Genomic DNA, 72,089 nt, shown 5'->3' with positions numbered 1-72,089 from the left:
CCCCCTACTCACACAACACACAACTTGCTCATTTGGTGATCAGTCTTCAAACTTTCATGCTTCTCCTGCACACATTTGGTTAATATAAATTATTTTACAATATTTTAGGCTCATTCCACAAGATAAAATAGAAAAAGAAAGTGGAATGGGTCATTCATTCATGATGAACCCCAAAATCCAATAAAACTTGCCCAAGTGACAGTTTTCAGGACAATCAACTATTTATGCATAAAATGAATTGATTAAACATTCCAAATGACTTAGAATCATTCTTAGAACATATACCAAACAGATTTCAAATATTTCATATCAAAATGAAGAGATAAAACAATAATATGTTTTAGATTTCACTCATGAATGTAGGGAAAATGTTGAATTTTATTGCAGCAGTTTGGTATTACAAAGATCAATCTTTAAAATAAACCTCAGAAACCTCTCCACATGTGAGAATGAGGTTTCTAAACAAATTTTGACCCCAAACCAATCATAACTACCTCTTACCTTAACAAACACTTAAATCCCTTGTTTTGTTAACTAACTGTTGGGGTTTAAATTCAAATTATGTTTTTCCCTCCTTTTGCAATTTAACTATTTCCAAGCATCCCAAAGGCTTTAATTTGCCTTGATTAATAAAATAATGGATAAAACACCTAAAACCCCATTTAAACCTTTCATGAACATCTTTTTTCTAGTTTTGGGCAATTTTACAATATTTTGACTATATGACAATTTTGTAACAAACTTGACAATCTTGACTCAACAACTAACTTAATGGCTTCATGAGCCTTATTACATCACATTTAGGTCTTAAATGACCCTTATCACTTCAAACACATTAGATAAACCTTTTAGGCCCATTAGGACCTCTTGGTTCTCCTGCACCATGCTCCCCCTATGAAAGATCTCTTGTCCCAAGAGAATAGGGGTCTTGTCCTCATGCCATACATCCTTCTAGATGGTCATCTGCAACCTATCTCATCATGGGGAATCTGTTACAATAAAAACTCATGAAATGAATCAGCCTTCCACCTAGTTCTTGCACTAAACTCATGACAAGCATTAGAATTCAAAAACTTGTGTATAGTTCCTTGTTTTGGACAGTCAAATTTGGGTTGTTGTTGCACTATTGCTTTTGTCTTTTTGAGGGCTAGATGACCCCCCACTCATTCACCTTTGAAGGACTACCAATGTCCTTAGGTTTCACTCCAATAGAACATTCAATTGTCCCCACCTTCACACTATTTTGCACCACCTTATATGATAGGTCTACCTTTACCCTTGAGTAGGCATCCAAACCAATGTGATGCTGCCCTATAACCTGCTCACACTTCAAATCTCTACCCTACAAATTCACACACTTCTTTCCACCAGAACATATGATATTTGACCCAAATGACTGATCATCTTGCAAAGGAATCAAGGTAAATATTCTACCATCTTCATGAGCAACATAAGTATTGTGAAACCCATCATGTAAAGTTCTCCTTCAGTACTGCCAAGGCCTCCCCAAAAGGATATGACAACAAGCCATGGGTACTATGTCATAGAAGACCCTATCATGGTAATCCACAATAGAGAATTCAACATGGGCTTGTTCTTGAATCAAAACACTTTGTTCATTGCTTACCCATGTTGCCCTATAAGGTCTACTATGAGGTAATTTCTCCAAATGCAATTTATTAACCATTTCATATGACACCAAATTATCATGACACCCTGAATCTATGATCATTTTACACACCTTACCTTTTCTAGAACATCTGTGTTTGCTGCAACATTTTTATAAACATCAAAAAGTCACCTTCAAGTTATGGAGCAGCAATACCAATTCTCTCTTCTTTTGGTTGTTCTTCCCCTTGTGATAACCGAACTCTCCTTTTAGCCTTGCCACCTTGTTCATTAATTGGACACTTGAAAGAAGGGTGCCCAACTTCATTACATATGAAGCACCTGCCTGTAAAAACTCTTGAGCCTCTACCTACCCCAAATCTACCTCAACCTCTATATCCTCATCTCTAACCAGAAGTAGACTCCTTACCCTTATCATTGCTACTTTATCCTTTCCCATCATTGTTAGGTTTGTTGCCTCTACCTCTTCTTGCATTACCTCTATCACTTCCTACTTGTCTCTCTTGTTTCCTCTTCACCTTTTCTTCAGCCCTTATAGCCAATTGGAAACACTCTCCAAGCATCTTTGGCATAATCAACCCTATCTCATCTTACAAGTTGTATCTAAACCCATTAAGATATCTTGCAACCTTTTCATCTTCATCTTCCAATCCACCTCTTATAATCAACTTATGAAATTTCTTAGTATAGGTCATCACATCCATATCCTTTTGCTTCAGATTTTTTCTCAACCTCTTAGTCTGAATAGCATAATCAGTTGGAAGGAATTGATCCTTCATCATGGCCTTCATCCTACTCCACGTTGAGATCTTAGTAATTCCTCATTCCACTCTCTCTGTTTGCATACTACTCCACCATGTTAGATAATTTCCTCTTAACTTGGTCTTGTCAAACTTTCATATCTTGTCCTCATTCATGTCTTCATACTCAAAGTAGTTTTATAGGGCATCAATCGACCCCAATACCTCTTCACTATCCCTCTTGCCATGATAGATAGGAAAATCAATGGTTGTCTTACTTCCACCTCCTTGTACTACCTTTGATATCTTCACCATCCTTCTCTCTTCAGGGTCTAGTTCCCCTTCTCCATTTCCTTCATTCTGATTCTCATCTGCTCCATCATTTTCTTCAGCATCTTCTTCCTCATTCTCTCTTTGTGGCCCTCTTCTATATCCTCTCTCCAAGGCTTCCAACCTTTCCTACAATGTTGCATTCTCCCTTCTCATTTGTCTCATATCTCTATCCCTTTCTACTTCCTGCACTCTCTTTTCTCTTCTTTCCATTTCCAAGGTCTCTTTAAACTCTTCGTTCTCCCTTGCTATTTGTTATTTTGGAGGCATCTTGTCTGTACCCCAACTCACTACACAACTTATCCCTCTTCCTTACTTCTCACAAGAACCTAATAATGGATCTGATACTAATATTATGCAAAGCTATCTGGTCCACCCAAGAAATAATCAAAACCAAATGTATTCAATCAACTATGGATTCTTACCAACAAGGTTTACTAACCTTCTTCCTTCTCTAGGCTTCACCAAGGTACTCAAACTTAGGCCTCAACTTCAAAGGTTTAAACCTACACATTCTAGAGTCTCAACATGCCCTATTCAACATGTTCCAATAGGTTTCATCCACCTACTTGGTTGGTTCATCAACAATCCTTTACCCGGGTACTATCTAGGCTTAATCCTAGTAGCCCTTCAAAATGGGTATTTTGGCCTTCTCTAAAATTTCCCAAAATACTTGCCAAATAAATTACATATTAGGATACCCTTTTAGAATTTATTTAACATATGTCAAAATCAGATATCATTATTTTTGACCAATTGTACGGACCAGTACCCTGCAACTCTTCAATTTAGGCCTAATTACCCCATTTTTACAAAGGAATTCTATTGTAAACTTAACTCAAAACCTCAAAAAAAAAAAAAAGTCTTAGGAAATGATTCCAAACCAAGGATTTTATATATTTTAGGGTCTTCCACACTCATTTACCCCTCCAAACACTAAACCCTCATTTCTAGGCTTGAAAACCTAGGGCTTCTTCAATCCGACCTCTCCAAAAACTTCCAAACTCAAAAAAAGGTTGTCTCACCTTGAATTAAACATATATTAACACATTCCATCAGAAAAAATTACCCTCATTAAGAGAAGTATTCAAATCCAATATATGGTACCATGCACTCTCTACTCACACAACACAAAACTTTTTCATTTGGTGATCACCCTTCAAACTTTCATGCTTCTCCTGCCCACATTTGGTTAGTAAAAATTATTTTACATTTTAGGCCGATTCCACAAGCTATAGTAGAAATAGAAAGTGGAATGGTTCATTCATTCATGATGAACCCCAAAATCCAATAAAATTTGCCAAGTGACAGTTTTTAGGACAATCAACTATTTATGCACAAAATGAATTGATTAAACCTTCCAAATGACTTCAAATAATTCTTAGAACATATACCAAACACCTTTTAAATATTTCAAATCAAAATGAAGAGATAAAATAATAATATGGTTTAGATTTCACTCATGGATGCAGGGAAAATGTTGAATTTTATTGCAGCAATTTGGTATTACAAAGATCAATCTTCAAAATAAACCTCAGCAACCTCTCCACACATGAGAATGAGGGTTGTAAACACATTTTGACCCCCAAACTGACCATAACTACCTATTACCTTAACAAACACTTAAATCCCTTGTTTTGCTAACTATCTGTTGGGGTTTAAAATTCAAATTATTTTTTTCCCTCCTTTTGCAATTTAACTATTTCCAAGAATCCGAAAGGCTTTTTTTTTATTTTTTTAAATAAAAGTGGAAAATCCACTGAACTATATATTAATGATAAAGAGTTTACATCAGGTTCAGACATGGCATACCGGCAGGAAAGAACCCATAAGAAAACCTCCGGTTGTAGCCATATTTAGACTTAATAGACATATACAGTACCCTTTACAATATATATACTGATGAAACCCCCACCCTCCTATTTCTGATATTTTTTACAAAAGTCCCATAGGATAACTTCAAACTAGAAATACTCCAACCAAAGAAGAGATGAACATGAAGAACCAACAAGGCAGATGAATAAGAGAAAATTCTCTGTCAGGACCATAGCTAACCATTTCGAACCAAAAAGAAGCCATGTAGCCTTCATTCCTGCAAAAAACCATACTACTAGCTACAAAAGAGAAAATATGTTAGTTGTCCAAAAACCAGGTACTAGAGCTCTCATCCGGTGGCTCATGAGAAGAGAACAGAGGTGGAATCACCCGTAGAGGGAACACCATGCAAGAAGGAGTAGAGCATAAAAATCCCAAAGAGATTAATGAATGTAAAGCCTAAAAAACAACCCATGCTTTATCCACATAGTGGTTAGGAGCCAAGTACAACAAAAAATCCATAGAGGCTCTAGTATTTTCCAAGGAATCACATATCAATCCCATACGTAACTAATGAAGCAAATGACCAGACTAGCCATTAGCCAAAATCTCATGGCGAGGAAAAAAACCCGCGTAATAAAAAGAACCCATATCAAACCAATAACTAGCCAATGTAGGAGAGACCAACTTCCAATTGCACACTGTCAGGAAGACAAACGTGGATACCAAGAGGCGAACCAAATCCATATCGAGTAGAACATCAAAACAAATAGTAAGAAAATGAGAGAGAAGCTCATCATAAGAAGCTTGACGACCAACCTGTAACCACCAACATCCCAAAAGCCTGCGAAACTCAAAGTCCACCATGAGAGTAAACAGATTGAAAACCTTGCCAAGTTTAACAAAATTCTCCTCAATTGCATCTTCTTCCCCCAATGATCGAGCTTCTAAAACCACTCTATAAACTCCAACAAGCAGAGAGGAAGGAATTTGTAGAATGAAGAGAACTGAAAACCAGAAATAAACAAGGGATTGATTTTTGAAAATGATAGAGAAATGTATTTGAAAGAGAAAATATCCTGAATTTCCCATAAAGATATTGAAAAAATCCATATGAAGCATGCTTGAATTAATTCGCATGAATGCAAAAGCCTTCCACTAAAACCCATAAGTGATTATCTCGCAAGTAAGGATACCATTAATCTAAAAATAAATAATCCATAAGCCAAATCTGTCAGACCCAAACAAGCACAAGGTGGCCAGCACAATGATATTTACATCAAAAAATAAAACCTTAGAAATGTGCTGACAACTTGAGGAGATGAAAGCATGTGAAAAAATAATGAAGGGCTAGAGATAAGGACTACACCAAACCCACATGCCATAACCAAAAAACATAATAAATGACGATATTACTGACAAGACACAAGGTCAAATCAATATCGAAAAACCAAACTTAGAAAATCTCTCCTCGACCTAAAAATAGAAAAACATTTGAAAGCATTAGAGCAAACTTCCATAAGCCACAAAGAAACCAATTAACCTGTAGTGCCTGGGATATACACCCCATCGTTCTGCATGAAACAAATATACCAACACCCCATATGTAAGCATAGAGGGTTTACACATGTGATGTAAAAATAATCTGACCCAAGAGGAGGATGACATGTATATCTCAAGCAAATGAAACCGATGATGAATTTTAATATCATGCCCATATAATTAAGCCAATTCGTGAGTGAGTATCCAAATCATGAAAAAGTTGTTTACATATGCTGCCACCTGAAAAATTCATCTCCAATCCTTAAGAAGTACACACTTTAACATCTAACCCAAATGCAGCAGTGTATAAATACTCCAAATGCAGATAGTAATAGAAACCTCCTATCAACACATGAAGGACAGATACAAACTGAACTGAGGAGAGGATAATATGTATACTTCAGTAAGAAATGAAGATACTAACACAAAATTTTGCCATCTGAAAATTACCTCTCCATCCCTCAAGAAATACACACATTAACATCTAACCCAGATACCGAAATGTACAAATACTCCATATGCAAAATAGAAGTAAAAGCCTCCTATCAACACATGACAAATAGATACAAAATGATCTGAGAAGAGGATAATATATATACTTCAATAAGAAATGAAGATAATAACTCAAAATAGATGACTTAATCTTTGGGATGTGGCATATACCCGGAGAGGATGACATGAGGAATGTCGCCAACAGCTACATTCTTATGAATAGTAGCTGAGTCAATAGCCAAATTAGCCAGAAAATCTACCAGTTTATTTATCTCTTGAAAACAATGAGATAATACATAAGTATCAAAGAAGGATAATTTCTCCAAAATGTGATCAATTAAGGGCTTTAAATGCCAACAATTATTTTTGCAGTTCAACACACTTTGAATAACAACCATTGAATCCCCTTGGATGGAAAGATGTTTGATCCCAAGGGAAATAGCCAAATCAATCCCAAGTGACAAAGATTGACATTCAGCAAAATTGTTTGATTGAGACCCAAGAGCATGACATTTAGCAGCAATTAGGATTGCATTATGATCAAAAATGTCCATCCCATCTCTAGACATACCTGGATTCCCCCTAGAAGCACCATCAAAATGGAGTTTGAAATGACTCGGAGGAGGAGGAGCCCAACTGGCCACAATTCTCTTATTTTTAAAAGCCATAACCTTTGCAACTGACCCATGAGAAGGTATGCTAGACAGAGATTTCCATGTCCTTGTGATCATGCCATCCCAATGGGAAAAAGATGTCAGATTTTCTAAATTCTTATGAATATATGACAAGACCACCTCCGAGATAGAAGCCTCTATCTTGACTAAAATATCAGAAAGTGAAGTGGATGATTTTTTAAAGATCCTATTATTTTTTTCTGACCAAATGTTCCAAACAATAATCGATGGGCTATAATCCAAAGGTAGGCATAAAAAGAAGAGGAAAACAAGAGATGCCAAGCTCTGAAGTGAGAGAGAAGGTCCCCACTAGTAACAAAAGACAATCCTAGCTTCTCAAAAAACCAATTCCAACATCCTAGAGAAAAATCACAATGAAGGAAAAGATGAGATGATGATTCCAATTTTTGATTACACAAAACACAAGGGAAAACAATAGATAAACCCATCCTATCCAGTCTCATCCTGGTTAGAACCCTATCTTGAACAACAAGCCAAGCAAAAGCTCCAGCCTTCGACAAACATGCTGGATGCCAGAATAATTTGTAAGGCCAAGAAGAGAGATCCTTAGCCGACATAAGAGAGTTGTATCCATCTTTCACTGAGTATTAGTCCAAACCAGCTCATCATCCTTCTCAGACAAAATGATAAGTCTATCTTTAAGAATAGAATAAAAATCTTCTTTCAGACTAGGGCTAATAGGAAGAAACTCAATCGATTTCCATTGAGCCATCACCAGATGTCCATTATGAACTACATTAAAGTGGTCCGATAAATAGACCCCCCATTTATCTAGAAGTATTGATTTCAAGGGAGACCAATCCCTAATAGAATCCATAGGACAATAACCATTCCAAGCATCATCCCAAAATCTAATTTTTGTACCCTTATGCACAACCCAAGAAAGATACGGTAGTAAGACACTTCTATATTTTCCCATGAAATTCCAAATAGCCAACCCCTTAGGCAAAGTCAAGGCCCTAAAAATAGACTCCCTAGATCCATTAGAAAGATACTTAGCGAACATGATTCTAGCCCAAAGGGATGCTGGATTATCATACAATTTCCACACTAACTTGGCCCCCAAGGCCAGATTTTGATTTTCCAAACTACGAATTCCAGCCCCCCCAAGTTCCTTAGGAAGACAAACCTTATCCCAAGCTAACAAGGGGATCCTAGATTTCCCATCCCTATTGTTATTCCAAAGGGAAGATCTCACAATATCCTTTAAACTGACAATAACAGCCTTTGGAGCTTTTAGAATTGACATTAAGTAAATTGGCACCGCATTAAGTACAGACTTAATCAACACAATTTTCCCAGCCATGGTGAGCCATTTGTGATTCCATGCCAAGATTTTCTTAGACACCCTAGAAACTAATTTATCCCAAAAACTAACCTTAACCTTATTACAAAAAAAGGGAACTCCTAGATAAGTGCAAGGGAGATCCCCAAAACTTTTGAAGCTTATCCTGGAGCAGGGAGTGAGTGTTTAAGAAAAAAATCTTAGATTTTTCCTTGTTGACCTTCTGACCCGAAAAAGCTGCATAATTCTTGATTACTTGATCAATAACTCGAGCCTCCTTCAAGGTTGCACAACCAAATAAGAGGGTGTCATCAGCAAAAAGGCAATGGGAAATCTTCTGATCAAAATTCTGAATTTTGATACCCTTCCATAAACCGGTCTCACGAGCTAAGTTGATTGCCTGACTCAGAGCTTCAGCTAATAAGATAAATAAAAAAGGTGAGAGCAGGTCCCCTTGCCTTAAACCCCTAGAAGAGTGGAAGAAACCATAAGGGGACCCATTAATGAGAACCAAAAATCTTGCCAAGGAAATACAAGCCATAATCCATTTTATCCAAGCCAGGGAGAAACCCAACCTTAACAGGACAATTTTTAATGCATTCCATTCAACCCTATCATAAGATTTTAGCATGTCTAACTTAAGGATCATGGCAGGGTATTTCTGGGCAGAGATCGAATGTAAGACCTCATGAGCAACTATAGCCCCTTCAGGAGTTTCCCTTTGAGGAACAAAACCTCCTTGCTCAAGGGAGATTATTCTTGGTAAAAGAATGGCCAACCTCATAGCAATTACTTTGGAAAATATATTATAAATGGTGTTACATAAAGCTATGGGACAAAAATCTGTGAAGGTTTTAGGGTCCTCTTTCTTAGGTAAAATGACAATTAAGGTAGTGTTAATTTCTTTAAGGATAGACCTATTTCTCCTAGCTTCCTCTAAAGCCAAAAGGACATCCTGACCCACAAAATCCCAACATTTCTGAAAAAACAAAGGAGTAAAACCATCAGGCCCAGGAGCCTTATCCAGGTTCATAGCAAAAATATCCCCCTTAATCTCTTCTATTGAGAAAGGAGACATTAACATTCTATTATCCTCGGGAGAAACAAGAGAGGGAATGAGAGATGAGATATTGTTAGATTCATCAATTTTCTCAAATGAAAGAAGATTCTTAAAATACTTAATCGCTTCCTTAGAGATATCCCCATCCTTAGAGAGAATATTCCCCTGGCTATCCTGAATACAAGAAATCCTACTCCTGACCCTTTTCATTTTAGTACTAGCATGGAAAAATTTTGTGTTCTTATCACCATCAGCTAGCTATAACTCCCGAGACTTTTGTCTCTAATAAACCTCCTCTCTAGCCAAAATTTCATCTAATTCACTCCTAAGAGACCTAATTTCACCAATATCTTAGATCCCAAACCATGCTACAAGACTTGCCTATTTAGAACCTCTAACATATCTAAAATCCTTTGCTTTTCTTCAAAAATATTCTTGAAATGAAGGGAGTTCCATCTCCTAATATTGTTTTTTTAAAAACTAATCTTCTGACCAACTGGAACATTCTAGAACCTCTAAAGAATGGAGCCTCTCCCCACCATTCTCGCAGGAGGGGAAGAAAAGAGGGATCCCTAAACCACATTAGCTCAAACTTAAAAGGTAGTTTGTATGAAGGTCTATCCCTTACCACAGTCAGAGAGACCGGAAAATGATCCGACCCAGACAGGGGAAGAATGGAAGAGAAAAACTCAATGTCTGAATCAAACCAATTAGATGAGAGTAAAAATATGTCCAATCTTTCCACAATCTAAGAGAAATTTTTCCTCATGTTCGTCCATGTGAATAGGCCATTATTAGGTTTACAATCAAAAAGAGACATGTCAAAAATGAATGCATTAAAATCATCCATAGACTTCTTATTTGGATAGATCCCCCCTGATTTTTCAGTAAGATCCAAAATAGCATTTAAATCTCCCCCAAAAATGACAAAAGAATGATTCTAAGGGGGGATGACACCCTAATGAGCTCTTGCCAAAAATTGTATTTAGCCAAGATACCTAAGGGAGCATAAATGTTAAACACCAAAACTTTAAAGCTAGAAGCTCTAAATGAAACTAATGACAACATCCAATTTGGCTCATACGCAACCAATTTCACATCAACTACAAAATCATTCCATAACAAAGCCAAGCCTCCTGATGCCCCAGCAGCCGGACAAGAAAAAAACTTCCACTTTTTCCAAGAAGAAAATTCAGAAATGGAGTTTTCCAATGAAAGTTAAGCCCCTAACATTCCATGAGATAATCTTCATTGATCTCGAGGGGAGGTCAACATTCCCCTCTTTTCATTAATGGGAGAAGAACAATTCTCCCCAAAGCTTGTATGTAAGCTTCACTTGACCGCAACAGATCTAGTTACTAGAGGACTGATAACACACTTTTTTTTTAATTTGATGGAACCACTACCTTTTCCATTCCCAAAGGACAATATGGCAACCTTCTTAAACCCAGGGGAAGATGACAAAACTTGTTGAATACCCGCATCAATTTCCAACTGAGTTTTATGATTCTTTGGAGGTCTACCCCTGCCCGGGGACACTATAGTGTTAGGGAAATTCAGCTGAACCTAGGCAATAGAAGATCTAATGGGCATTTTAACCAGAGATGGCTGATCCACTTCCTGAAGAACCACTCATTTTGGATCATCTTGAGAGATATTAACAGGGACCTCAGATGGATTTAAGGAAGGATAATTTGACAAACTCTTATGAATTAAATCTAGGTCATTTCCAATAGAGCACATAACCTTTTCTAAGACCTCCTCTTCCTCAAAATCCTTATTAGATTTAAGAAACTTCTCAACTTGCTGAGCCATGTGTTCATTTGGGGAAATATGCATAGACTCAGGCATATCGCACTCCCTAAGAGGCTCATTATGTAGTAACTCCTTCACTTGTTGAATTAAAGCATCCTCATCATGGCAAATAGTGGTAGACACAACCGGAGCAATCACCCTGGTGTCTGCAATAGGACCAGATGATCATTCTAGAGGATTAAGGATCTCATCCCCTAAGCTACCAACGAGCCCCTCCTTCTGAACAGGGCAAACATGGGAATCTTGTAGTGGAGGAAGACTCAACTGGTTACCTAAATTAGGAATGCCATCTTTATCATGACCGAAAGACTTGGGAACTTCCAATACAACCTGAGATAAGGTGTTCACCTCACTTTCAAGTACAACAGTGGCAGGTTTAAGATTAAGATGAGCGGAAGAGTTATGGTTCTCCTTGACTTGACAGATAGACCCAACCAAGACCTGAGTAGATTCTTTAACAGTAATATTATGATTAATTTGAGCAGCATTGGTAAGGTCCTCCTTGAGTTGATGAACAGGCCCCACCATGACTTGAGAGGAGTCTTTAGCAGGGGTAGGATTGAAAGAAACATTTTGATCTGCCTCACTATTTATACCAGTGTTAACATTATGAAAATCAAAAAATAGGGGAGCATCCACAATAATCTGATTTTGACACAGATCATCATTCATCTTCACAATAGGTTGCTTCCAAATGCCATCATTTGATTTAAGATTACAAGAAATTGGGCATACTAATGATGGGGAAACCAAAACGCATAATTTTACCAGAACCTTCCCTTCCTCAAAAATGGACTTAGATGTCAAAAAATTACCAAAGTTATCCCCTATGGATTTCAACACCTCTGGATCCATGAATTCAAAGGGAAGCTGTGACAATCCAAACCAAACCGGAAGAGATTTAGGTTTTACCCATTCCGGAACAAAAAAAGGTTTCCAAGCAGAAACCCTAACTACAACATTACCAAACCAATGAAATGAATTTGCAAGAACATCATCCTTGCAACGGGGGGATTCGAAAACCAAAACACAGGAATTGGAAGATAACAGCTGAAAACAAACCAATGCAGGCCAACATTTGCATAATTTAGAATGTAATTTAGATAAGTTGGTCGGAGGACCCCAGATTTCCCCTAAAATAGCCACAAAATGCAACTTGGAAGCCCTATCAGCCACAATAGAACCAGAGAAATCAAAAAGAGGTCGCGAAAACCAAACCTCCTTTGAACGAACAGAGTGAACCAAGTTACCATTTTCCAAATGAGCTTTACTACTCGAGCTCCTAGCATCTTTACCAATAGTAATAGCGTCATCTGCCTATTTAACAAACCCGGATGCCCTAGGACCAGCCAAACCAGCAACAACCACAAACACGGAAGCCCTAGGAGCAACTTGGGTTCCCTTGGCTACCACTTCAACAAAAGATCGGTTTGCAAAAATGAAATTAGCCGATTTCATACCCCTGTAAGTGTTTCTCCCCTTAACATTCGGGCCTTGCTAGTTGAATCTCCCCATACGACGTCGCGGGAACCCTTTGAAAAAACCTTGAAAATATTTGGATACCAGACAAAAACTTCTGCGTTGTCTTCTCAGAAATGGAGCCCTATCTTTTCAGTGACCCTTGGAAAACACCCACTGCGACACATGTGGTGGATCATCCCATCCAACATCTGCCCAAGCACCGAGTCACCTTGATTAATACAATAATACATAAAACACCTAAAACCCCATTTAAACCTTTCATGAACATCATTTTGACAATTTTGGGCAATTTTACAATATTTTGACTATATGACAATTTTGTAACAAACTTGACAATTCTGACTCAACAACTAATTTAATGGCTTCATGAACCTTATTACATCACATTTTGACCTTAAATGACCCTTATTGTAATAACCCACCATAACTAACTCAACAAAATTGAGTATTCTTATTTTTTCTTTGTGTGTTTAATTTAATCATTATGTTTTATTCAATTGCATACTCTGGGCATCCATCCTTTGGATTAGGCATTCATCCATCCGGGATGAGCACCTAACCATACGGGTTAGGCATTTGTCCATACAGGACATAAGATTTCATCTATCCAATACGGGATAGGCATCTACCCATATGGGGTAGGCATCTTACCCATACGAGGTAGGCATCTATCCAATTGGGATAGGAGGTGCTCTGGCCAGAGACTTAGACTCATCAGGACCATTCGGGTCCTAAGCCACTCACTAAGTACTACACTCTTCTAATAGAAGTGCACTGAGGTTGCTGTCCTTAGGAGTAATTAAATAACATAATACAAGCTTGAATTCCGCCTTGGAATTTGGCTTAAAGCCTCGGGAAGTCAAGCGAATCCATACGGGATTCCTTCCGAGTATGCATTGATTTACTTTTTCCAATTTAATTATCTTTATATTTCAAAATAGGATTCTTACTCAATCCTTCCTTTACCAAGCCTATACCCCACCCATGAATGCCTGAGTACGAGGGACAACTCCGTCCCAAGACTACCTACATACCCACTTCGGCACGGAATCAAGGCATAAAGTATGTAGTTCTATTTTCTACTCTATGGTTTGATGTAAACTGATTAGTGGGTATGCAACCCTTTCAAGGGTCAATGTCCCAGACAGTTTCTCTGTGGTTGCTACCCACGGTGGTAGCACTTAAATAAAGGCTCAAGATGGCCTATTGTTTGTGGCCTAACAAATACATCCTAACACCTATCATGAGCATCACCCTTGACCAAATTGTCAATCACCAATATCCCTTCAAGATAAAAAAACTAGTTTCATAAAAGCATTTTACTTAACCAACCCTAAAGGGGGTTTACTATGGTTTCTCTCAACAGATAAAAAAATTCATTTAAAAATTATCTTATTAGATTATCGATCCAAGGGGGATTACCCATCCCTTGCATTTTAACTTCCAAGTGTCCCTTATTACTCCCCAATGATTTATAGGGATGATGCCACAGATGTCATTGATGTAGCTTTATTAGGCGTTAAGTGCAGTAATTCAACATGATGGCATTACCCATAAGTGTGACCTAGAGGCACTGTATATACCGAATGGTACTTGGTTCTGGTTTTCCAACTTCCTTTATTTAGTTTTCTAACTACGAAAACATCATGCTTGAAAGCAATTACTAATTGAACGCGTAAAATTTAAATATTGCAAAGCTCAATTAATTGAAATAACTACTTGATGAATTACATGGAATAAAAACCATAATTAACGTTATTTATTATTCAAATCATGGAGTATAACTTTGCATAATAACAATTAGGAAACTTGCATAATGATAATTAAACGTGAAACTTGCATGGAGATGGAAACACCAATAAATGTAATTAATGTGAAGCAATTTGCATGAGGCAGAGGCAGTGTAAGTTACATGTGAGAACATCGCTTATAAAGCCACTAATCCCAAAATGAAATTTAGCTTCAAATCATTTAATGGGGATTAATTGCTAAGTGGATCAAAAAGATCTAATTACAAAATTTGATATAATTAATTACAATTTATAAATTGCTAAACTAAAATCTAAATAAAAATTTATCTAAGTTCAAAATTTTAATAAACCAAAATTATATATATAAAAAGGAATTTAATTAACATATACATAAAAAATTTTTCTAACAATTAACATTGCCATACTTTAAGATTTAATTGGCATTTAAAAAGGGGCAAGTGGGAGGGGGACCCCACGGTCCCCTCCACTACCCTGCGGCCACTGCCGCAGCAGTGACCACAGGCTAGTGGAGGGTACCATAATGATACCAGTCCCCCTGCGGAGTATTAACTCCGCCTGCGGCCCAATACCTCGTGCAGAGTGTTGGGTACCACATACCCAACAATAAAGACTTTTACATTGCATGAAAGAGATTTATAATTACTATATATATATATATATGTATATATTTATATATATGATTTCCAGTTTTAATTAAACAGAAATTTATAATTACTATATAGATTTATATATATATATATGATTTCTGGTTTTAATTTATTTAAACAAGAGAGTAGAGTTTAACCAACATACAAAATGAAAGCAATATGGATTTATATATAAGAGTAATTAACACAGAGTGTTTATTCAGAGGGATTTATTCCTTAGTTTCAGCTATTATCTAGAGAGAAGTGGATTTCCAGACATAAAAATAATAATGGAACCAAATGATAAGCAACACAGAGGATTATTCTCAGCGAATCTATCCCTCCACTTCAACCAATTTTTACAGAGAAAATAGATATAACTAGATAAAGGAATCAAATGAGAATATCACAGAGCATTATTCATAGTGAAAACTATTCCTTTCATTTCAACTAATTTTCACAGAGAAATTTATTTTAAGAACTAGAATCAGATTTCCAGAGAAATGAATTAGAGATAAAGATTAAGATTCAATCACATAGGGAAGAGTTTTATTTCAGAAAAAGAGATTTTAAAAGAATAAAGGAAATATGATATTTTTTTTTGCATAAATCTAAAATCTTGGAAAAACAAAAGGCAAGATTATGAGCATATTTCTTAAGGAAAATAAAATAAATAATAGAACTATATTTTACTTGCTTTATGTGGAAGAAACTTATCAATAATTATTCCTACATAGAAGAAGAGACTTACACTCTAATAAACTTTTGAAAGAAGATCTAGAAGCTATTTTTTTTTTGATAATATAAACTTCTCATATGACAGAAAAGAGAGAACCTGGTTTGTTGAAGCTTGATGTTGAATCCTCTAGCTATCCTTGATCCTTCCTTGCAACTAGAGAGAGATCTTCCAACCACAAGTTAAAAAAAATCCTGCAATAAAATGAGACTACCAAAGAAAAACTTGGAAAATTTCCTTCAAAAACATAATCAACTCCCTTCTTTGAAACTTGCATATAATTTTATAAGAAAATTCCCTCCATTCCACTATCTTGAAAATTGAATTAAAAAAAGAGATTCTTTCCCAATTTTGGACTTCATGCAAATTGATTAGACTTAGTGGGAGGAGTTACATGCAAGGTGGTGGAGAATCCTCTAGAAGCTTCTTATTCTTCCTACAACATGTGCTATAAGTGGATGTGGAAAACTAAATAAATAAATAAGAAAAATGTATATTTTCCATGTGTGTGTGTGAGTTTTATTATTTTATCCTTTTATAATATTCATTCAATCATTTAAATAGCTTAACCAAATAATATAATAGAGTTTTTATTTTAAATCTAAAAGTGATAAAGGAGGGTTGTGACACTTATCACTTCAAACACATATGATAAACCTTTTAGGCCCATTAGGACCTCTTGGGGCTCCTGTACCAAGATGACAAAGCATGCATGATCAAGGGAAAAGGAACTATATCATTGGATGGTAAGCACATTACTAATAATGTTTATTATGTTGAAGGTTTAAGGCATAATCTTTTGAGTGTAGGAAAATTGGTGTATAAGGGATTTCAATTATAGTTCAAGGATGGAAAATGCAAAATTATTAATAGATCTGGTTTGGAGATTGCAACCAGTACTCAAGCAAAAGGTAATATATTTCATTTGAAATCCAGTGAGAGTTGGCTATCACATAAAAGGTTATGTCATGTGAATTTTGATTGCATTGTAAAGATCAGTTCATCTAAGGTAGTTAGAGATATACCTAATATTGTGAATCCCTATAATCTGATATATAAGGAATGCCAAATGGGAAAATAGGTCAGAACCTCTTTTAAGAGTATACAAGACAAATCTAATGATGTTCTTGATCTTATTCATCCTTATTTGTGTGGCTCCAGTAGAGTTAAAACTTTTCAAGGTGATAGATATTTTATGGTAATCATTGATGATTATTCTAGAATCATGTGGGTTACTTTTTCAAGGGAGAAATCTGAGGCTTTTGAAAAGTTTAAAATATTTAAAGCTAAAGTTGAGACTAAGACGGGATTGAAGATTAAATGTTTAAGTTCAGATCATGGTGGAGAATTCACATCTAGTGAGTTTAATAACTTTTGTGAGAAGCATGGCATAAGAAGACAATTTTCTGTTCCTCAGACACCTCAATAGAATGGAGTTGTGGAAAGGAAGATCAAAACTATCTTGGATGCTACTAGAACAATGATGATGGAGGCTAATCTACCTCATATCTACTGGAGAGAAGTAGTGAGCACAATAGTTTATGAATTCAACGGAGTACATATCAAAGGAGAAACCGGTAAGAAACCTTATGGATTATGGTTTGGCAATACACTTACAGTTAAGTATTTTAGAATATTTGGTAGTAAATGTTATATCAAGAGAGATGATTTCATTGGCAAATTTTATCCTAGATGTGATGAAAGAATATTTCTTGGTTATTCTAATGAAAGTAAGGCATGTAGATGTTATAACAAGAGATTGTAGAGAATTGTGGAGAGTGCTAATGTCAAGGTGGATGAGCTGAATAGAAATCAAATCAAATTTTTTAAGCAAGAATCGACAGTGTAAATGATCATAACACAGCTGATAACACCTTTACTAGAACATAATGTTGAACCATTTACTCCAATAGTGTCAGAAAATTCAACAAGAACTGAAGATCCAAGAAGAGGAATAGAGAATCAGAAGACTCCTAGGTATTTAAGGATGAATCATTTAGAAGATAAAATTTGGGGATAAAAACAATGGAGTGATGACAAGAAGGAGATTGGAAACTAATGAGGTATGTTTAATTTCTCAAGTTGAACCAGTATCAATAATTGAAGCATGTAAAGATGAATGTTGGATGAAAGCTATGAAAGAAGAATTAGATCAGATAGAGAAGAATAACACATGGACTTTAGTTCCCTGGCCTAAAAATAAGAATGTTATTGTAACTAAATGGGTATTTACGAATAAGTTAAATGAAGATGGACAAGTTGTAAGGAATAAAGCTAGATTGGTTTGTAAAGGATATTCTCAGAAGGAAGAAATTGATTATGGTGAAAATTTTGTACCTGTAGCTAGGATTGAAGCTATAAGATTATTTCTTTCCTATTTTGCACATAAAAACTACAAGGTTTATCAAATGGATGTTAAGTGTGCCTTTTTGAATGGGGATCTTGATGAGGAAGTTTATATTGAGAAAACTGATGGTTTTTCACTTTCAGGTGATAAAAACATGGTTTGCAGGTTAAAGAAAGCCTTATATGGATTGAAACAGGCACCTAGAGCTTGGTATGCAAGGTTAGATAAATATATTTTGAAGCTTGGTTTCACTAAAGGTAATGCTGATAGTAATCTATATTATGAAGTCATTGATGATGATATATTGATTATTGAATTTTTTGTTGATGACATTATTTTTGGAGGTGAAGATAAGTTGTGCATGGAATTTTCTAAGAATATGGAGAAAGAATTTGAAATGTCTATGATTGGGGAAATGAAATTTTTCGTAGGTTTGCAGATTACTCAGACTGATAAAGGTATTTTCATCTGTCAATCTAAGTATGCTAGGGAATTGTTGAAGAAATTTGGTATGGTAGACTCTAAACCAATAAGTACTCCTATAATTACAAGTGATAAATTGACAAGGAAAGATGAATCTGCACTGGTAAAACCTACAAGATACAAGTCTATGATTGGAGGTATTCTATATTTGAATTAGACTAGACCTGATATAATGAATGGTGTTTGCATTGCATCAAGATATCAAAGTGATCCTAGAGAAAATCATGAGAGTGCAGTGAAAATAATTTTTAGATATTTGCAAGGTACATCTGAATATGGTTTTTGATACCCTAAGGATGATGACTTTACTTTATGTGCATATACAAATGTAGAATGGGCAGGTGATGTTGATAACCGAAAAAACACTTTCGGTGGAGCTTTCTTTATTGGGAAGAAGTTGGTTTCATGGATCAACAAGAAACAATCATGTACTTTTTTATCTACTGCTGAAGCTGAATATGTTGCTGCTACTACTAATTGTACATAAGCTATACGGATGAAGAAAATGTTGAAGGATATTAAAGTGCATTGCATTGGACCGGTAGTTATTCACTGTTATAACTCTATTGCTATAGACATATCAAAGAATCTGGTATTTCACTCTAAGACAAAGCACATATCTATCAAGTATAACTTTTTGAAGGAGAAGGTGGAAGAAAATGAGGTTAGACTAGTTTATGTGAACACTAAAGAACAAATTGCAGATATTTTCACTAAACCTTTGCCTAAAGAATCATTCAATTACCTAAGAGACAGATTACGGGTTTCTGCCCCTCTAACAGAGAACTGATTGATGCTATTTGGAATCACTTTGGTATACATTATCAGAGATGTTATTCAACCCAAAATTAATAACATTGATGTGGGGATTCTACTGCTCAGGGGGAGTAGTTAGCCTTGTGATTCATTGGTTTTTGGTTTTTACTTTGATATTTTTGTCAAATTTCTAGCACTAGCATTGATGTCAAAGGGGGAGAGATATTCATGTGAAAAAATTAAGGGATATATACATCAGGGGAGTACACTTCAGAACTTCATTGCTATATTCTTAAATGGGAGATTTCTTTGGTATTTCTTGGCACTTTGATGTTTTTCACATAATGACAACACTAGTTATTTTGGCTGCTTTACCGGTATCCTTCTGGTCCCGGTAAGTTGCTTGGTTTCTGGTTGGATTAGATCATGATGATCCAGTATGCTCCGGTATGTTTGGGTTATGGAATTGTCTTATTCATGCTACTCGGATTCATGTTCAGTCAGTTGGTTTTGATCATGTGATCAGATGTTATCCTACTTGTTGGCAAGCTTGGTTTGTTGTTTCGCCAAGGGTTTCACCAATAGAGCTTTGTTGAAGATCCTTGATGATATGCATAAGTGGCGTTAGTGCGGCTTCTAGTAGAGATTCAGGATGCTAATGGTGATCGTGTTCAAAACTTAGTTGATTGGGATCATTTCTTTAGCATGTGTGCACCTAATTTGGGTCTCGGTTTATCTAGGTTATGGACCAACTTAGTGTAACATGTGGATTGGACTTCTTGATGTGTTTTTGGGATGTCTTATGGGTTTGATATTATTTGTTTGGTCTCTGGCCTACATGTTTTGTAATTATGTAATTGTTTTATTGTCTGGTGGCCAACCTTATTATTTGTGGTCAAGGGTTTGTATATATATGATGTAAGATCTCATTCTAAATCATATAGGAAAGAGATCATGGAATGTAAAAGGAGCGAATAATGTAATAATCATTCAGGCAGAGGATTTGGCTGATCATTGGTGATCGAGTTGGGTTTATGTAAGAGGATTTAGTCCTCTGGTATTGAGCTTAACCAGAACTGTACTCAAGCATAGGAGATGCTATCTTTGCAGTTCATTCCTTCCTCCAGAATGTAGTTTGGATTTCTATGTAGTCAATGAGACTCCTGTTGTGATGAGTAGTGTGCTCTAGGTTTTTGTCCTTCCTACCAGTGCAGACCCCTCAATTGTAATCACATACTTACTGCAGAAGAATTATCTGACTATGGGTAGGCTTCCCACCATGGTTTTTCCCTTTACCGGGTTTTCCTCGTACAAATCTTGGTGTCATGTGGATGGTATTTATTCTATGGTTTTTCCCTTTACCGGGTTTTCATCGTAACAATCCATTTATTGCATTAAAAGATGACTACATACATGCATTATGATAAATCTCATCTGATCCACTTATACATTCTATCAAACTATCATCCATACATGCTAGCACTATCCATGAAACATGAGAGACAGAAGCATCACATAACACAGAAATGATCTCAAAGTTCACCCCTAGAGGGCTACATCTCCGATTCTTCTCAACTGCAAGACCCCTCTAGCGATTAATTAAGTTATAGTTACATAGTTTCTCATCATTTACATTCCTGCCTTTTAGGCAAGCACAACCAATATGCAAATGACCACTTTGGACAATAAATCCTAAATGATCCCTACATAGAAAACGGGTCCAACTGAGCATATTAAAAGCAATTACATAGGTCTCTTGTTTGACGGTACCCTAACTAGGGATTTGACCCACTATAGCCAACCACAAACCAACCAGATGACAGGGTCCAAACAAGCATATCAAGGCCTTGCCATTCATTAAACAAAAATGAATGCATAATTTAAACTTGCCATAGGCAATAACCAAAAGATACAATCTTTTCCAAATTGATTTAAACATTAAATGTCGATCAAGTCTTCTAAATGTTCTAAGTTTGATTGCAGTTATCTACCTCATCTAGGTACATGTCGTTCTTGGTTTTCTAACTCACTAAGTTCATATGCATCATAACATAACATAGTTACTACGTCAGGAGTTTTAAACCAAAATTCACATTAACATAAATATTCTTTACGCAGAACACCCACTGATATAAAATCAAATATTCAGATTAATCAACTAACATATGATATTCATTTTCAAAATAAATCATCATTCTTATTCTTTTTCGAAATAAATAAACCACTCTCATATCTCCCAAAACCAGCATATACTTTCCAAAAAAAAAGGAAATATATATATAAAGGAACGAAAGAAATAGATAAACTTTTCCCATTGAATTATAATTTCCCTTACTTATATTAAAACAAATACACAATCTAAAGATATTAATTAGTATATATATCTCTCTCTCTCTATATATACCCAAATTAATAAATTAATGACTATACAATAATTATTATGCATTTGAAAGTATACACCAATTAGAAATCGGCAATTAATATATACTTATTAATATATATTAATATAAAACTATAAATTAATTAATAATTAATATATAACTAATAAAATGTATTAATTAAATTTTAATAACATTATAATATTTTATTTTATTTTATTTTATTTTTTTAAATTTAAATTTAAATTTAATAAAAAAAATAAAATTTGATTTAATAGCCACACGGCTTTTGTCATTTCTAAAAAACCCAGAACTTTATTTTTACAAATTTTATATTAAAGTTATAATGAAAAGTCGTAAAGAATCTCAAAAAAATTCGTAGAAACCCAGTTTGTCAATTTGGAGATAGTGTTGACATTCTAAAATAGCATTTTTTGTCATTTCTCAAAAACCTAGAACTTTATTTTTACGAAATTTATACAGAGGTTATACTGCAAAGTCACAAAGAATCCCAAAAAAATTTCGTAGAAACCCAGTTTGTAAATTTGGAGATATTGTTGACATTCTAAAACAACGTAATAAAAACTTCTACAGGGGTTTCATTCTGGAACAAAATTTGGTAGCATAACAACATGTTAGGGAAGAATTTTTAAACCAAAATAACTAAATTTTGACAGCATATCCATACTAAAAAGAAAATTACTCACAAATTGAAACACAAATTTAAGAAGGAAGATTTCATTCCAATCAGACAAACTAACTATCAAACCAGAGAGAATTCAAGAAATTTAGAGAGTTTCAAAATTCAACAATACCAAATCAAAATCCAAATAAACCAACCTGCAAATGCTTTCCTGGAAGACAAATTGTAGAAGAGCCATCCCAAATTCTTCAAGCAAATCAAAACCCCCCAAAATTTGTATCAAATTTCTCCTCCCAATGTCCAAACTTTTTTTCCATTCCAAAAAAATAACTCTCTAAAAAAAATCCCCCCAATCTTTTCCAAAACCTAGGTTAAATGCAAATTTTTTTTTTGACCAAAAATCTCATTTCTAAAATAAAAAATACTTTTACACAATTTATTTCTAATTTCGAAAAATCAAAATGCCTCTTACTCATTTAATTTCTAATTTTTCTCCATTTTAACAAAATTAACCTTTATATTCTAAAATATAATGAGGGTAAAATATTTTTTAATTAAAATAAAATCCCCAAATTAATCTTTCACACTTTATCAAATATATATTAACTTGTTTTTCTAATTAAAATTGATTTTCTTTAAATAACTAAAATCAACCTTTCTATTTTTAAAAGGCAAGAGACTAAATTAATTCTATTTCAAATTAATTTAAATCTTTCCTTTCCAAAAGCATAACTAACTAAATTAATTCATTAAAATTTACCATTTAATTTAAACTAGCTACTAATTTGCATTGAACAATTCTAAATAATGATTAATCGCATAAAGGAAACCAATTTAATTTAGTCCCTTAATTTTTAATGCATAAACATAATTTAATCAAATAAAATAAAATAAAAAGGATTAATCACTCAATTTAACCACACACACAAAATGCACAATCCAAGAAAGCCAACCAAACAAATGACCTACATACCCAAACGAAAAAGGAACCCGACGGACCACACACGATGCTCACATGATCATGGCTAAGACAAGATGAGGGTTTTACGACCACCTAATCCAAATTCTAAAGATGAAAGAGGTATACCCAACCCTGCGAATCCTAATGGAGACGAACCTTGCACCTAGGTGGTACTGTACCTGCAATCTCCCACAACCATGAGTCAGGCAAGCATATATAAATTCAATGAAGGCCTTAGCTCAAGATTTATAACAAGAATTAGGGAAACAATTAAACTTACATAAGAATCGATGCGAAAGCACAATAACAGGTATGCACAATATTCATATATCTAATCTACAACCTTACATAACGGTAATTTAACCATTCGAGAATGCCTCAAAGGAAAAGTCAACCAAAGTCAAACCGGTTGTACAAGGCTAACTAGGGTAGGGCACTACATTTCTCCCCCCCTAGGCTCCGACTTACTCCTGGAAGTCGTAAGGCTAAGCGAAAATCATACAACACGCATTAGCCCTGAAACTCATTTAACAATTATAAATCTGCACATATGAATCTTTTCATAAATAAATGAAACATTATTACTAAAACCTTTATGAATGTCATTATCTATTGGCACGATATATCTAAACCATACACTTCTTAAAATATTCTAGGAATTATCCACAATCATAGCAGAGAAACAAGAATTTTCTTCCTTTCATTAAACCAATCAAGGCATTAAAAGAGGTAAACAACAATTACCATACTCATCTACCAAACAGGACAAGAAAACATGCCATCAAGACCAATTTCTTTTACCAATTCATCCTTTTTTGTTTTTTACAAAACTTTATCGCATAGAACTAGCTTCAAATATCAATTTCTACAACCAAGTTAACTTTCAACAAATAAGAGCAACGTAAATAACTCAATTGTTTACACTTTATAGGCATATAAGAACTTCCCAAATGATTATGTCCCATAACATAGTGACAAGTTAGCACCATTTAATCCATGATTTCACATAATAACCATCCACATAACTGGAATGCACAACACAAAAGGCCACATGTGAGCATGTCTAATGCTTGGTCAAGGATAACATGTATGATCAACATCACTATGCTTGATCTCGAAACAAATAATATGATCATAAATATCCAACATCTCACTCAAGGGCTTGATGGTGCTAGGGTACACCATAGCAGTGCTACCTTCCATACAAGACCCTCGTGAACATCCCTTGTTGCGTAAGGTGTTTAGCCTCCAAGAGATAGTCACCACTCATAGGTAGGTAGTGGATCCTAGTTGTCTCACAGCCTCACATACCTCCATCCTCAAGGTTCCCTACATCTACTTCCTTGTATACACTCAACCAAGACCATCTCCTACGTTCTTGAAGAGGAATTCACATTTCAACACAAGACCAGCATATGAAAACAACAAGGATAAACCAGTTTAGCCACCAAAGTACAAAAGATTAAAGATAATAATCATCAATTCCAACAGTAAGGCAAGAAAATAATTCTGGAATTACAACATCAAATCAAGTAAGAACAAGATTGCAAGATCATGGCTAAACCTTCAAGGTCAAAATAAAATAAATTGCTGGCCCACAAGGAAATAAATAAATAATAAAAGAAAATCATAAGTGCACATTACATCACTATGTGACTAGCAGCTAGCCACCAACGAGGAAGGAAGGAACAATCGTCTAGCTATCGTTGTAGCTCATCATGTGGTGTGGCCTAGTCACACATCCACATGGCATGGCAGTGTGCACCTCGACATCACCCCACATCACGTCATCACGTGTCATGGCTCTACCCTAAACATGTTGGTAGGTTGCATGGTAATGTCTACTACATCCTGCATTGTGTCTCAACACGGCATGGAAATACTCCAAGCGGAAAGGGAATGCAATTGACGTATCCCGCATGGTAGTGTACCTTGCGGAAAAGGGCACGCATAGGTCCCACCCTGCATAGCGACATTCCTCTTAGGATACTCATTGTAAGCCAGAGGTATACATGGCTATGGTCTACCCACAAGTATACCAATGCTAGTCAATTGGTAGCTCATGTGAAAAATAACATGCCTCTCATGAAGACAAGGAAAAAGATGCTTCAATAAAACCCATCATTATGCTCAAGAATTGTCTTCAATTATGCTCAAATAAAGGATAGGAATAGGCTGGCACACATGAACCTTATACATCGGTTCATCACAAGGGGAAGTATTGAGTACACCTATAATACAGTTTCATTATAAAACTATATTCTTCCTCAAAATAGGGAAGCTAAGGTATCTCCACATCGACATTACTCGTACGTCGTTCCATACTTTTCAAGGAATGGTGACATCTACTACTACCCCTTCACATACTGACTTATCAACAACCCGTAGGTTGGCACTCAGTAGGGAAACATTTAAGCAACATCACATAACTGGTATGGTTTCCCATACTCATAAGCAAACATATCCCCCATGGTTGATTACTTCACCATCCCATGGGCACACATAGCAAGTACGGATTTCTTACAACACACAAGGAATAGCACCATTACTGGTTTAGTCACATTTACGGGGGTAATCTTCAATATGCTATCATCTACTCAAGAAGGGTTTTACCTATGCTTTCCACATGAATCACTAAATAAAGTTTACTCTAGATACACGTACTGAAATTCTCAATAATTCAAATTTACACATGGAAATAACGTCATTCCGATATCTTTCTCAAATTCCACTAAGCATTTTCATTCACATTACTAACTATGCAATTTTCTCTTCCAAAGCGAAAAACTTTCCTCTTTCAATTAGAAGCCAAAAGCAAACATACAATTTCATATGCGTTAAAAAAAAAATTCTTTTAAATCAATGCATCCTTAGTAGCTTTTCTAAAATCTTATGATTGAGGCAAGAAAAGGGAAAGAGAGTTTGATAATCAAACTATTTCCTACAAAGGCACATGATTAACAAGATCACATGATATACTTAAAATTTATCACTCTGTCTATCATTTTAATTGTACGGTTTCCATTATGCTATCTTTTTAGGAGGATGCCAAAGCAACCTAACATGACATTTCCAATTATTATGGTTGCAATAGAATGTTCTAGTTTTCCGAACAAGAAATCAAGACAGACAATCTTTTGGTAGTACAAGACCTCTTAAGAACACTCACTATTCTTACTTCAATACAATAATACATCAAAATCTGCAACCTATCATTGAAAATCAAAATACGACAAGAGGGTAAATGAGGGGCTATCAACTAAATTACACACATTAATGCATACACATCAAACAAGTCTTTCATTCACACTTTCTAAACACAATAAGGCAATCACATATACCCAAAAGCAAGTTCAATGGCATTGCTAAAATAGATCCCCAATCAAACTGGTTTAATGAAACACATAAAACATTCTTTCGTGGAACACATTAATACATTCTCGAAGCTACTATAACATGTTCTCTTTTGGTTCTTTTACAAACAAGGTAATTTTCACATAACAACAATTTGCATATTAATGCACATTAGTTAAGATTGAATTTAATTATGTTACTCCTACGAGACACCTGGAGATTTATTAAATGTAAACATACCATTTTCCCTCAATAACCAATATTAACTTTCAAACCCATAATCCTTTTATTATCTAAAACACATAAGTGTCATAAGGCTCACACAAGGGTTCAAGGAGTCACAACCTTTCTCTTGCAAAAAGAAAACTCACATTTAAGGGATAGTTACACATATAACAAGCATTTTAAATTTCTAGAGAGAGAGAGGAGGAAGGGTGATAATCATTCATTTTACTACATAGTAAGCATTTAATATTTGCCATACTAGTCCTTCAAGTGGACAACACTAAGATAGATCATAACCATAACAAGCACATTTCGTACTTTTAGATTCAAGACAATACCAACCAACCCAGATGGATTAGTCAAAAGAGTAAAACAAATCAAGAATGAAGGTACATATGACTCTCTTTTAGAATAAGAGAAATCGTAGACCAAGACCTCAATAAGCAGACAAAGCACATATAATCATTCCAAAACACCCACATCAAGAAGGTGAAAACAAGGTGTGAACACACACGTTACACACAAGTAGGGTTTGTTCAATCACACTCACACATCAAGGAGGACAAGCATACAACATAAGGTAGTACACCTCACACCAACTAAGGGCACAAGTGAAGCCAGAGATCCCAGTGTTGCAACATGGGCTCTGACACCAAGTGTAATGCCCCACCAGGAAACCCCGAAGGGATAAAGCTAAAACACTCCAATGGAGTGTAAATATATATATATATATTTTTATAATAAGACACAACATTAAGATACATTGGAGTTATCTAACACTTAGATAACACAACGGAAGACTAAACGAACCTAAGGAGTTTCCCAATGTGATTACGTAACTTAACACCTAACTCAACTCGCGACATTTGATCCAATTAAGTAGGCTCTCTTAATTACATATTATTACTTAAGACATGGATATAATTTGTTTGGTGAATTAAAATAATAAATGATAGGACACGTTCATCCATTTGGGTTGAAGATGAGGTTAACATGAGTAAATTTACCCAATGAAGTTAAAACATAGATAACTTGTAGGTTCATCCATTTTAGATACATTATAGCTAATATATTGAAGTTCATTTATAAAGGTTAAGATGTGCATAACCAAATGGGTTCATCCGTTATAGTTAAAATATAGTTAATGAGGTGAAGATCATTCATTTATATTGAAATGTAAATAATAAATGAGTTCACCCATTATAGTTAAAGTATTGCTAAGAAGATGAAGTTCATTTATTTAGAATAAAACATAAATAACTAAATGAGTTCCTACATTGTGATTAAAATATTTCTAAGAAGATGAAGCTCATTTATTAAGGTTAAAATGTAAATACCTAAATGATTTCATCCATTATAGTTAGAATGAAGCTAATATGATGAAGTTCATTCATTATAATTACAATTTAGGAATTATGACGAGTTCATCCAATAATTGTTATCCATTCATTACGTTCAAACTTCTCCTTAACCCTATACCATGCATCTACTTTCATTTTATGCTTTAATTTCATCATAACTTAGTGAGTTCTTTCCATGCTTACTTATTTTCATTAACATTAATAAAATACATTCCTTCATGATCCATTTATTGAATTAAAAGATGACTACATACATGCATTATGATAAATCTCATCCGATCCACTTATACATTCTATCAAACTATCATCCATACATGCTAGCACTATCCATGAAACATGAGAGACAGAAGCATCACATAACACAGAAATGATCTCAGAGTTCACCCCTAGAGGGCTACATCTCCGGGTCTGCTCAACTGCAAGACCCCTCTGACAATTAATTAAGTTATAGTTACATAGTTTCTCGTCATTTACAGTCCTGCCTTTTAGGAGAGCACAACCAATATACAAACGACCACTTCGGACAATAAATCCTAAATGATCCCTACATAGAAAATGGGTCCAACTGAGCATATTAAAAGCAATTACATAGGTCTCTTGTCTGACGGTACCCTAACCAGGGATTTGACCCACTATGGCCAACCACAAACCAACCAGATGATAGGGTCCAAACAAGCATATCAAGGCCTTGCCATTCATTAAACAAAAGCGGATACATAATTTAAACTTGTCATAGGCAATAACCAAAAGATACAATCTTTTCCAAATTGATTTAAACATTAAATGTCGATCAAGTCTTCTAAATGTTCTAAGTTTGATTGTAGTTATCTACCTCGTCTAGGTACATGTCATTCTTGGTTTTCTAACTCACTAAGTTCATATGCATCATAACATAACATAATTACTATGTTAGGAGTTTTAAACCAAAATTCACATTAACATAAATATTCTTTACGCAGAACACCCAATGATATAAAATCAAATATTCAGATTAATCAACTAACATATGATATTCATTTTCAAAATAAATCATCATTCTTATCTTTTTCGAAATAAATAAACCACTCTCATATCTCCCAAAAGCAACATATACTTTCCAGAAAAAAAAGAAATATACATATAAAGGAATGAAAGAAATAGATAAACTTTTTCCATTGAATTATAATTTCCCTTGCTTATATTAAAACAAATACATGATCTAAAGATATTAATTAGTATATATCTCTCTCTATATATATACCCAAATTAATAAATTAATGACTATACAATAATTATTATGCATTTGAAAGTATACACCAATCAGAAATCAGCAATTAATATATACTTATTAATATATATTAATATAAAATTATCACAATTAACATATATTTAAAGCTATACATTAATTAATAATTAATATATAACTAATAAAATGTATTAATTAAATTTTAATAACATTAAAACATTTTATTTTTATTTTTAATTTTTAAATCAAAATTTAAATTTAATAAAAAAAAAAAAAATGATTTAATAGCCACACGGTTTCTGTAATTTCTCAAAAACCTAGAAATTTATTTTTATGAAATTTACATAGAAGTTATAATGAAAAGTCATGAAGAAGCCCAAACAATTTCGTAGAAACCCAGTTTGTAAATTTGGAGATATTGTTGACATTCTAAAACTGCATTTTCTGTCATTTCTCAAAAACCCAAAACTTTATTTTTACGAAATTTATGCAGAAGTTATAATACAAAGTCACAAAGAATCCCAAAAAATTTCGTAGAAACCCAGTTTGTAAATTTGGAGATTTGTTGACATTCTAAAACAACATAATAAAAACTTCTATAGGGGTTTCATTCTGGAACAAAATTTGGCAGCATAACAACATGCCAGGGAAGAATTTTTAAACCAAAATAATTAAATTTTGATAGCATATCCATACTAAAAAGAAATTTACTCACAAATTGAAACACAAATTTAAGAAGGAAAATGAAGATTTCATTTCCAATCAGACAAACTAACTATCAAACCAGAGAGAATTCAAACAATTTAGAGAGTTTCAAAATTCAACAATACCAAATCAAAATTCAAATCAACCAACCTGCAAATGCTTTCCTGGAAGACAAATTGTAGAAGAGCCATCCCAAATTCTTCAAGCAAATCAAAACCCCCCAAAATTTGTATGCAAATTTTTCCTCCCAATGTCCAAACTTTTTTTTCCATTCCAAAAAAATAACTCTCTAAAAAAAATCCCCCCAATGTTTTCCAAAACCTAGGTTAAATGCAAAGTTTTTTTTTGACCAAAAATCTCATTTCTAAAATAAAAAATAATTTTACACAATTTATTTCTAATTTCGAAAAATCAAAATGCCTCTTCCTCATTTAATTTCTAATTTTTTTCCATTTTAACAAAATTAACCTTTATATTCCAAAATATAACGAGGGTAAAATATTTTTTAATTAAAATAAAATCCCCAAATTAATCTTTCACACTTTATCAAATATATATTAACTTGCTTTTCTAATTCAAATTGATTTTCTTTAAATAACTAAAATCAACCTTTCTATTTTTAAAAGGCAAGAGATTTAATTAATTCTATTTCAAATTAATTTAAATCTTTCCTTTCCAAAAGCATAACTAACTAAATTAATTCATTAAAATTTACCATTTAATTTAAACTAGCTACTAATTTGCATTGAACAATTCTAAATAACGATTAATCTCATAAAGGAAACCAATTTAATTTAGTCCCTTAACTTTTAATGCATAAACATAACTTAATCAAATAAAATAAAATAAAAAGGATTAATCACTCAATTTAACCACACACACAAAACACGCAATCCAAGAAAGTCAACCAAACAGATGACCTACATACCCAAATGAAAAAGGAACCCGACGGACCACACACGATGCTCACTTGATCATGGCTAAGGCAAGATGATGGTTTTATGACCACCTATCCAAATTGTAAAGATGAAAGAGTTATACCCAACCCTGCGAATCCTGATGGGGATGAACCTCGCACCTAGGCGGTACTGTACCTACAATCTCCTACAACCATGAGTCACACAAGCATGCATATATATATATATATTCAATGAAGGCATTAGCTTGAGATTTATAACAAGAATTAGGGAAACAATTAAACTTACACAAGAATCGATGTGAAATCACAATAACAGGTATGTAAAATGTTCATATATCTAATCTACAACCTTACATAACGGTAATTTAACCATTTGAGAATGCCTCATAGGAAAAGTCAACCAAAGTCAAACTTCCTGTACAAGGCTGGCTAGGGTAGGGCACTACAATGTACCGTCACCTTTTGCACCACCTTCATCGGTGGAACCTCCTTCATCAGCATCACCTACTTCATTAGCATCACCTCATGCATCATTTGGCATGGGCCAACCCATTCAGCATATGTGTGCCTCTTTCCAAGGTGTATGTTCTAGTGTAGGCATTAACGCAGATGAGTATTGTTTGGCATCTCATTCATGTACATGTTGTGGGAGTAGATTCCATGCTTCCACTATAGAGGATGTGGCCCTCACTGACAACCTGATTAGTATGTTGTTCCCTCGCTATGAGACACATGTGTGTTTAATTCTTTTTATGATATGTTATCAATTAAGTGACTAAATCTTATAAAAATAAATGATTTTTTTTATTTTTAAAATAATTTAAAGTGACATATAAATAAAATACATTGCAGGTATAGCAGGTGGTGTGAGTACACCACATACTTTTTAGTCAACTCCATGATAACGAGTAGTTTCGCCACCAGAGGTAAAGATTTGTAAATTTGTTAAAAATATAATAATACATTGGTTCTAAAAATATCTTTTGTTAATTATATGTATCATTACTTGGTGTTTTATCAGGCTTATAAGGGGGTAAGATGTCCCAACTTGATGATATCATGCTTTCGACCATTGACTTTGGCCAAGATAGCTATGTTGTACCATTTAGATTTATATATTTTTAACTTAAGTAAAATATTAAATGCATGCTCTTTTCCCTTGTGTTAATTTTTTTTTGTTAGTTTACCCCAATTGCCTCAAGGAAATCTCGTGTGAGAAATCCATCCTCTAGCACCTTGAGGCAGAAAAAGATATCCTCCCAGACACCCAAATGACAAAAGGTAATTCAGTATAATTTAAATTCATTTCTTAAAATGTATTATGATTAAACATATATATGTAGATATTCATGTACTTAATTTATTTCTTCTATATACAGAAACATATGCAGTTTACAAAATTAATGAATGCACCTGATGTCGATGAGGTTCAATAGAGGGAAGAGGTGATATCTTTATATTCACTTTGGATTGCATTCTTGTTTGTTCAAAATAACTAAATCATTTTATGTAATGTCATACGTTATCATTTTTCATATAGGAAATGGTAATAGCTGCATGAAATTTGACTAGGCCTCCTAAGGTTATAGGAGAACTATATGAGGCTTCAGTGTGCATTTGTTATACATATGTTAAAAATATTTGTTCTATCTAGTTTGTCAACAAATTTGGGTTATTAACTTGTATAATTGTCTTTATCCTATTACAACCCCCTTCCAAACTTCTACTGATGTTCTACCATTCCATTTCATTAGAGGTCCTAAACAGATCCAACATGACAAAGGGAAAAGGTATGTCTATCTTAGATCAACTCCTTTCCACTAAGTGCACAAGAGAGTTGAAACCCTCTTGTTAACTCCTCTTGGATCACTTACCATGGATATAGGAAATGATTGTAACTAAAACATCTGTGACTTTGCCTCCTACGACCATAGCACATCCATCTGAGGCTCCGGTATGCTTTAGTTTTTAAGTCTATTTATTTTTAGTTATTATGTGTTATTTGACATTTATGTTATTAACTTGTATTAATATTGTTTTACCAATTACAGGCTCCTTCACGACATCCCACGGATCCTCAGCCTCACCCAATTGCAGAAGACGAAGATGAGGTAATCAAAATTTCAACTTCAAACAATTTAGAGATTAGTATTTTGTTATTTTGATGTTATATTGAGAAAATATATCTTATTCAACATTTAAATTGTCCTTGTCCAGCCACCTGCAGAGCTACATACTGCTTTGAAAAGGCTTGATTTTGATGATCCGCCACAGTCATAGATACAGATATAGACATATAGTTGTAGTTGTGGTCATTGAAGGACCAATTTGTTTATATATTCGACATTTGTATATGTATATATCGACTTTGAGAAACATGGCACATGCCACATTTTTGTAACTATTATTTATTAGGCATCTATGCCATTTTTTGATATGTACATGATTATTGTTCATTTTGATATATATGAAACTTGATATTTGATCCAATTTGTTCATTGATATATATGAAACTTGATATTCTTGAAACTTAGTTATTTTCTATTGAAATATGATCAAACTTGTTCATTGTGTATATGTCTTGAAATGTGATCCAATTTGTTCATTACATGTAACTCATATGGCGTATACTTTTAAACTAGGTTGCTCATATTGTGTATACCCACATACCCAAGTACTGACACTGGTAATGATGATATTGTGTATTTTGATTGAGTGAATTTGGTTTGAGTCCTTTTGAGGATTGATGAAAGTAAGCTGCAAGAGTTTGAACATTTGAATGTGCAATGAAGTAATCTTTAGCTCTTTCATAATTTGCCTCACCTCTGAGTATGTCTTGGATTTCAAAGTTTTACTTCATGACTTCACCTTTGGAGTGAAGTTCAAGTGTGAGAGTTTAGGAGCGAACTTCAGCTTCAAGCAAATAGGAGTGAAATGCATATTTCAGGTATCAAAAGAGTTGAGCAAAGTTTCTTGCTTCATGAATCGATGTTTATGAGTGAAGTTGATAACTTTAAGAGAAGAAAGCTTCAAATGAAACTATTTACTTCATGTTTGACCTAAGAGGAGATAAATCATTCACTTGAAGGGTTGCAAAGGAGGAACTTACTTCATGTGTTTGAGATAAGGAGCGAACTTCATGCATGAAGAGATTGGAGTGAAGTTATTATTTCATAAACTCATGCTTCAGAGTGAAGTTTTCATGTATTGAACAACGAGAGCGATTTTTTATTACTTCATGAGTTGACAACAAACAAGACAACTTCAAAAGCTAATATTATGGAGTGAAGTTCATCATTTCAAGAATCAATTAAGACAAGATTGAGCACCCAAAGCAAATTTGAAATTTATCTAAGGATGAATCGGCTTAGGTAAGGTTTTCATTTAAATTTTATTCTATAACAAGTTGGCCTTAGGGTAAGAGACACACCTATTAATCCAAATAGCCTATAAAAGAAGAGTTGAAGAAATCATTTTAACATCAAATCAAACCAATTATCTCTTCTTTCATCAAAAACCGTCAAAAACCGTTAGGGAGAGGTGGCAAAATAGTGCATCTTTCGTTATGCTCATCATGGGAACAAACCGTCCACACAAGTTCATCTGGGTGGCCGTTTTTATGCTAGGTGTGCCCATATCTCACTCTCCAAGATGTCCATTCATTCTGAGCCACCTCATAGTGACGCTTTCCCTTGAGAGCTCAAAGTGGAAAAAATAGTCAAACTTTGACATTGCATAACTTGGAGACCGTGGCACTTATGGACAAGTCGTTTGAACCTATGGGATCATGTTGTTTCTGCCTAAAACATTCTCTCTTTATTTTAGACAACTCGATTCCTTTTTCTTGTGGTGATATTTGTTCTATCGCATCAAAAACCGTTAGTGAGAGGTGGCAAAATAGTGCATCTTTCATTATTCTCAGCGTGGGAATGAACCATCAGTGCAAGAATATCTAGGTGGATAGGTTTATGCTAGGTCTGTCCTTGTATCTCTCCCCAAGACGTCTGATTGTTCTGAGCCACCTCGTAGCGATGCTTTCCCTTGAGCACTCAAAGTAGAAAAATGATCAAACTTTGATGTCGCGTAACTCGGAGACCATGGCACATATGGATGATATATTTAAATCTATGGGGTCATGCTGTGATTACCTAAAAAATGCTCTCTCATTTTTGGATAACTGAATTCCATTTTCTTGTGGTGATATTTTTTTTGTCGCATCAAAAACTGTCAATGAGAGGTGGCAAAATAGTGCATCTTTCGTTCTTCTCATTGTGGGAATGAACCATCAGCATGAATGCATCTAGGTGGTTGGGTTTATGCTAGGTGTGTCATTGTCTCACTCCTGAAGATGCCTAATCATTCTGAGCCACCTCATAGCAACGCTTTCCCTTGAGCGCTGAAAGTGAAAAAAAAGGTCAAACTTTTATGTCACATAACTTGGAGACCATGGCACTTATGGACAAGTTGTTTGAACCTACAGGGTTGTGTTGTTTCTACCTAGAAAATATTTTCTCAGTTTTAGACAACTCAATTCCATTTTCTTGTGGTGATATGTTTTTTGTTGCATCAAAAACTGTAAAAAACTATCAATGAGAGGTGGCAAAATAGTGCATGCATCTTTCGTTCTACTCATCGTGGGAACAAACCATCAGTGCAAGCACATTTGAGTGGCTGGGTTTATTCTATGTGTGCCCTTTTCTTGCTCCTGAAGAAGTTCATTCGTTCTGAGCTACCTCGTAGCGACGCTTGCCCTTGAGCCCTGAAAGTGGAAAAATGGTCAAACTTTGATCTCGTGTAACTCAAAGACCGTGGCACTTATGGATAATCCTTTTGAACCTACCGGGTTGTGTTTTTTCTTCCTAAAAAATCCTCTCTCAATTTCAGACAACTCGATTCCATTTTCTTGTGGTGATATTTTTTTTGTCGCATAAAAAACCATCAGTGAGAGGTGGCAAAATAGTGCATCTTTTGTTCTACTCGTCGTGGGAGTGAACCGTCAGTGTAAGCACATCTATGTGGCTGGTTTTATGCTAGGTGTTCCCTTGTATCTCTCCCCAAGACATCCGATTGTTTTGAGCCACCTCGTAGTGATGCTTTCCCTTGAGTGCTCAAAGTGGAAAAATGATCAAACTTTGACGTCGGGTAACTCAGAGATCATGGCACTTATGGACAAGCCTTTTGAACCTATAGGGTTGTGTTGTTGCTGCCTAAAAACAATCTCCCAGTTTCGGACAACTCAATTATATTTTCTTGTGGTGAGATTTTTTTTGTCGCATCAAAAACCGTCAATGAAAGGTGGTAAAATAGTGCATCTTTTTCGTTCTACTCATCATGGGAATGAACCATCTATGTGAGCACATCTAGATATCTAGGTTTATACTAGGTGTTCCCTTGTATTTCTCCCCAAGACGTCCAATCATTCCGAGCCACATCGTAGTGACACTTTCCCTTGAGCACTCAAAGTGGAAAAAATGACCAAACTTTGACATCGTGTAATTCAAAGACCATGGAACTTATTGATGTATATCCTTGTGCCTTCTTATAATCACACTCAATTTATCTGAAGAGGATCAAAATCCAATCATCCAATACTAGGTTTCTCACCCTTTCACACCTTGTCTCAATGCACTCTCAAGGCATCAACCAACCACTCAAATGGGGTTTTCAAATTCAACGGCTTAACCAAACATAACCCAAGGGTTTAACACACCTATATAACCCTAACACAAGGTTCCACATGCCCAAGTTGACTGGTTCACTTCCCAATACACATAACTGCACTTAGGAGGCTTATTCCTACTAGCCCTTCAAATTGGGTAATTTAATAGTAACTCAAAAACTTTCCCAAAACACTTGGAAAAAAATTGCATATTTAGTTACCCATTTGCAAGTTATTTAACATATGTCAAAATCAGACACATTTATTTATAATAAAATAGTACAAATTTATAATGAAATGGTACAAATTTGGGCTCTCAAAATTTGCAAATCAGCCCCATGGGCACTTTTATATATAAAATGTGGCATCTAATATAAATGTTCAAGCTCATTATTGTTTATATATACAAAATTTTGCATCTAAATATGCAAATTACAACTCAATATTTTTTTATACAAAATTTAGCATCTAGATATGCACATTACAACTCATTGTTGTTTTTTTATACAAAATTTAGCATCTAGATATGCACATTACAACTCACTGATGTTTTTATATACAAAATTTGGCATCTACATATGCACATTACAACTCATTGTTGTTTTTTTATACAAAATTTAGCATCTAGATATGCACATTACAACTCACTGATGTTTTTATATACAAAATTTGGCATCTACATATGCACATTACAACTCATTGTTGTTTTTTTATACAAAATTTAGCATCTAGATATGCACATTACAACTCACTGATGTTTTTATATACAAAATTTGGCATCTACATATGCACATTACAACTCATTGTTGTTTTTTTATACAAAATTTAGCATCTAGATATGCACATTACAACTCACTGATGTTTTTATATACAAAATTTGGCATCTACATATGCACATTACAACTCATTGTTGTTTTTTTATACAAAATTTAGCATCTAGATATGCACATTACAACTCACTGATGTTTTTATATACAAAATTTGGCATCTACATATGCACATTACAACTTATATGCATATTACAGCTCATATACATGTAGAGCACATCAAAAAAAGAAAAGTTACAATGTTTTGCAAAAGACATACAAAATTGTCAAAATTATTCTACCATATTGTAGAATTATTTTTCTAGATGGCCCAAAATCAATCAAGTGAATCTTCTGGATCAGCTCTAACCCTTAGTGTCTCAAGTATTGCCTCATGGTAAGATTCACAAACTTTCCACAAATCCTTGTTAAGAGGTCTACCACGATATTTAATCAAATGAATATTTTTTATAACAAGAAGGTTTGAGTAATGAAAAATATGTCTATGTGTCTCAAAGTCCTCAAACAACTAGGCATTAGAATTTTTGATTAGGTACCTGCATTTTATAGAAGGATAAGTTAATACCAAAATCAATACAACAACTGATAAATAAATGAGTTTAAGAGGTCTCAATACAACTTGACACAACAACGGTACCTTCTAAGCCATGTCCCTGTCACAACAATGGATCCTATTGGGTACTCAATACCCTCTCCATCAACCACTATAGAAGTCAATTTGTTTTTGGCCTTAATACAACAACACAAAAAGTAATATGCTCCTTCTTCATTATTCTCATCCACAATAACTGCATATACATGACTTGCATTTAATAGAAGGATATAATTTAATACCAAAATTAGTATAAGTTAATACTAATAATTGAGCTTAAAATTGATTTTACCCAAGTAACAAATTGCAACCCTTTACTTGGTTCAACTATGTCTGATACATGGTCAAAATCCACTGATTCTTCAATCTAGTTCATTTTTAGTGCTCTAGGAAGTTGGTATGTGATGGTATGATGAAATAATAAGTATCTGGTAAATTACTGAGAGGTGGGGGGGGGGGGGTGAATCAATAAATAGAAAAAATGATACAAACTTCCCAAACTCAAACTCAATCACACAAAGTAAACTTATCAACGAAATACCACTATCAAGATCAATACTCATAAGAATACCGGTTGATTGTTACAACAACTTAACAGTAAACAACATTTAACTTGTAAACATCCAAATGCTTTATCATATGGCAACAAACTTCATTTCTCAATGCTTCCAGTTATCATGCCTTATCAGAAATAGTTAAGTAGTTAATCAAATCAACCATAATATCATAACCACAAAAATATTCACCACATGACACAAGTATTTATACGTGGAAAACTCGAATAGGTAAAAACCATGGTGAGATGGGACTCACAAGATAATATCTAAACTCTTCTGAAGTTCACCCTGTTAGGAGCCAAGAATGTTAAAGCTTTTACAAAATTCCTATTAAGAACTGATCCTGTTAGGAAACACCCGGATAAGGGATTGACTACAAATGCCTTGTTAGAAGAAAATACCCTGTAAGGAGTAACCTCAGTAGAGGATTTGAAAATCCAATCTAATGGACCACCTTGTTAGAGCTTACTAGGCTAGGGGATTTCAATTCTGATGTAATTGTTAGAAAATAACAAGAGTTTGCTTGATCTATCTAAATAGCACTACATTTGCTTGATCAGATCCATTTAAGCTTCTTTCTGCCTTTACTCAAACTGCAGACTCATTATTCGGTTCGACAACCACACACTCAACTGATTTCTGCCAACTCTTGCCAACACCAAACAAAACAACTTCATTGACCTTAAATACAAATCAATTAGGTTGGTAACACAACAAAAATCTAAGGGGATAGAGATGGAAGGCAGGCGGCTCTAGAATTCAAATTTGAGTGGGAATTTTGGATTGGCATCAGGACAGCATGCGGCAGATGATTCAAAGATTCCTGCTGAAGGAGGAGGTTAAGATGGTAAGGACCCCAATGATCCCGTGAATTTGGGGGACCCAGGGGGAGGACCAACTCCACGTGAAGAGTAGCTAGTAGTAGAGAGCGGGAAAGGGCAGGTTCAAACTTCAAAAATAGAAGACGACAACTTGGACGGAGCCCAAAGACAACAAACGACTTGTGTTTCAGAGAACACGGTGGAAGGTAAAGATCATCCAAAAAAGGTTCTTTTGTCAATGGACCCTAAAGGGGGACCCAATGGATAGACACGTAAGTGGTCCTTGTTGTTTGGGGTTAAGCCTAAAGGTAAGTCCTCATCGCCTCCTGTTAAAAACTCCTCGAATGTGTCTCAGGGCAAGTTTGCTATCATTGTTCCTAACCAAATCATTGATCAAAACATCACTAGAATGGAAAATACTTTTATTGGTTATTTCTTTGGATCTAGACCTAACATAGAAATAGTTTGTAGATTTGTCAAAAGAAAGTGGAACCTGAAAGGTCAGGTTAATGTGGTAGCAATGAACAAAGGTTGTCTATCCTTCTCCTTTTCTTATGATGAGGATAGAAGAAACATCCTATGTAGTGGGTCTGGGGCAATAGGCAAATACATCATGTACATCCAGAAGTGGTACCCTAATCTAGCAAAAGGAAAGAATTTTTTGGCCCAAGTTCCAGTGTGGGTCAAGCTTCCTGGGCTCCCAATGGAATTATGGGAGGAAGACATTTTTGCAGGAATTGCCAATACCTTTGGGGAGCTTATCGCTATTGATCAAATCATGGCTTCTAGAAGAAGGCTGATCTATGCTAGGATCTATGTTGGAGTTGGACCTGATTCGAACATGCCAAAGGAAATAGAGATAGAATCAAAACGGGGGAAGTGGAAGCAGAATATTGTTTATGAAACAATCCCCTTCGCCTGTTTTCATTGTAAAAAAGTCAGACACTGGGCTAAAAAATGTCCATCTATAGAGGATAAACTACATATCCAAACTAAGATTTGGAAAAAAGTGGACAAGTCACTAAAAGCTCGGGAATCCAATGATCCTAATCAGGAGAAGTAGACTCAGAGAGGATGGGTGGAGGAAGAAATCGCCAGTGAAGTGGCTAATGAACTAAAGATTCAGATGTTGGAACAGGGTGTTAAGGAATCAATACACAAAGAAAAAGACAACACTCAGCAAGAGGATCAAAAAGAGGAAAAGACAGAGGTAGAGAAAGCAAATAAACAACCCATAGATAATAAAGAGGAAGGAGATAACTTCAATCTTGTTTCAAAATCTCAAGATCAAGATAAAGAAATAGATTGGTTCGGGGAGGCCCAACCTGATACCATTTTGGGCCAAGGGCTATCGCAAATCTCATTAACTACCCCAGCAAAGGGAAAGTTGGCCTATTTAGAGGAACAAGATCCAAAATGGGGAGATGAAGAGGACATAAAAAAGGCACTGGGGAAGAATGAAACAAAGTAGGAGGACGAAGAAGTAGCAGAGGATAAAAGAAGGAACAAGCATAAAAAAAGAATAACAATAACCCAGTAAATAGTACGCTAACTAGAAACACCAGAAGCAGGCTTGGTGATGTAGGAGCGCAACACACTTCTCTAGGAAGACACTCAAATGCCAAAAAAACATCATTGAAAACAAGCAGGAATTTAGCAGATGGTACCCAAAGAACCATCTTTGAGGCAAGTATTTCTAAAAATCCATGAAAATCATCTCCTAGAATATTAGGGGACTTAATAGTCCTCACAAACATAATTTAGTTAAAAACATGATTAGAGACAAAAACCCTGACATTTTTTTGATTCAAGAAACTAAGATGGTTAAAGATAAAGTTGAAAGTTTGAATATTTTCAAAAATGGAGGAGTCAGTGGAGGTAGTTCAGAAGGTGCTTTGGGAGGAATTGTTACATTCTGGAACAAAAAAAATATAGAAGGAGAGATGTTAATTCATGACAGCAATCTGGCCTGTATTAGATTTAAGCACATTAAGAGTTGCACTACTTGGGTCTTAACTAATGTTTATGCTCCTAACACTAAGACTAGTCGAATTGAGATGTGGAGACACCTTACTGGGCTGGGAAGAAGGTTTGCTGAGGACAGCTGGATAATTATGGGAGATTTCAACACTCCCTTGAAGGAAAATGAGAAAAAGGGAGGGAGTCATGCTAATCTAGATAGCAGATTAGACCTTATGAACTTTCTAAACAATAATGCCATTCATGATCTGGAGTTGCAAGGAGTCAAATACACTTGGACTAATAGAAGAAGTGGTGAGAATTTGATTCAGGTTAGACTTGATAGAGCTCTTCTTTCCTTAGATTGGTTTAATCTTCATGAATGTTCTTTATCTTCTCACATAAGGCCAAGATCATATCATTACCCTATAACCTTCACGGCTGAAGTAAAGAATAGAAGGAGACATTTCCCTTATAGATTTGAAAAAATGTGGACTAGAAACTCGGATCTAGAAAGTAAGATTAAGGACTAGTGGCAGGTCAGTATTGAAGGCAATGCCATGTATAAAGTGGTCAAAAAGCTGAAGAATGTTAAAGATAATGTCAAGAAGTGGAATAAGGATTGCTTTGGGAACATCTTTACCTCAAAAGCGACAACCCTCTTAGAACTCAAGGAAATCCAGGATGAGATACAGAATAATGGTTACACCTATATGTCTAGAAACACTGAAGATACTATTATTATGAGATATCATGAAATAATAGATAAAGAGGAAACCAACTGGAAACAAAGATCGAGAAATGTCTGGTTAAAGGAGGGGGATAGGAACACTAAATACTTCCATATGTCCACCCTAAGACATAAGGCCATAAATAGAATAGTACAAATTAAAGTGAATGGCAGATGTGTTGAAGATGATGATTCCATGAGCAAGGCTGCTATGGATATTTTCTCTAATTTACTTGCTAAGGATTAGAATTTGAATATACAGGCCCAAAGGGAACTTCTGGACAGTATACCTACCATTTTGGGGGATGATCAGAATGATCGTTTAACTACCATTCCTTCCCATGATGAAATTTTGATAGCTGTTAATTCCTTTGAGGGCAACAAGGCCCCAGGTCCAGACGGCTTTCCCATGTTCTTCCAAATGTACTGGCATATTATTGGAGATGATGTTACTAGAGCTGTGAAAGAGTTTTTTGGTGATAGAAAACTTTTGAAAGAAGTTAATGGTACTTTTATAGCTCTTATACCCAAAAAGATGGGGGCAGATTCAATGGATCTTTTTAGACCTATAAGCTTATGCAACTCTATCTATAAGATTATCTCTAAGGTCCTTACCTCTAGAATTCTAAAATTGCTTCCTTCCATTATTTCAACTCAGCAAAGTGGTTTTGTCTCGGGAAGGCAAATTTTGGACTCTATTATCTCTGTTCATGAAAATATCCATTCTCTAGCCTTTTCTAAAAAAGAAGGTTTTTTTCCGAAGCTTGACCTCTCTAAAGCCTATGATAGAGTGGATTGGGATTTTATGATGGATATTCTTTCTACTTTTGGTTTTAATCCTAGGAGTGTTGGCCTTATCAGGCAACTTGTTTCTTCGGCTACTTTCTCTGTGTTAATGAATGGCTCCCCCTCTCCTTTCTTTAAAGCTTCAAGAGGTCTCAGGCATGGGGACCCTCTATCTCTAGTGATCTTTATCATCATGGCAGAATGTTTGGGGAGATGTATTGGAAAGCTGGTTGAGAAAAGGTAATTTTGTGGTTTGAATCCTTCTTTGGCAGATCAAATATGCTCTCATCAGTAGTTTGCTGATGATTCTATAATAATGGGAAAAGCCACTATGAAGGATGCAAGAAGACTAAAAAAGGCTTTGGATAACTATGGAGAGGCTACTGGTCAGCTTATAAACTGGTCTAAAAGCTTTCTTTATTTTATTAATGCCCCAGAGAGAAGGAGGATTAAAATTAGTAACATTCTAGGTGGCCAAATTGGTAGCTTACCTACTTCCTATTTGGGGCTCCCCTTAGGTCGAGATCCTCCAGATACCTTTTGGGGAGCCTTGGTGGATAAATTTCATAAAAATTTGTCTAGATGGAAGGGATCTCTACTTAGTCAAGCTAGTAAGGTTCAATTGCTAAAAACAACTCTTCAAAGTATCCCTCTCTATGCCATCAGTCTGTTTAGGATTCCTACTAAGTATGTTGAGGCCATTGAAAAAATTCAGAGATCCTTTTTATGGACAGGGGTTGAGGAGAAGAAGAGAATGAACTTAATTGCTTGGGAGAAGGTCTGCAAGCCTATGAATAAAGGTGGTCTGGGCCTTAGAAGAATAAGAGACATAAATGAATACCTTATGGCCAAGAAGATTTGGAGAGGATATAGAAATCAAGGAGAGTGGAAAAAAATATGGGACAACAAATATAAAAGCCAATGTCCGAATCTTCAAAGTTTCCTCAAAGCGGAGATTATCCCAATTGGATCCAATATTTGGAAAAATGTCTCTAGGACTAGAGAATTAATTATAAAAGGGACAAAATGGAAGTTGGGGAAAGGGAATCTTATTCAGTTCTGGGAGGACCCTTGGCTTTTGGAGATCCCTTTAAATGAAAACCCTAAGTGGAACAGATATCAGAACCAATGCAAGGAAAAATTTGGAACCAAGGTGGAGGATTATTGGAAAGATGGACAGTGGAAAGACTTATCTCAAGTGGATCAGTCTTTGGGTAGTTTGAACAAAGTCATGAACTCAATGGTGAGGGTTGAAGAAGAAGACCAGTTAATTTGGAAACTCACAGCTAGTGGTACTTTTACTGTGGCATCTCTTTATCATCAATAGTACAATAACATGGAAAGTCCTTGCTGGGCTAAAGCTTGGGTGAAAGGTCTTACCCCCAAGATCAATATTTTCTTTTGGATAGCCCATCAAGACAAAATTCTTACTACAGAGAATATCAGAAAAAGAGGTATCAACATGCCAAGTTTTTGTACTCTCTATAAGCAGAAGGAGGAGACAATAAGTCATATGCTCTTTCATTGCCCCTTCTTAGCTAATGTTTGGGGAAGTTGTCTGGATCAATTTAATATCAGTTGGAGCTTCCCCAACTCGATTCAGGATATTTTCAAGTCATGGCATCATCCTTCAAAAAATAGAACCACTACCTTATTATGCAGAATTGCTTTACCTCACATATGCTAGGGTATATGGAAAGACAGAAATGATAGAATTTTCAGAGAGAAGAATACTAAGGCTAACATTGTGTTTAAAAAAATAAGAAGAAGTATAGTGGAAAACATGAATATTATAGGTGGTATTGATAATCCTAACACTAAGGAGGATCAATTTGTCTATAAAAAATGGAGATTAAAAGCTCAAGAGAGCATCCAGAGTAATCCTAGAGAGGGAGTGATATGGATCAGTCCGCCTAGGGGATGGATGAAAATCAATTTTGATGGGGCCTCTAAGGGAAACCTGGGGGTTGTAGGATGTGGAGTGGTCCTAAGGGATGGATGGAAAATATGTAAAATCATAAAATGTATTCCTATAGGAAATCAGACCAATCATGTTGCCAAAGCCATGGCGGCTTATCATGGGATTATCCTTGCCAAAGAAGCCAATTGCACTAAAGTTTGGTATGAAGGAGACTCGTTAGACATTATCAATTATTTAAATATGAAATTCTCGCCATCATGGATGATTAGTAATGCTATTAAAGCTACTAGAAAAATCAGTGAAGAGTTTGAAATGTGTGTTTTTACACATGTTTACAGGGAGGCCAACTCTTGCGCTGATTGGGCAGCCAACCTGGCTTGCCAATCGGGAGACATCATTACTAGTTATGCTGAAATGGAGATTGCAAGTGAAATGAAATCCTTGCTCAATCAGGACCGAAGCTATACAAGGAAATGTGGTACTTTTAATCATTATTTATAATGACCTTTCCCCCTTTTTCGATGCAGGGCTTGCTTGAAGATAATGAGCTATTAAATAGGTGTCATATCATTATTATTTGGCATAGATTATGGGTGCTCTTATAGAATAACCATAGAAACCAGAGGAAAAGTTATCAAAATGAGAGAAGGCATTGCAAGAAAGGTGTTGGAAAAATGGGAGGTAACAAGAAAAGATTTGAACCTGTGTCTTGCTCTGAATGGGGAAGGAACATAGAAGTCTGGGGTATCCTTCAGCAGGGGGGTCTCAATGTTTGCATGGAATGACTAAATGGGAAGGACCCCACAATCACCAACTATTTCATCAAGAATTGGAAAAATGGAAAAATTCTGATTGGATCACATATGATGAATGTAGATGAAGAGGTTATCGTTGAGGCCACGGGGATGACTACCGAGGGATATCAAATAAAGCTCCAGACAAGTTTCCTATTACAGATGGTGAGAGAAGAAAGATGATCAAAATTGATAACTCCTACCACTCCCTGAAGAGAATTTGTAGGCCATGGAGGTTTGTCTTATTTGCTTCTATTGAATATATTACCCTAGATGGTAGGTTTACCAGGGCATATGGGCATCACTTCATCCTTCTCAACCATTTCCATCATGGAGAATGGGTTAGCCTTCCCTATTACCTTGCATGTTCAATGGATCATACTATAAAGGAGATCCAAAAGGACCCTAAACGTGATCATGCCCTCCACCAGGGGCTTATGGTCCTGGTTTATAAAATGCTAAAGGGGAAGTGCATTGAAAAGCCTATTAAAGGCAAATATGCCAGAGATGAGACTATGGAAAGTAAGGATAGTGGTTTCAACTTTGATTCAGAGACTGAGGGAGAGTCGGAAGAAACTAGCAAAAAAGGGAGGATTAGGGCCAAGAAGAGGAGGATTATTGTGGAATCTGAAATGTCAGATTCTGAAACTGAATCCCTTGAGGAAAAACTTGTTAAAAAGAGGAAAGGGAAAGCCTCTGGAAAGAAGGCTTAGAAAAAGAACATTAAAAAGGGTAGCAATTCTGATCTCAATTATGTTCTAGATGAATCTGAGGAGGAGGATGAAGAAAATAAGAGGATTGATAGTCAGGACAAAGAAGGGGAGGGTAACCCGGTTAAGGATGATTTGGAGACCATGAACACCACTAGTCTGCATAATGAGGAAAAAGGGGGTCAAAGTGATAGTGGTGACAAAGATACTATTAAGGCTTTCTATGAGACCATTGCTACTATGGTGAAGGATATTAATAGTTTGAAAATTGATACACAGGCCATGGCAAGAATTACAGTTGGTGACAAGCCCTTGGCGGAGCATGTTAAAGAGTTAGTGGCCATTCTGCATAATGCGGAAGCCATTGAATGTATGGTTGGTAAAATCCTAGCTACTAAAAAAAAGTTCAATGAGATGGGAGATAGAAAGGAAATGGAAAACAAACTGAAAGATTATGGTAGCAGAATCGACAGGCTAGAGCACAACGTAAGCAGATTGTTGATCAAAATTTCCAAATCCTCAAGTCTTCGGTGGACAACATGAACATCTTTATCAACAGGTTTGAGAATAATGCAGAGAAGGATGGTGATAAAGAGAGTAGGTGAAAAAGAAGGGTCATGAAAGGAGGACCAGAGCCAACACAAAGAATAAGGTCGACATCGATGGTCGTGAGCTGGAGGATATGAAGACCTCAGTGAACAACATGAAACAAATGGTTGTTCACGCTGAGGAAATTCTGAATAGTATTTAGTTCCAGTTACTATCCTTGGTTCTATCTCTTTTCTATCCTTGTGCTTTCCTTTTGCTTCCGAGTTTTTAATGTAATGATGTATTAAGCTATTCCCTTCCGGTGGGTTCATTTTGTCTTTTTGAAAGTGATCAGGCACTTTTCTTTAGCTTTTCTGTTTTCCTGGCTTGTAAAAGGTTTGGGTACCTTTCAAATACCTACTTTTACTTAATCAAAACACAAAAAAAATCTAATCCTCTCATCAAGATTACAAACAAGTCGGTACAAGTATGACCATTGGATTTCATAGCAATCTCTACACATCAATCAAGAAAACTTCAACCACTCCTTGATTACTGCTTCATCGAGCTCAATAACTCATCATGCACTTTGCATTAGATGCAATATACTTTGCTCATTCCCTAGAAAAACAAACAAACAAACGTGCCAAAACAATTTGAACTTGTCTTCATACAATGATCATACGTGTCACCATCAGATCATAAACCAACATAACCAATTCAACAACCTTAATCGGTTAGGGTCTAGCAAAAACAACTGGTAGCGTTTACTGGTTATATTACATAGAAGGGTTTAACCTTTTACAATGGTTACCGGTTCAACTCACAAACTTACATACCAGTTTACAATATCCTTCATAAATCTCTTCCTACCAGTTACAAGACAATATCAATAATAACAACAATATCAACAATATCATTACTGGTTCAATTAACATCAATGACAACATAACATATTATTATTGGAATCTTCATGTAAATACCAACAATATGTATCTAGGCTTTACAAAGTTCTACAAGACCATTGGTCAACCCACTCTTTTGATTCACATTCATCCCACACAAAATTCATACACGAAGAGAAAAAGCATGCAATCTATCTAATATAAATAACTAGTGATGTTGCATTTGAACTTCTAAATGAATGCATGTCACTTGATCCTATAAGTGTACAATAATCTAGATAGTTATCAATGTTAGATTCACATATTAACCAAAAATATCTAGAAACCATAGACTTACCTACATTACCTAGTCCCATTGTAGAGTTACACCATTGCACAATTATTTATGCATCTATTAACATTGCAACACCTTCGTACTTCAATTCCTCTATGGTAAGATCTCTTTTCACACATTCTCTTGCACCATCATGCTCTCCCTTTCCATGCCATGTCTCAATGAAATTCCAAAACTGTTTCACACCACTTGTCACATGCATCCTAGTCAACCAGTAGAACATCCTTGCATTCTTGAATTGTGCGGTGCAATTGTTCGACCATATTAAGTGTTGGTTGTATCTTATATCTTTTTCCCTTAAACTATCATAGAAGACTGTAAAGCATCCTTGCACAAACTTTGAGGATTGAGTATGATCATTGCTGATATATAAGTGATATTCTCTTATAACCTTTTTGTCCTCCTCAGTGCTATCATGTGCATGCATGAATGCTATGTGTAAGAAAATTGTAACCTGTGTAGAGTGGTAATACATAGATTGTACTTCATTTTGTGGCTTTAGTGTATAATTCTTAGCAAAATCAATGATAGAGACAATAGTGTCAAGGGGGAAAGTGTCCTTACACAACTTGTATTTCTCATCTAACCACCTAGCTCTATGTGTGTGACCTATGTACTCATACACTAGCTTCTCTTGAAACATCTTCATAAAATCAGCTACACATATATCCCTTTTCACTAAATCACACCTCTTTAATTATTTTCCATCTTTAACACCATATGTGACTGACTTGTATTTTCCAATAAAAACTAGCTCCTTACCAATTTCATGTGTGTTATCCAAATGTAGGCATCTATGCAATTGTTGCATACTGCCACATGTAGGACAAAAACCTCTAAAACACATAATCTTATAGTAAATGCACCCATCATCTCGTCTACATAGTACACTTGAAATAAATTCTCTATGACTTAGGAGGTTCTTGTAGACCACATTCTTGCAAAACATCATTAGTGTGCAAAGTACAACATATATAGCAATAACTATCATAATGCATAGAAAATTCAACATGGACCCTACAACAACATGTAGTACATGCATGATTAATCTTAACATAAAATGGTTTTGTCATCTCAAAATTTTTTTGACTAATTTTAATCTGAGGAAAGCTTTGAAGAAACCTTTCATAAAATTTTGTTTGAGTTGTATCTAAATAGTGTTTTGGATGTGAGTCATGATTTCTAATTCTAATTCACCTTCTAACAACATCTCTTTGGTTGGGTGAAACCCTTGTGTTGTCATGCCAATATTTCTCAATTAACATTCTTAGTGCATCAACAACAACCTTGTCCTTGTGTGGGAGTCTACCCAAGAATTCCCAAAGAGAATTATTGTTAGGATCCTTGATTTTCTCTCTCCTCTCTAAGGCATAGTGTAATTTGGTTCTACTTATCCTTAATGACTTGCTTGTTTTGGTTATTAAATGGGATGTTTTCATTTCCTTTCCCATTAAGGTTGATGTGAGGACATGATGAGTAACATTAGCATCTTTAGTGAGTTATTTTAAACAAATGGCTTGGTATGCATCAAAAATATTTCTCACAATGGTTCTTTCACTATTATTTTTGGATGTTCTTAACCCCAAAAATTTCATTGTCTCTCTAAATTTCAGATTTTTAACCATTTCAACAACTAATTGGCATCTTCCACTTTGATTTAAGTTTTCAAAATAGTTATTCCAAATTATTCTAACCCTTCTTCTACAATTTCTTTCAGAAATTTTATCATCCATTAGCTTCACAATATTTTCATCAATGTCTATTATGAACTTTGGTTTTCTATGAATTATTCTAAGAGGTGTTAAGATTGGTGCATGCTCTTAGTTTTCATTAGGTGCATTATGTGCATTAATCACATCAAATTCAAATGGTATATCTTCTTCAGTTTCATTAACATGTGAATTCACCGAATTATTTTCAAATGGTGTATGTTCATTGCATTCATTAGGTGCATTCATCATATACATTTGAAATTGGTGTATGTTGATCTTTTTGATTTGGTGCATTCATCATATCAATTTCAATTGTTGAATGTTCATCACTTTCATTAGGTTCATTAGATGACATACCTTCATGTAATCTCCTCATACACTCCCTTTGCCTTTCCTTTGCTGCCTCTCTTTGTTCATTAGTTCCTCTCTTTTTCTTTCCCATTGTCCTACACATAACATCATGATGAAAATCCACAATCAAATAGCAAAAAAAAACAAATGATCATCATTATGTTAAAATCTAAAGTAACAATAATAAAATAACTTTAAAAAAACCAAAATATAAGACATATCAATCATGATCAAAGCAAAAAAACAACAAATGGTCATCATTTTGATATAATCTAAAATACCAATGATAAAATAACTTCAAATAAATCCAATTGTAAAGTGTAAAATTGGATCCTAGTGACTCCCCACCTAGGAGAGAGAAATGAAGCCACTAGGATGATTTTCACTTGGGAAGAACTTTATATTTAAAAGAGGGGTTGAACCCACTAGATCCAAATCCAAGAGAGACAAGGATCTGAATATTAAGTGGATTGCAAGTGGTTGATGTGTGATTTACCCTCTTTTGGAAATGAGAAAGTTGACTTGTTGACCATGTGGAAAAGAGAGAGGAAATGAGTGAAATGAGGTGCTACCAGTTTTAGATCATGTTGTAACTTTGGATTTGAGCTAATTAAACTGACACAAATTTGTGCTACGAATTTGGAGAAAAATCATTAGGATTGTGGCGGGAATGTACATGGTCCACCATAAAATCCACGAAATGAAAAGGGTTCTTCCATCTCTGCAAATGAAGCCCAAACCTGCAATTATAGTTGCATACCTACAACCTACATAGAAAAAAGAGAAGAAAGGGGGGGTTGTGGATAGGGGTTTGCCTCAGTCAAACCCCAGTTGAGGAATCAACCTAGAAAGAAAGTAATTGCAAATGCTTGAATGTAAACAATGGAGATGTATACCTTGTAGATCTGTAACTTGTTGATGATGATTTCTTTGCTTCTTGAATGTAATAAAAAATGTTGTATGAAATTACATGTAACATGACAAAACCCCTACACACACACATGCTTGCAAATGAATGTTGTAATGTTGCTCCAATGGATGAATGAAGAAGTCTTGAATGCTTGATGATGACCTTGAAATCTTGTATCTTCTCCTTATGCTCTCTATCTGTCTATGCATTATCCATCTGTCCTCCTCTATCCTCCTTGAATGAGGGTATCGAATTCCCTTTTATACATGCCTCAAGGATTAACTTTCAACCACTGAAGGCCGACAAAGGGGAATCAAAAACCCTGAAGACAAGAAGTGCATAGGAGATCAGGTAACCCACATATAAGACCACCCTAGGAGGTGGAGACAAGGGTGCCACACTAGTGTCCTAGGGGGGACAGGGGCACCACGTCCCTCTCCTGCCCTATTTTGGGTCCCAGATAGGGTCTATAGCAAGTACAAGACATGAAGGAGGAAGGGAGAAGGGTTAGAAATGCAGAAATATGTCCCGGTTAAGGAACTAGATGTTGTCGCCAAGGTGAGGACCCCAAATGTGGTTAAAATTTTAGGGGTCACAATTTTTTGACACCACTAATATACGAGACAAATCAATCATTTCAAAGCAAAAGTGACAAAAAAATATGAAAACCTGATTGTTACTGTCTCATAAAATCATGTGCAAAAGCACTGGGGCCTTCAAACAACTTGCAATGATGGTTTTTAGGCCATTGGGACTAAAATATATTAATATTTTCTCATAACTTGTATGGATTAAGGAAACCTAATGTGAACATTCACAATTTCTCATAACCTGTGTGGGTTATGTAGAACTAGAATTTTTGGCCTTATTTCTACATAACTCGTATGGGTTATGTAGAAATAGGAATCAAATAGGAAGTGGGAGAGAGAGAGAGAGAGAGAGAGAGAGAGAGAGAGAGAGAGAGAGAGAGAGAGAGAGAGAATAGGATAAGGAGAGGGGGATGGATGAAGAGGGAGAGAGAGGTAGATCAAGAAAAGGAGAGGGGGAGAGGGAGAGAGAGAGAGAGATAGAGGGAGATTGGGAAAAGGAGAGGAGGAGAGGAAGAGAGAGGGCTATTGGGAAAAGGAGAGAGGAGAGAGAGAGAAATAGAGAGATAGAGAGAGGGAGAGGGGGGAGGGAGGGAGATTAGGAAAATGAGAGGGGGAGAGGGAGGGAGGGAGAGAGAGAGAGAGAGAGAGAGAGAGAGAGAGAGAGAGAGAGAGAATAGGATAATATAATGAGAGGGGGAGGGAGAGGGGGGAGAAGGAGAGGGAGGGGGAGAGAAAGAGAGAGAAGTGGGAGAGGGTTAGAATATGATAGGATAATGAGAGAGAGAGAATGAGATAGGGAGATAGAGTAGGAGAAGGAGGAGAGGGTGAGAGACATGAGGTAGAGAGAGAACAAGAAGGAGAAAAGGGCCAGAGACTTGACACAGAGAGAAGTGTGAGGGGGAGAGAGAGATGAGATAGAACTCAAGGAGGATAATTAGGGCTTAGAATAGACAGTGATTGTGATGGGGGAAGGAAGATAAGAGAGAGAGGAAAAGAAGAGAGACATGCATGTATACAAACATATATACATATATCTATATAAATATATGTATATATAACTATAGATATGCATATATACATACATAAACACATATTATATATGTATGTCTATACATATGTGTAGTAAATGCTAAGTTTACAAGAATACAATATTATGTCTTCATAACCCTATGGGTTTTGTGAAACACAAACTAAAGGTTTTAGTTCTACATAACCCGTACGGATTTTGTGAAACACAAAATAATGGTTTTAGTTATACATAACCCGTACGAGTTATGTAAAATTGTGAATAGTACTTTTTGTTTTACAAAACCCGTGTGAGTTTTGCCTTGGTAAGAGGGTTGGCAAACAACCCTAATGCTTGCAAGCCCATTTTCCCCCTATTTTTGTCCCTTTACACGTTTTTTCATCGTCCAACATGATTTCTTGACTTCATCATCATTAGGCTTACAAATGATCGAGTGGGTATCTCTAAAATTACCACCATAATCTCACACGTCTTCTCAGTTGTCTGACCATATAAATTTTTCTATTTTTGGACAACATTAGCATAGTAAACTTTAATTTTCTTTACCAGTGTCTTTACAGTCCTCACAAACATATGTCTACCATTTTTTTAATAACTTTGATATGCTTGACCAAATTCAAAATAAATTACATATCATTGTTCTACACTAGATTATATACACTTTTTTTTATTAAAAGTTTGTATTTTTTATTATTATGATGCAAGTTATGCCCAACGCACGAATAGGTACCAAATTTTCAGGATGCAGTCACTTCAAAAAATCATTAAAAACAAAATACTCAACAAAAAATTACAAAAAAAAACACAACTTCTAGATCTCACTCTTAGCTATCATCCTACCAAAAGGTTTTGAAAAATAATTAATCTAACTATATATTTTGTGCAGCACACAAAAACGACTATGTTATGTTTTTTTGAAAAAATCGGGAACATTTTTTCGTGCTTGAGAGGTTTGACCCTCTTAATCTTATCCAATTTTTTAAAAATTTAGTAGTTTAGAAACTATATTCAGATTAATACAATTCTTATTATTTTCTAAACTCCTAGTTTTGAGTGCATGACCTTCAAATATCTCTTTGAAGTTCAGGTTTACCTATTTTCAGATAAAATAAAATAAATAAAAAAGTGGCCACTTATACCCCCCTTTATGTTCACCATCTTGGTGCAATTACCCTTGTTTTGATTTGTTTTATCTTCTTTATGCACTCTCATATTCATGCTCTTTGTTGTACACCTGAAATCATTGAAATAAAAGTTAATTAGATAAACAGGGGAATTGTGAAAGCCCTATTCTAATTAATGAATTCAAACATGCATCAATGAAAGTACATTCGAGAAACAAGTAAAATAATAATTAAATCATTATAGAAAATCCCTTATTTCATTCGAATGTGTCACTTCCATTGCTCTTCTCTTTCCTATGAAATGTTGGCTCTCAAAGTTGCATCGCTAACCTGTAATATGACAACAAGAATTCAAAGATCATGATTCTGAAAATGAAGGATTGATGTTGAATTTATAGATTCAGTGAGGATAATTTGAACCGTTGAGACCGATTTGAAGACTGATTTGATCAATGGGTGAGATTAATTGAGACAAAGTTGAGTGGAGATGATTACAATGAGAACTAGCTGGATGCTTGAATTGATTGATAGATGGTTGGCTTAATTGATTAGTTGAATAGGATAGATTGATGATATAACTAAATTGACGAATCAGTTCAAAAAAACTGATTTAGGAGTTAGAAAAGGTGATTGGAGAGTTATGTAAATTAACTAATTAGTTGACTGAATTGATTAATTAGTCAAAATAGTTGATTGAGAATTGAACTCAGAGTTAGTGTCAATTAGGAATTTAGCATGTGTTGTAGAAATTTGGATGAAAATGCATTTGAATTTGAATTTTAAATTTAAAAATATGAAATGACATGCACATTTATTTTAAATTAATTGAAATTAAAATTTATTGAAATGAGGGAAATTAAACATTAATGAAATTTATTTAATTTAGAAGACATAGTTAAACATTTTTGCATAGGATACTTGTCGAATGAACATAGCAACACAAACACCCAAATTACCTTTACCCCAAAACTTCATGGAAACACACCATAAACAACAAACAAAGAAAAAGATTATGAACCATCCTAGCTCCTCTAGTCACTTGTGGACATCCTCAAGTAGCATAGGAACATGACCTATCACCAAATGATAAAGATAAGATTAACTAGGACAAAATCCAATAGCCATACTGATCTATGTCATTGTTTTGATTGCTTGATACTTGATAGGAATGTCTGGTTTCAGAGAGTGAGTACCCTATATAAGACCGATCTATTTGGTTTCGAGTGTACCTTTCCTTGTATAAGACATGTTGATGATTGATAAGATAGTTGATCGGTTTGATTGTAGATTTTTCAGTGTTTTATTATTGATTTAATTTGATGGATGGTCTATGCATGCTTTGTATCTACCTAGGCATTTGATCTGTGAGGGATGATTTAGTGCTTTGATTTTTAGTTTTTTTTTTTTTATGATTTTTAGGGATTTTTTCAAGATTTTTTTCAATTCTTTTTTGGATTTTTTTAAGAGTACATTTTCTGATTTGTTTGGATTTTTTAGGACATTATTTGATTTTTTTTTGGATTTTTTTAGGACAATATTTGATTTTTTGGATTTTTTCAAGACATTATTTGATTTTTAGGGATTTTTTCCAAGACATTTTATGATTTCTTTTTGGATTTTTATAGGACATTTTATGATTTTTTGGGATTTTTTCAAGACATTTTATGATTTTTTTAGATTTTTCCAAGATATTATTTGATTTATTTTAGAATTTTTTCAAGACATTTTATGATTTTTTGGGGATTTTTTCAAGACATTTTATGATTTTTTGGGGATTTTTTCAAGATATTTTATGTTTTATTTTTTGGATTTTTAAGGAATTTTAATGATTTTTCTGGATTATTTCGGGACTTTTATGATATTTTTGGATTTTTTAAGGAATTTTTTATGATTTTTTTGTATTTTTTCAAGACATTATTTGATTTTTACTATATTTTTTAGGACATTATTTGATTTTTTTTATATTTTTTGAGAGATGTCTAGATCACTAATTGAGGTAAAAGACATATCTCATGATTTATTCTCCAACAAGAATGTCTAGAAAGGCATGTAACATTGTGAATATATGGAGGAACTGGTGAGATGGAAATGGATAGGTGAAAGATGGAGGTAGCTTATTACAATATCAAAGCTAATTAGGTTTCCAAAGACTATCTCACGAGGTGACCACATGTTTATCCAAGCTAAGGGATTGGTATGAAAATGTAAGGTGATGGCTTGGTGCATTAAATAGTATTGGGTCCACAAGGATGGACATGCCAAGAGGATTTGAAAACATATTTTATGCCCTTAGTTTTGATTGAGATCAAGGGATAGATTTGGGTAGGATGGAGATAGGATTGGATAGGATAAGCAAGATCAAGGTTGATGATGGATGATGGAAGTAATAAATGGATAACATAAGGGATGTGGACTAAAGGGTGTGGATAAGTTAAATAAAATAGGATCCATGATGCTTATGAAGATCCTTAGCCTTGTCAAGGTCAAAGGTGAAAAAATAAGATGGATGTAGATAGGGTGATGGATAGTGGGTGACGGATAAGGGGATATGTGGTAGGAAGGATAGAGTGGATGAAACTTGTCCCAAAGTATAGAGGTCTCCATTTGGAAAAGGGAGATGTGTGAAATTATCACAACATCTAGTGTCACTCGAATAAGTGTTCCTGAACATTTCAAAGATAGAGACTCAACCCACACTAAGAACCTTCAGAAAAATCATCCAAACATATCTAGTGACTAGGAAGAATACCCAAAAGGGAAGAAGAATCTCAAATTAGATCAAGGTACTTATTCTTTGATTACCCATGTGTGTGTAAATGCATTCATTATGGTCCATGTGATCATTGTAATCTTTAGAATCCGACATGACTAGCTATGTGAGTTATCTTGACTTCAAAAGCATCCTGGATAGAGCCTCGCTACTAGAAAGTGTCCATAGCCTTGATGAGGTTATTATTGTAATCTCAGGAATATTTCTCCATCGACAACCAGGAATCCATAGCCCCAATGGAATTACTCGCATTTTACCAAAGCCAAGCATTTGATATTTCATTTCATGCTTCTTTTGTTTTTCTTTTCTCGATTTTTTTCTTGTTGATTATTTTGTTTTGGTCTTTTGATATTTGTTTTGTTCTTATCATTTACTCTTTTGTGCATTGAACAATAAGCAATGAAGCTCATGTGGTTTAGAGAAATATAGTGGTGTTGAAGTAGGATTTTAGAGTTTTTACTAGACACGTCTTCACCTAAGGACTATAATGACCTAGAGTAATTGATTAAGTACGTGAAATATAGTAATTAAATGATGTTGGTATCAAGGTAAAATAAGTGATTCTCTTCCAGGTCAAGTACAAATCCTAACCAAAAGATAATGTTAAAAGAGGAACAACCTCAGATTCTAAAGTGTTTCATGAATATATATCTACTAAATGGACCAAACATAAGATTGAGCTTAGGTGATCGTGTGACAAGATAATACATGTCTATTTCACAGATGAACACTTCTACTCAACACACTTAGAATATTTGATTTGTTTAGATTTTTTTTTGGATTTTGATAGTTTTTAATTTTTTCTGTATTTTTCACTCTTTGGAAGACAATGGATGCGTGATAGGAGATGGTGGAAGGACACTAGCAACTTGTTCTTTGGATGGTACCCTTGAAATATGTGCTACAATGAACCATGTATATTGAAGGTATGTTCAAAAATGTTGGTAGGGTGATGGTAAAGGGTGTTGGTATTTCAATAGAAAGGAGATTGTTGGCATTTCAATAAGGATATTGAGAAGGTTGTTGGAGATTATTGATATAACTGAAGAAGGATGATTACTGTCTTAATAATATTATTTTGTCATTGATGTCAAGAAATTGATTTTCTAATTCAGTATGATGTTGCCATATCTTGAGAAGTATGTTTTGATGAGTATTAAGAGGTCGGTAAGTGACACTGAAAGAATGTGATAATGAAGGGGAGAAATAAGTTATTCAATGGGCAACTATTACTGAGTTAGACAATGATGAGATCATGTTGTTTTGAGTGTTTTGATATCCTACATATGTTGTTGATTATAAGTTCAATACTGTACTATATCACCGAGCAAAGAACCTAGTTAGTAAACCCTAAGGTTATCGATTTCGGTTAAAGAAGGTAGAATGTCTACCGAGTGAATTTTAGTATTAACCAAGTAACAGCTGAGTTATAATAGATCGCATTGGATGAATAAAAACATTATTTAATGAAGGATGTTGATGAGCTGGAGATGAATAAATGATTGGTATGTCATGCAAGAAGTTTGTTAAGGATCTACAGCAATGGAAAATCAAGAGGAAGATCTACGGCATAGATTGAACCGCAATAACCTAGCACAAGTTCCAAGGAAGGAATGCAAGTTCCAAGGTGAGGTAAAATGTTTTCAGATCAAAGGATACATTGAACCTAGTAAAGTTTGATGATCTGATGGCTAAGATTGATCATGGGAAATGTGATCAAGGAGATTAAGCGGTTAGAAAATTGTTTATAAATAAGGAATTATTGATGAACAATGCATGCGGGCAAATGTATTCACAATGATGCTACAGTAATGTTTACCGAGCACAGAAGCTTCAAGATCTTATTGTAGAACAGATTGAGAAGCCCAGTAAGCCCAACAAGGGACAAGATAAGTCTTATGACAAGATTGTTTTGAGCAAATAGAATCTGCTTTAGCATTTTAGATGTGAAGTTGTAGATATATTTTATTACTATTATTTATTTTGTATGTGACAAGAAATCTCTTAACCGAGTCGACTTAACAGTCTTATTTGTAAATCCTCTAGCCAGGTAACATTCTAGTTGAGTGTTTGAAATCCTTTGACAAGGTCACTTCTAACAAAGTGCAAGATTCTAATAGATCTGAGGGAAATCCCTTAACCAGGTCACATCTAGCAATGTGTTTGTAATCTTTAACAGGATTTTCTTTAAACCGAGCATACTCTAGAAGAGTATATTTCTTAGTGGGTCCAAAATCCCATAGTGGTTTTTCCCTATTTGGGTTTCCACGTTAAATCTGGTGTTATATGTGTTGTGATGTTATCTGTTCATGAGTTTGAATGTTTTATAGTTTTGGCTATATATTATGAAGTATACCGAGGTTGAAACTGTTGAATATATTGAAGATTAAGTTTGTATGATTCACCCCCCTCCCCTCTCTCATCTTATTAACTATTGGCATCAGAGCTTTACAAAGGAAATGAAATGGATGATAGGATGGAATGGGGAAAGGATTTATACAAAGGATTAAATGGGATGGAAGGATGGAAAATAGGTGTTGTATAATAGATAGGATGTTTGAATATTTGTACAAGGATGGATGGTTCAAATGTCTTCAAGATCAACATTGACACACACCTTGAGGGGTGGTGGAGTGATGGAGGACAAGTGGATATTGGAATTTGAGATTTTTGAGGGAGTAGTGGATAAAGATTTTGGGACATAAGGACCCAAAATGGATGAAGGAAATGATGGAAGAATAGATTTGGAAGGTGGGAGATGTGTAGATGGACGATTGAGGGAAGCTGCCACTTTTTATTTTTCTTTAGGATGTAGTGCTTCTATGCGGGACTTGGGAATCTATCTGATTTTTTATTGTGCTTTCCTTTCCGGTTCTTTGGGATGCATTACTTCTATAAGAGACATGAATTCACAAAGTTTTTGATTTTTGATTTTTTCTTAAAGGGCTTTTGTGGCATTTTGGATATTTCTTTTTTCATTTGGATCAATTTTTTCTTAGTTTTTACATGTCTTTTATATGGGACATGTTGATCTTTTGATGGATGTGCATTTTTGGACGTATGGATTTTATGCTTGGCATCCAAAGGGAATGGGATTCATGGATGAATATGAATGATATTGAGGTAGTTTGGATGGGTTGATGTAGGTAGATGGTTGGAAGGTTCTCAAAGATGTGTGTCTTTGTTGATCTTAATTTATGACAGGGTAATTATATTGTGAGCTAGGGGTCATATGGATAGTGGATGGAGGGATGTAGGTTCCTAAGATAGATAGAAGGGGGGAATACTTTGATTTTGGGATAAAAGGACCCAAAATGGATTTGAAGGATAGAGACTGTGTATGCTTGGATTTAGATGAAGGAATGTGGGATTTATTTGGAACACCAATATTTTAAGAGTGAGCTATGTAGCCAAGGCCATGATAATTGAGATCTACTTTGAAATGAATGGGTTCTAATATACCTTGTTCATGTAGGCCTAACTATTTTCCTTGATAATGAATTTTTTGACAATTTTTTTAACAATGTGATACATGTTATTTTTGAAACAAGACGCGACTCCATTTTGAGGAGCATATGGTATAGAAGGAATGATATGATCATGAAGTAGACCAAATCAGATAAAAGTGGAGGAACCTATTTGATAGATAAGTGGTTCATGACTAGAATTGAAAAAGGTGATGGGATCTTGAGATGGATTAGGATCATGAGGGGAATAAGAAGGGATGATGGGATCTTCAAGTGGATTAGGAGAATTATAACATGGAGATGAAGGGAAACTCTGAACTTGACTTGGAATAGGATCATTGAAGTTTTTTCTTTTCTCTTGATTTTGAATTCAATCATTGAAGGGGATGGAAGGGATATTGTGATCTTTCTTAGGAGGTGGGTGTTGAGTGGGAGTTGGAAGGACACTTTTCTATTGAGGTAGAAGGGGATCATCTTGGATGGAATAAAAAAGGACAAGGGGATCATCATAAGACTCTTGATAGGTGGTATATTGATCAAAAATTGGATGGGATGGAAGGGTTTGTTCTTGATCTTGATTTATTGCATGATTTTTTTCTTTTGACTTTGAATTATCCTCTTGACATATGGTAGGATTTTGGATATGTATGAGGGGTTCTTAGAAGGATTCAACACTTTGGCATAATAAGGATGTTTTTTGAATGGGAATCTTTGGAGTAGGTTTTACTGGGAATGGAGCATATGGTGGCATTGGATCTAGGATTTCTAAATTGTGCAAGGGACTTGTATTAAGAAATGGATCAACTTGGATTTCTATTTTGGATAGCCCTTGAAAGGTTTCATCATTAGATTCATTGTTTGAAGGAGATGGTGAGGATTGATCATGGGATGTAAAAATGGTGGGAGATATGAGGGCTACTTGAGAGTCAATTTATTTATAAGAGGATGAGCCATTTGTAGACACCGGTATATGATTTTGATCTTTCTTAGAAAGTGTGTCTTGGAAAGCTTCTATGACAATATTTAGTATACGAGTATTCTTTGTACCTGAGTGTGTGAATTGTTTTGATGCTTTGAAATGGTTGAGTTGTTATTTTTGGTTTGGTTGTAATGAATTTGGTTTCAGTAATGGTCTTGAATGCATAGGTTTTGACTTGAGACTTGGTTGAAGTTGATTTGTCATGTTGGTTTGTGAGGCAGGTGTTGGAATGTAGGGTTCTTGATAGAATGGATTTGTGAATTGTAAGTCTTGTGGTTGGGTTTGAGGTAATGCAAATGAGGATTATTTAAGATCAAGAGGATGATGCTTTGGATGTGACCTTGATAGTTTGTTTTGACAGAATGTTTTTCTTTTTGGGATTTTGGATGAAAATGCAACTAAAATGCACCTATGTTTTTGGATTTTCTTTTCTTTTCTTTTGGGGGGGGATTTAAGATGAACTAGATGCACCTATAGATTCTAAGAGCTTGATTGATCACAAGGTTTGAAATGATTCAGATCCCAGTTGACAAATTTTGATTGATCCTAAGCAAGTTTGGACCAAGATAAATGCAAAATTGTGGTTGAGTGAATGCAAAATTCTAAGGTATTTGATTTCAATTTGGGAAATGTTTGATCTATTTTTGTATTTTTAGTCAATTGGGGAAAATAAAATAGCTAGAAAACAATATAGGTAGTATGGCTAGTGGACTTTTTTGAAAACTCTGAAAAATAAGAGTTACATGTGAAAGAGCCTAGATTGGCCCAAATCTAGATTGACTCTATTGATTTAGCACATCGGAGTTTTTATAGACACTTTGAAGATAAACACATGCCTAGTGACACTGCCTCCCCCACCATGATATTCGCTTCTTCGGTACACCAAATTCTCTTACCCCGAAGACCCAAAGATCTTGCAACTAGTGGATTCCTATCTCATTCTGAAGGGTACATGATAGGTATCTATGGGGTATAATCTGCACTCCCTAAACCATCAAATGTAGGGATTTTGGCCTCTAAGAAAAATATTTTTAGTCAGAATATGGGGTGACCAATACTCTGTGTGCGCCAAGGTAATCATACTTGGGATATGCAACCCCTTTTAAATTAGAAAGAATGATAGGAGCTAATACTAGTGGGTGTTAACTTTCATCGCACCCTTATTTGTATAGTGGGTTGGATTAAAGTCCCACTCGGCTTGTTCCCTCTCACTCGCTTATTGCATCAGGAGGCAAGCCCTCTAATGGGATTAAACAAAAAAGAAGGCAAGTACCCTAGACATGACAAACAATGATTAATTTTAATGCACCAATTGAAGTGTTTTCTATTCTATAAATCATAGAAAATCACCTAAGCTACCTCTACAAACACAAATGATTAGTAGTTTAGTGGATTTTTTTGGTCTTCAACTTATGAGTGCCACATGTTGAAGATCAAATATTAGTAGCACAAAAATATAATCATGTGACACAAACAAACGGAACTGAAAAGCAACATGAAATAGAATTAAAGAAAACAAAATTTGATATTTTACCTTTAGAATTGACCACATGGATATGTTTCTAATTGTTGTGCTTGTAGTACCTAGTCAAAAAAGATTTGATTTTTTTTGTAATATTTTCAACCAAAAAATTAAAATTACAAAGAAGATACCCCTAATGAATTTCTCATATCTTCCCAAAAATGCAATAATTTTAGAAAAAAGACCTTAATTTTCACCCTAGAGAGAAGATTTATGAAAAAACTTAATTTATTTACAAAAATGTAAATTATTTACAAAAATTCTCTAATGTGTGCCCAAAATTCAGAATTTATTAAAAAAATTAAAACTATCATTTCTTGCTCAATTTGGATGTTTCAAGGCTTATTTTTGGACTGTAAACATTTTTTCGGATCCTTAATGAGAAATACAAAATCCTTAGAAAAATTCATTTATTTGTGCTACAAATTAAATATTTATGAAAAATATTAACACTATCATATCTCACATAAAAATGATGATATAAGGCCTATTTTTGGTTTGGAGACTCCTAAGATGATCCTTAACCTACAACTAAAAAATCATGGATAAATTCATAGTCATTTGGGAGATATGATAAAATATTTGGAAGCCCTGCTATCTTGCTTACAACCTGATCTGCAAAACATTAGTATTGAATTTTTTGAATAAAATAGCCAATTAAAGTCAGAAAAAATCTAAAATATGGATTTAAAAAACAATGCATGGATTCACATTAGGTTCACCAAATGTTGTATGCCTGTAATCATTGAAATAAAATCTAATTACATAAACAGGGGAATCACAAAAGTCATATTCTAATTAACTATTCAAACATGCATCAATGAAATTACATTCGAGAAACAAGTAAAATAATAATTAAATCATTATAGAAACTCCCTTATTTCATTTGAATGTGTTACTTCCATTTCTCTTCTCTTTCATACATGATGATGGCTCTCAGAGTTGTGTTGCTAACCTACAATATGATAATGAGAATTCGAAGATCATGATTCTGAAAAAATGAAGGATTAATGCTAAGTTTATACATTCTGGGAGGATAATTTGAATGCTTGAGATTGATTTGAAGATTGATTTGATCAATGATTGAGATTAATTGAGACAAAATGGATTGGAGATGATTATGGTGAGAATTGATTGCATGACTAAATTGATTGATAGATGGTTGGCTTAATTGATCAGTTGAATATGATAGATTGATGAGATAACTGAATTGATGGGTCTCTTAAAAAAAGTTGGTTTAGGAGTTAGAAAAGGTGATTAGAGAGTTAACTGATTAGTTGACTAAATTGAATAATTAGTTAGAAAAGTTGATTGAGAGTTGAATGTCATGCCCAAACTTTTGGGCAAAAATACAACAATTTTTTTTTTAAAGCACTTAATTACTTGTGACATATGTTTAATTAGATTGGGCAACTTATAAAGTTTCACTTAAAAGAAGCCTTAATTGACATTAAGAAAGGGTATCTAAAGTGAGCGATGTATTATAATTTAACTAGAAGATTTAGGTCTTATCTCTCACTCCTAAGCGATCAAATTAGATTTTAACTTACGTAATAATTACAATAACTACCATTATCAAAAGCAGAACAAATTAATTTAATTAGGACAATTTCCTTTTAAATATTAAATAAATTCACCCAATAGGTCCTTCAATTTTAATTACATTTTATAATATCTAAATAGTCTGAAATCCACTAAATTAACATTAATACAAATTTCTTGAATTAATATCAATTATTTAACTAAGTAAAGGAATATAAAGTTTCCCCAAATCGTTGTTAATCTATTCTCCTTTTTATAACTTAAATAACTCTAGAATCCATTAAATCAATATTAAAACAAACTCATTGTATTAATATTAATTAATTGCACAAATGAAAATAAATTGCCAAACATCTTTATAATAATTAAAACATTAATAAATGACCCCACTTGGATTAAATAAATCCATAAGATCAAAAATCCATTAACTTATTTTAAAATACATTAACCCACTAGAATACCCCCTTACAATTAAATTAATCATTTACATTACTAATAATGAAAATACCCCTCTACTAAAATAACCATCTAATAATCTTCATTAAATTATTCCATCTAATTCATATTTCTTATGAAAACAAATACCCTAAGAGATTTAAATGATCCCTAAACTTTATAAATTTAACTCTTTTAAAATGGTATTCTTTTCCCACTCACTTTATTTCAAGTTTTAAAAAGAACCCCTCTATTATTATTTTTTTTTTCTTTTATACCCTATTTAGGGTTTCTTATATTTTGAGATGAGATGAGATCATCTCATTTTAATCTCTTTATATTTTTATCATCATATCTAACTTTTTGTTTCTATTCCTTTGAAGCTAACCCTAACCCTAAATCGGGTTAGGGTTTTCATATAGCATGAAACCCCTATTCTTTTTTTGTTCTTACTTCATTATAAACTAGCCCTAACCCTGATATCGGGTTAGGGTTTTTTTTTTTAAATGTTATGTTTCTATGAAATCCGTAGGTCGAAGGCCCTGACGGTGACAAATTTGTGAATGGTGGTGGCGAAATCCATAGGGGCAACGAGGTTAACACCGGTGACAGAGAGAGGGAAGGGGAGGTGGAGGTTGAGCTCCCTGCAGTGGTGCCGAGCACTGTGATGGTGCTACTATGTGTGGTGGCACCACATACTGTTACGACACCATAGATAGTGGCATCCATCATAGTCGGTGGCGACATCACTGTAGGTGGCCGCCACAACCAACTGCACCTATTAAGGGGGGTGTGAAGGGGGCGCCGCACAATATCCCTTATTTTATTTATATATTTTTATATCCTTTATTTTATTTTATATATTTTTTATCTTTTCAAATTAGGATATTACAACAGCATGTTAATCTACATGGAATGTGTGAATTTATATAAACATTTACTATGCAATGTATTTTTTAGATTTACTAAATGTAGAGATTAATAGAATGCTACAATGTATTTTTATTTTCAGATTTAGGATATTACTAGTTAGTTCCATGAGTAATAACTGAACTTAATAACAAGATTTAAATACTAATCAGAATATAAGCAAAATGATTAACCATCTATTCTCCTTCCTATGTAATCTATTTTCTTTTATAAAGAAATTATGCAGACTATAAATACATTTTTATTTCTCTTCACTTCCACTTTTCTAAATGAATATATTTTTTTTTGAATGAATCTACTCCATAGTTTAGACAGGTTTATAAATAAGATGTATAAAAAGTTTAAAGCTTTCAAGAATAGTTATTTGACAATATCTTAAATCTGAAACTCAATGACTTAATTCCATTTAAGAAATAAAAACCGTCCAACTTTATTCCTTTCTTTCAAAGAAGATTACAACAGAAACAAAATGCATTTATAGTTCTTTTCTTGCTTCTAAAACATTAAACTTACTAGAACAACACAACCCTTTACTCATAGTCTATTGAATACTTCCTAATAAAATACAAATATTTCTTTCTTTTCTATACAATGCTCCTCAAAAAATATGAGTCTTTCCTTTATTACACTTTTATTGAAATGACTAAATACAACAAGAAGATTTAAATAAGTAGATAACAAGGGGTGCACTTTTAGCATCCTTAACACCACTTTAGGAGATCTAGCTCATTTCCATCCCTTTAACCCGAATGTGAACTTGCAAATAGAACTTGTAGGTTGTGACCATGGAGGCTCACCTCCCAACCTAGGCTTACAAAAAGCCACCCCTGAGCTAGGAGAACCAAGGTTAAACGGGTTACAAATATACTCTACCACACATGCAAGGAAAGCTTAAACAAGCATAAACTCCCAACCCAAGGATTTACATTGTCACTATGTGACCAACTTTGTGGGGTGAAGGTGGACCAAGTACCTAGAGGAGATCTGGAAGAAAGAGGAACAAATGCCTTCACAAGGCTACCAAAATACAACCATCTCAAGTAACATACTTGACCCAAAACAAACCTTACGTCCCCCATGGCTTAAAAGCCCATATCTCCCCTTATGACCCCCTTTTGCATAAACATAAAAATAATGCAACAAGGGTCCCATAACCCTTGTCTATCTCTCTCTTCCAAGAAGAGAGTATCTAAACTCATAGTATGTCAAGCAACCCTTCACCCCCAAGGCTACTCTACCCTCCCAAGTGTGAGTGTGGCCTTGAAACACTCATAATACAAATAATCATACAAATCACAAAAATAAATGAAAATAAGGAGCTTCCACATTCAACTCCACAAATCATGTAAACAACAAGGCAAAATACACAGACAATATTTCCTACAAATTAACAATGGAATTCAATATGCATGGTAGAACACTACCAACCATTGGTCTTGCAAATGGTATGAGAAATGGTTGAAAGAGAGATGCCCAATCCACTAATCTATTTCTTCCGAAAACTAAAAAAAGAAACTTCTCAAACCCATGTTTTTAACAACTCTCAGTCTCCAAGATTGGAGAGTGGGTGATCAAAATCCTAAGTTTGAGTCCCTTCCCTAAGTAGACTCTTCTCACACTTTCCAACCTCTTAGGAAAGGATGTGAGATCTCATAGGTTGGTCTTCCCAACCTCTTACATGCTTTCTAAAAATGGAAACTTAAAAAGGTAAGAGAAGGTGGGGAAGAGCAACTAGATCACCCAAATGGAAGGTTGTCTAACCAAGGAGAAATCCTCAAAAGTTGAATTTTGTCCATCTTGGAAAACTCAACTTATGAGATGACTTGAAAGTCACATGTGAGTGGTCACATGGTTAAAATTGACCTTTACCCATAGGTATAACATATGGGCCTTCAAAAATGCCCTAAACCTAACCTTAAGAGTTAGTTTGACCCTCTAGAAACTCACCTAAAGTTTACCTATGGGTCAAACTTGAGTTGACCATTCTAATGGCTCTCTATCCCAGACTCTATTGGGACCACACTAAGATATTTTGAATAATGCATTGGTTATACAAATTCCCTCCAAGGGACATGTCATTGGCAACTCACTTCACAACACAAGTGTCAAGTGACACCATAAAAATACACAATACTTTAATGCGCATGGCAATGTCCCTTTTTGGAATTAACAAATTTAACAAATACAAATTAAACACACATTCAAGAATTCACATTTACAAATAAAACACATTACACATGAGGTGTTGTCTCTACAAATAGACAACCCTTGGCTTCACAAACGCACATAGGTTTAGCTTGATTCTTCGAATAGTTTTCATGGTCACATGGATTAGTTTTCCTACACATCTCATTTCGCACATTAGTAATTTCAAATAATCACATGTAATATTAATATATGGAAAGAATTCAATCAGACACTTTGCATACAATTTTTCTCATAACAATCAAATTATCAATTATCCAATAGAATCTGCATGAAAACATTTACTCAATGGCATCATCATAATCATCATGAAATTCAATCATTCATAAGGCATGCATCCATGTTTTCTAACATCATAATGAAGTACTACACATTCTGAGATAATGACATACATCATATCAAGGTTATCCAATCACTAGATCATATAAAATTTAAACCCATAATGCATCAAAATGTGCACCGGAAGGTAAAATGATTCCATAACATGGTTCAATTACTTTTCTCACTAATTCATCCATTTAACATAGCCCATCCTATTGAATTATAACATCTTTACATAGTGTACCAATCATCCATGCAAACTAGTAATAAGGTCAACCATGGTCAAACTAGGTTAACCAGAGGTTGATTGAGGAGGGGCTCTACATCTCCCCCCCCCTAGGGTTTGACTTACTACTGGAAGGCGCATGACATGCATTTCGCATAATTTCACTAAATTACTCTAAATCTTGTTTTGCCTACTAGAAAGATGCAATACTAAAATCATCCTACTATCATAACAACTATTACCTCCATATGGTACTTATCTTAGCATTTTTATTACATTTTCCTTCAATCTCAAGTAGGTGTTTACAAGTTCTACTTTACACATTCATTAATTACTTTAAGTTAATGCACCATCCAAATTATATCAATACAACACATCAACATCTTCCATTATCTACGTTACACATACTAGTTCACTTATTCAATTTCTAGGAGCCATATTTCGTTAAGGATTTGTTCATAACATGTTTATCCCACTGCAATTCTCATCCATTGCATGTTACCAAAGATAATTGACATCATAACTTACTTTATCCATATTTAATCTTCTTATTTTAAATCAAGGTGCCTCATAAGGGTGTTAATTACATATACGTTAAACCACCCTATGTGCATGATTTCTTCTCACATGATAAGGCAACAAGGTATATTCAAGTCTAAGTTCTTCAAATCCTCCCATAAATAGGGTAGTTTTCTACCTCTGGGGCTTACAATATTTAGATATTTAGGCACAAAGGTTTAAGTTATATAGGTCACATCATTCACAACCCCAAATAATAAGGTATAAAACAATCCCATTCTAAGGGAGTGATGGAATTAGTTACACTAAATTTAGATAGCATCCATGTAATCATCTCCATGCATGTGCCAACACAACAAGTCTGCAATTATCAACACTTTCACAATTCATTAGGTCTAGCTCACACTTTTTGTTATTAATTTTCTTGCTTGGATTAATTGGAAAAGAATTTCATCGTAGAGGATACTCTTTCCATCATCTTAATTTGATATAATGCTTCTTATTTACTCCTTATTCCTTATTTCACTCCTTGCGATATTCCCTTGACACACTATCAGAGGTTCAACGAACTTGATAGATAATACACTGATCACATTACTAGGGCTAGCTAAATCAAACATTCAAAATGACCACTTGACTCCTTAAAAGATAGAAGTAAAAGTTAAATTTTCCAAGTCCAATAAGAAAGAAGAAAAATGTCGGCAATCAAAAAATATTAAAATTAGCAACATGGCAAGTGCCATAGCTCAAATGAAAAGAACAAAAATTTAGTGGTCCTTCCATCATAAAAAAAAATATAAAAGAAATTACTAGCCCCTAGGTCATGATACATTCTTCAAAAGACAGTCGAAACACCATCGAAACCAAAACTCAAAACATGGTGACCGCAGCACACCACCCAAGATCACATGTACTAAGCACATTAGGAAGTGATTATTAGACTCTTAAGGTTATTAGATTATTTACATTTCCTTATCATCATGAAATATCTTATACACAAGAGATTCCAATCATTATATAGATCATGTTCCATTAACATTCACATGATTACTATTACAAGCAACACTTTCCAATGGAAACCGCTATCCACTAGGATTATCAACAACCATAGTTAAACATTAACAGATGGATGCACTAAATCTACCATCCTCTACCCATTCTTCTTGTATTTCCATTAAATATCTTGATATGTTAAATCTTAATTCAATGATACATGGTAACACATGCATCGACACTTTTATGTCTCACTTACCAATGGGATCGATATTTGGGTACAAAATCGATACTTATATACTTAGAGCCACTCAGGATTTGTATAATACAATCATATAATTTTCACTAGGTACATCATTTATTCTCTTAGCACCTTTGCTAGCTCCTTGTATCTTCATATCTATTAATCAATTTTTTTCCTTCAAGTAGGATCATGTTGCCAAATTACTAACATTTATCGTTAAGAACAACTAAGGGTGGAAAATGAGCCAAAATGGGGAGATGAGGAAGACATCAAAAAGGCACTAGGAAAGAGTGAATCAAAGAAGGAAGAAGAAGAAGAAGTAATGGAGGATAAAAGGAAGATTAAGAATAAAAAAAAGAATAACAACAACAACAATAGTACATCAACTAGAAATACCAGAAGCAGACTTGGGGATGTGGGAGCTCAACATACTTCTCTAGGAAGATATTCAAATGTAAAGAAGAGAACTATGGAAACAAGCAAGAACATAGAAGATGAAACCACTATCTTCAATAGCACAATAATAACACAAGCGGAGGGAGGAAATGGAGAGCAGGGAGGAGAAGGGGAGTGGTCGAGCCCAAAATTCAATTTTTTTTTGGGTGGGAGCACTGGTTCAGCAGCAGGACAGAATGTAGAAGGAGAGTTAGGGAGTCCTGTAGAAGGGGAGAGTTTGGATGGTAAGGAACCCAATGTTCCTTTGGACTCGGGGGACCCAAGTGGGGGCCCCAGATCGCATGAGGAGCAGATACCAGGAGGTAAGGAGAATGATCAAGTTCAAAATTCAAACTTGGGAGGCGGTAAACCTGAAGTAGTTTTAGGATAGCATGTGGCAAGAGGTTCAGAGGACACATTGGAAGGAAAAGAATCTAATGGGAAGGATCTCAAGAACCTGCCAATTTCAGGGGATCTAAGGGAGGGACCCAGATCGATAAGACACATTGGTAAATGGTCCTCTTTGTTTGGGGTCAAACCTAAAGGTAAGTCGTCCTTGCTCCCGGTTAAAAATACCTCGAATGTGTCTCAAGGTAAGTTCACCATATCTGTTCCTAACCAAATTATAGATCATAACGTTGCTAGAATGGATAATACCTTGATTGGCAATTTTTATGGGACGAGACCAAACATTGAGGTTGTTCGTGGGTTTGTTAAGAGGAAATGGAACTTGAAAGGTTAGGTGGATGTGGTTGTGATGAACAAAGGATGCATGTCCTTTTCTTTCTCTTGTGAGGAGGACCACAGGAACATCCTTTGCAACAATACTTGGGTGATAGGCAAATATTTAATGTATATCTAAAAATGGTACCCTAATGCAGGAAGAGAAAAAAAATTTGTGGTCCAAGATCCAGTTTGGATAAAGTTACCTAGACTCCCAATGGAATATTGGGAGGAAGATGTGTTTGCAGGAATAGCCAATGCCTTTGGGGAGCTTATCGCCATTGATCTAGTTATGACATCTAGAAGAAGACTTATTTATGCTAGAATCTACGTAGGAGTGGTGCCCGAAATGGATATGCTAGAGGAAATAGAGATAGAATCAAAGCTTGAGAAATGGAAGAAGAATATAGTTTACAAAAAAGTCCCTTTTGCATGCTTTCACTGTAACAAAGTTGGACACTGGGCTAAAAAATTCCCAAGTAATGTGGTCAAATCTTAATCCCAAGCTAAAGTATGGAAAAAGGTGGACAACTCTTTGAAAGCTTCGCATTCTGATGGTCTGGAT

Source organism: Cryptomeria japonica, chromosome 5 (genome assembly GCF_030272615.1).
Source record: "Cryptomeria japonica chromosome 5, Sugi_1.0, whole genome shotgun sequence".
In the NCBI taxonomy this organism is placed as follows: Eukaryota; Viridiplantae; Streptophyta; class Pinopsida; order Cupressales; family Cupressaceae; genus Cryptomeria; species Cryptomeria japonica.
Note: the sequence above shows the minus strand (reverse complement) of the source record.